This window comes from Ambystoma mexicanum, chromosome 3p, assembly GCF_040938575.1.
Source record: "Ambystoma mexicanum isolate Mex_15411 chromosome 3p, UKY_AmexF1_1, whole genome shotgun sequence".
Classification (NCBI taxonomy): domain Eukaryota; kingdom Metazoa; phylum Chordata; class Amphibia; order Caudata; family Ambystomatidae; genus Ambystoma; species Ambystoma mexicanum.
In genome coordinates, this window is record NC_090925.1 from 678,543,714 (window position 1) to 678,615,802 (window position 72,089).

A 72,089-nucleotide genomic window follows, 5' to 3' on the forward strand; every position below is an offset into this window, starting at 1 on the left:
TTGTGCATTTATATAGCGCTACAAACCCTCAGGTATCTGAGCGCTGCTTATTTCCCACGGTGTGTGGTGCTCATTTATCGACCTCAGAAGAATGAAAGGCCGAGTTTGGCCCTGCCAGGATTCGAACCTGGGTCAGCAGGCTCTGCATGGATGTCAAAGCGAGCACTCTACTCGCTGTGCTATCTACCTTGGGCCAGGGTCCGTCCCGCTGTTTCTGCAGCATCCAAGGTATTCTTTAATATATTCTGGTTGACCTGCCTCCCCTCCGAAATAACCATCAGCAGGCGTGATCTTATCCGTTCCGGGACTTCTTGCAGGCCCTCCTGTAGAAAATTCCACTTTCGCTATAACTAGCCAGCAAAGTGGTGTTATGGGCAATACTAGTTGAATATATCGCGGACAACGTGATGCGCTTTCAAAGAGCATAGTCCTTGTCTGGTGGTGTCTCAGCCATAGACAAGGGTACTCCCGCCCTCTTCCTTGTAGTTGTGACTACTAGTTAGTCGGGAGTGGCATGACCCCCGATATACAGCGGGTCTGTAGGAGAGGGACAAAAAAACTTCGACTCGTGGATTGACACCTCTTGTTAGAGATGGGGTTAACAAAGAGGGAGCAATGCGCCTTTTGATAGAATTAAATAGGGGTATCACCGGACTTGTGGGGGGGAGGGGGTTCTCCTTCGAGATATCTTCCACAAAGTCTGTGTCCTGTACTGCCTCTTGTGTAGCAATTTCAACGTGTTCAGCAGCCTTCTTTAGAATAGCATTGAAGGTCATCAATGGGTGAAGCTGGTCTTTGAGCAGATGAGGAGGGAGGGTCTAGACAAATGGTGTCTGGATCTGGAGTAGTAGCGGGGGGAAAGCCATGGTGCTTCCTCTACCGGCTGTTCATCACCCCAGTCTGGTCACTGGTGTGCTTCCTCTACCGGCTGTTCATCACCCCAGTCTGGTCATTGGTCTGGTGTCTCCTCAAAAGGATCATAGGGGTCTACATAGACTTCTTCAGGCTCAGAAAGGTCAAAAACCTCTTTCTGTGGTAATTGACTTAAGTTCTTGGAACTTTTGAGAGAGTAGGGCAGGAATCCTCCTTAGGTCTCCTTGGAGTGATACATTTTTCAGAAAAAACTACAAATTTGGAAAGTTTATCCACATATCCCTCAAACCTAACTCTGGTGCATAGAGATGAACCAGAAGGCTTTGGAGGGGTGAATGGCTTGTGTGATGTACAGGACTCCTTTTGAGGTTGTGATTTTTCAGCCATAGCTTTAGGTAGCGGATGTGAGCCTTTTGAGTACTCCTCTTGACGCTTGGACGAGTCTGTAGGTTTATTTGCCGCCAAAAAGATGGCCACGAGACTCTTGTGTACTTCCGGCGGGTCGGGAAGTGTTCAACGAGCCTGTAGCCACCGAGGATTTCGACATTGTCGAACACTTTTGAGCGACGTGCTTTTTCAAAGCGCATCAGCGCTCTTCCCGGACGCATGCCGTATGGACGGTTGCTGGGAGGGAGGCTGATCATGAGGATCGGCAGGTGTCAAAGCTTTAGACGGGCCCGTTGACATCTTTTGCTTCCTCGACGAGTCTGTCGAGGGAGATAGTGGGGTTGTTTCCCTTCTTGTGGTGTGGGTATGCCCCTGTCGCCGGGATGTTGTCTCCCCATAGCAGCGCCGGCGGCCTGCCTGACTTGGTAACCTACTGGTTCCGCAGGGGGATGAGGTGTGGCGATGTCGATGGCCTCCACATCGGAGTCATGGCTGTCACTTGTATAGTGATCACGAGGCAGACACTTGTTACACCTTCAGTGTGCGTCATTCCACAGGTATTTGCCATTGCGGGACAGGCAGAACTTAAAAGGAGTCCTCTCCATAGCGGAGGTGCGAAGCGACAGCGAGACCAGAACGAAAAAGAGGTTGGGGGGGGGGGGGGAGGGAGAAATGTATTCTACAATGAATCAGAACCCCGGGCCCCACTCTCCCTACGGTAAAGGCCAGGCAGGAGGGGCGAGGCCACGCGGTCGACAGTGTCAACCGAAGCATCTGTAGTCTTCTCTGTAGTATGCAGAAGTAATTGTCGATGAAGGGAAGTCGAAGACTAACGTCCAACAGTCATGGACAAAGGGTAATAAACTTTGCAATGTATGAGGTCTGCATAGGGCGACCAGCTAGCTGGGTGGAAAAAACATATTGAGGGAACTCGACACATGAGGGATTTTGGGTACACTACACGTCACGTTAGGGATAGCGTTACAAGCACGCCCATGTCAACATCCCCTTTCGATCCTCGGAAGACCAGATGCAATAATCCGCGATTACCACTATATGTCGGACTATATGCACAGCATGTGATTCTAAGAAGATTCACAAGCATCAGAAACATGAATTATACCAAAATGTTGACAGCCTTTTTGAACCGCTTGCAAAATGTAGCCAGAATCTGTGCGTACCACGAGTAAGATCTTACTGAGTACACAATTCAATAAGTGGTAGGTAACCAGGAATTGCTTGAGTGGTTTGTGGGTAAGCAACTCGTGTTGCCCTGCTGCTAACCCTCTGTAAGAGAAGCAGCCTTCATGCATTCCTCACTCAGGTGTTCAACTACCCCATCCATAATAACTGCAACCGACTTATGTCATACCCAAGCTAGACCAGAGTCCACTCCGAGAAGTAAGTTAATATAATTTATTTAAATGTATAAGGCAGTCCAGATGCAGTTGTGGACAAGATGCCAGCTAGTGAAAGAGGTGCTTTGTGTGCCCACGAGGGGCATGTAGTGCTTTATGTGGGCCATGCCCACAAGACAAGGCAGTCTAGTCATTGTTGCGAGGACAGAGGATGAACAAAACCAAGCTTTGCAAGAGCACACAATGTAAGAAAATGACATTGAATTATTAAAAAAACAAAACACAGAAGCGGTGTCACCTTTCTTATAACCGATTCGACACAAATTGCAAAAAGAACACCAAAGACAAAGAATAAATAAACGCCATGTATGGATATGTTCTAATATGTAGGGGTAAAACCTTATTTTCTTACGTAAAAATACAAAATAAAACTTGTGATGTAAACAACCTCCAACAAATGGCAGACTGTCCTCTTAATGAATTAAATCCTACAAACTAGGGCGCTGAAAGGCTGGTCTGACCAGGGCTGATTCAGTCACATGACAGACTATGGTTTGCGCCTTTGACTGGTAACTTCAGCTGGATCAGAGCTCGAGACGTGTCCCTACTCTATCCTAGCCTCTATCCCAGCCTTTTGGAACTTTCTGACATAGCCTGTCAAGGAAGCTCTGTGTTTTCATTTTAGCCTGTCTTTGTGCCTCTGCACTGGAAAAACCCAACACGCACGAAAAGCAATTGCATTAAATATTAAAACCATGAGGATTTTCCATGTCCAGCAAAACCTGGCCAGACAGCGATTGCACATTTCTCATTTTTTTCCCCGAGTTGCTTGAGGTGTTCTGCCATACTTTTTTTTTAATTATTTTTTTTTTAATGGCTTTGTTCATCAGCCATCACAATCCATGCCGATCACTGGCACGGACCACAAGAGGGTTGCATTTACTGGCCATGACCCTGCATTTTAGTACTTCCCTATGTACTATCCTGCAAACTAGCCCAGCGGGTGTTGCAGGGGTGTGTAACAGATTTTTACCATTGATTGAAATTTGTACTATACAGCGAGGTGGATAAACAGCCCTAGTGACTTAATTCCCTACGGTAGTGCAAGCTCTTCTCCCAGTCAGTTTATGTACCCAAATCTCCTATGAACATGCATCCCAGCTCCTCACACTGTCTATTTGGTTGCCAAAGGCTCTGCACACGGTCTACTCATATGCAGCAATATGCTTGTACCATGTGTTGATGTGCCCCGGCCTACTCGCACTAACCAAGTGCCCCAAACCTGCTCACGGTGGTGGGTGGGTAAGAGATTTGTTGGCACGCTGCATATTCCAGCTTTACTGAAGGCTCCTAAACTCCACGCACACAACAAAGAAGAGTGGAAATCCGATTCTCCACCATCTAGGAGAGAGCAGTATGAAGAATACTGCTCTGCGGAAGAGGGTAGAGTGGAAGCTATCCTTCACCGCCCATCCTGGAGTAGTTGAAGCATCTACCTTGCGTAGGAAAGACCTAAGACACTCACCTGCCCAGGAGAGGGCAGCAGCAATCGCTCTCTTTTTCCCAGTGCCCAACCGAGAAAGTACTAGAAACAAACCTGTTTCTATCATGAACATAAATGCTGACAAAGACTAAGTCTTCTTTTTTTGGCGGCTACCACCATATGTTACATGCTTTTTGGAAGGCACCTGCTGTGCAGTCACATGACTTCAAGTTCAAATGAAGGCTCAGGCTAGGCTACTATAATTCTGTTGGTTATAAGAAAGCGATGGTCTCATCCTTTCTAGCACACCCAAAATCTGCACGTTGCATAGACAACATACCACAAATCCCTCCGATGACGAGATTGTAACAAAGAGGAGTGCAAGTAGACTAAAAGAGGATTCACTTTTCATAATACATGTGCGTTGAGGGAGATCCAGAGAGGTGGGAGGTGGTTAGAGCAGAGAAACATATATATAGATACATTAGGCCACCTGCAGCTCTACAGCTGTTATGGTCTACAACTCACATAACCTCGCAGCATTGACTGCTATACAATGCCCATCAGCTCTAACCAGTACAAAACATCTGGACAGCTGCAGGCTGCCTACCTCCGAATGGATCTTAGTTGTATTGCCACAGTGGATACACAGCTACGACAAAATCCTCCTCCACCCTCACTCACTGGAAACAGTCTTTCCATTCCATGCTGCAAACTAAAATAAGGTATACGTGTCCTTTCTGGAGTGTTAAAAACCATTAATACTCAGTGCCAAACACCCAGGTTCACCACCGCTAATTTCACCATCACTGCCTCGGTCATCCTGCACCTGCAAAGAGTTTTCCTGACTGACCAGCAAACACACAGACTCATGTCCCTTCCAAATCACTCAAATCAATTACGAAAACAGTGAAAAAAGAAAATGTGGCGATTTTTTTTTCTTGACATCAGACTTTCTGCTGTTAAACCGTGTGTGGCAGCACACATAAAACCAAGAACCCAATTACAGTATTCACTGGCATGAATGGCGGAAAGTGAGCCTAGTTCAATCTCGCTGTATTGCCAGTGTCCATTTTAAAACAATTTTACTGAAAATGCTTGGGTATTTGGGAGCTCCAGCAGCAGATGCCCATGTAGCATCATGGATGTGCATCAGGCTGGCGAGGATGTGTCCAATTGAGAAAAGGGCAGCCCTGGAGGGATTTTTAAACACATGCCTTATGGGTAGAATCAAAAAAGTCTTCCCAAAAGGCAATGGTGCCTAGAGACGTAATAGTGCTGTGTTTTGCTGCAGCTTCTGGGTCTTCTAGCCAGGCGTTGAAAATGAGTGAAGGGTAAGGTTGAACGGAGAACAAAACCTTTTTGAATGCCCCAAGAACCCTGAAATACTCATCGTCTTAAATGCTATGGCTAAGGCATGTATGGCCGAGTAGCACAGATACCTCTCTACCCATCTCCTGCTCCATTATTGTACAGCCCTTAATATGAGTGTACTTTTAACTGTCTCTATCTGCAATATCCAAGTTTAGCGCCCAGTTGCCCCAGTGCTTTGTACGCTCTATAAATAAATAAACGAAACCCCACCAATGGAAGTAGAGGAGGATAGCCTCTAGGGCTCATCGTTTATTATGTATGTTCGTCGCATTGCCTCTACCAGGCGATACAAGCAGAGTTTGATCTGTTTGGGAAAGTAAGTCAGTGGAGTGGTTTCCCAAAATATTTACATCCGAAGAGCAAGCAAAAAAGCAGATTCATAGGAATGACCCAACGGAAACGACTCTTTGAATCCATGGCAATAATCTACGTGATGGCTCCTTGTACCATGATGCTGGAACCTACACATTCAAAACCCAAATGTGCTGAAGGTCCAGTAGGAGCCCATGCATACTGTTCGAACTTGGTTTGCTTTCCCCCCTGTTGCTATGTGAGCTTGGAATGTTATGAATGCCTGGACACTGAGTGCCGAGAGAATGTTCGGTGACCTGGGTTCCAGAAGTGTCAGTTGAAGAGAGCCTGCCTGAGACAGAGGGTGCCGTGGATGTCTCCTCATGTATTGATCCTGCTCGTGTCACCAAATGTACTTGTGCTTACCTACATGTAACTAGCAACTAAGTAAAGATATTGCATAACTCACCTGAGGCTGCAGAGTCCTCCGTGAAGGCCCCATCCATTTTTAACATATATAGTTTTCTGATGCCAGTGCCAGGTACAGGGTCCACGTCTTAGCTTTGTGGTCTCTGATCAGGTTGTACGGTTGTGTCACTCCAACTAGGAGTCCCTGATAAGAAGCAATGGAAGCGATTGTGCTCCTTCATGATGTGTCCATGCTGATCTAAGCTCAGCTCCGTACTCCATCACCCAGCTACTCTGCACTTTCTCAGTTTCCTTAACTGGCAGGCTATTATGCATTCCTATGCAACTAAGACGACAATACCCACCCTGAGCATTTATATTAACCCCAGCCATTTGTATTTACTACCATAGTTAAGGCTCGAGATCCTTCGTTTTGTCTTTTTTGATTTAGAGTTGGAGTCTCGATTCATTACACCCAGTGCCCCCTCAGGCTTTAGCTTCATGTATTATTCCTTCTGGGGATACCAGCTTATCGATTACCTAGGTATCCCGTTGCCATTTAAATTGCTGTTCCATGTGAAGGTGTCATTTTTGCACGCCTGCTTTACTGTATTGCTCTCTCGAGTTTCCTTGCCAATACTACAGCAGTATATGCCCCGCATCACCAAGTAATTTCATACATTTTCTATATGAAACCGTGTTTGCTTGTCGGTCACGGATGTTAAACTGCTCGCTGCTGCACTTTCATATAGTTGAGAAGGTGGCATTGCAGATGAAAGGGCAATGGAAGAATACCTCTAGGCCACTCGTGGAGTCAGCCAAAGCGCATGGGACAAACGTGATAGTATTGAGTTATATCTAATACTGGAGCTGCTTTGTGTGGGTTACTAGATACATTTTTGAATGTGTATTGCCCCCAAAGTGACCTCCCAATGCAGATCAATTCGTGCAAAACACTACTGGACAATTGAACCTTTAGTCAGTTTCCTTTTCTTTTTAAAGAACGAATGAATCGTGCGGTTTTTGTTTTGTATCATGCACTCACTGGGACACCGGCCTCTTGAACAATCTCTCGATAAACCCATTGTGCCACCTTGCCCCTGCATCACAGAGACCCGGCATACCGCGTTGTGCGATTTTTGCAAAGGACAGTAATAACAGCAATTATAAATAACATCATAAAAAAGGGCAGTGTGCCTTTAAGCCAGAAACACACAGGAAAATAAATCCACATACCAAAAATAAACCACACCCCAAAGAAGTGACAATAAAATCAGGAGATGCCCAGAGAAACAGTGCAAAGGCCGTACCCCTAGGGGTGGGGGGGGGGATGCTCCCCAGGGAGAGGGGAAACACACCTGCTCCCCGATAATGAAGAATAACCAAGACTAATCCTTCCCCGCTCCCCAAGTCCCCGATGCCCGCGGCGTGTTAGCGGACAAGAGGCGCTTGCTTCAAGGAGATGAGCACGGAGCGGAGGCGGGACACGTCCTTGGTTTGCTTGCTGCTCTTTGGGTTGAAGTCGCAGAGCCTGGCCACCCGCTCCCACTCTGTGCCAGAGGTGTCGTCTGTCAAGTCAGCTGCCACCGCCTCGTCCGACGCCCTTTGAATGAGAAGAGAAAACAGGACATGAGGCTCCACACACTCAGCTTCTAGGCTCTTTGTACACAGTCAGGTCTACGTGCCTCCCCGGTCATTGATACCATTAAATCTTTCAGAGAAATCTCCCCTCCCATCTCAAAGGCTTTGATACAATAGCACTGATTGATTTTATATACTAGTCTCCTTCAAGACATTACACTCTAAAACATGTCAAATGAAGGCTTGCCATAAACCAAGGTATGGGGCAGCAGCCTTGGACTTCTAGTCTGCACTCAACCATTTTGCTACGGGATCCTGTGAGGATGTCAATGTAGACAATTCAGATTTATATTCACCCATGCCTTCTAGAGGGCCACCTAGCCCCATGGTACATGTGCATGACTTACGCCCTTCTAGTAACTTACCAATTCAGTGACTGCATTTAAAGCCACCGTAAGGGCGGCCACACAGACTTTATAGTTACTCTATTAGTTACTCTATTTATCAGCTGCCACTAACCTTTGGTTGGTGTATCCCAGGGCACCTGCCTTGCCAACTGCTCTCAACAATGAAGAATAACCAAGACTACTCCTTCCCCATTTGCACTAGGAATTACTGAAACCTCTTACTTTCCCAACATGATACAATAACAAAGCAGAACAGGGAGATTCTGCCACGAATGGGCCACTTGCACTTTTTACAAAATCTCTCATCAATTCCGAAAACCTTTAATTTAATCCCAGCAGCTGCAGAAATGTAAATGTCCGGAACGCTCAAAGCAGGGAGATCTGGGGCTCTGGACTAAAAAAAAAATCGCCTTCAACAGAAAATAAAAGTGATGAGTTTTGGAATGAGATTCAACTACAGTCCATCTGTTTGTTTGTTTGTTTACATTTATAAAGCGCTCACACAGCCCGCAGGCATCGAGGCGCTGTTACAGGAATTGTTTTTTTTTTTTTCTGGCTATGGAGGCTGCCCATGACTTGGGGTGTGCTCCAGGAGAGGTGCACCAATGTGTGAATGTCACAGACAACGATTGGAACTTGTGCCTGGGAAATAGAGGGACATTTCAGACAGATGAGACTAGTGTTTTGTCAATAGCGATTGAGTGTGTCTTATGCTATTTAGTGAACTTTGGGCAGTGTCTTTAACGTAGGTCAGGGGTCATAATATACCTTTACCTCCAAGAACAATGAGTGGGAGAAGAGTCTCAAATTGATTTATAGATAACGCATCATACCTTAAATTCAATCCTAGAATTCGCTTGAAGCTAAAGAAGGGCTCCTGGGAGTTTGAAAATGGGATCCTGCTTGTCAGCACACCTGATCAGTGCAAACGCTGCATTTTAGGCAACCTAAGGGCAAGCAAGTAGTCTAGCATAAAGATAATTGCAAGTGCGGTCAGGAGTTTGTAAATGCCCAGTCACCATGCCATGGCCGGCTCTGCGATCACATGCACAAAGATTACAACTCCAAGTCCACAGTTGATCTGGGTGATTACGAAGAGGCCTGAATGCACCTAGACCAGTGTAGTTTTTATTTTTGCTTTAAACTTGATCAAAGAAGTGAGGAGATCATTTTGTTTGGGAGGACAACGTGTGCATCGATAGCAGGCCACCAAGAAAGAGGATTTCAGATTTCCCCAGAATTTAAATTGAAGACATGTTTCCTTCATCCTTTATTTGCCGGTCTTCCCACATTATCCAAAAACCTCCAAATGCATTAAAGTGTCATCCGCTTATGAATGGCAGACCAGGCCAAAGGAGGTAATCCGGTGGAGAAGATGGCGGATATCAACATGGAACAGGATTAGTACAAGAGGAGAGACACCAACAGCAACCCTCATTAGCTCCTTTTCCAAGGGAAAAGAAATTCACCCATTTGGATGGTGGACATGCTATGCAGCAAGGAGGAGGCCCAAACACCATAAGCTCTGAAAGATGGAAGAGAAAGATCTTGACACTTCAGAGGGGTCCAGGAGAACAAGCAGAGCAGCCCAGTCACCTGATTTGGGCACCATATTGTCCCACACACAAGGGGCCTACTCCATGTTATGGCAATTTCCAAAATGTTACTTTAGGGGGTGGAGGTGCCGATGGCTATTGAGGTGGAATTTAAGTTGTTTAAGCACTGCACTCTCCAGTACTTTTGGTAACTGGCCAAAATAAAGCCATGCAGTATATTCAAGCATTGCCTTTTTCCATCATGGGCTTGCTCTCATTGGTTTTATTTTTTAAAAGAGGCTGGTACAACCTGCCAGAAGGAATTTAATAAAAATGCATGCCACAGGGCTAAAACTCTGTGTGGAACATCTTCACACTCACAGCTTGATGGGTTTCCCAGTCATTAAATCCATGTTTATAGGTTCAGAAGGCTGCGTGATGAAAACCATGTTTAAAGTGCTGATTTTAATAAAAGAAAAAGGAGCGGGGAGCGCATTGTGAGGTGGGGGCTGTGCGATGCAGTTGAGGCAGCACCAGGCTTCACAGTCGTGCTAATAACGCGTTTTATTTGTGGGTTTCTGTCAAAACAGACAAACTTTGGCACATTCTAGTCAAGACTTGCACATTTGGCTTCAAGAGCTTGCGCGGATAAGCTTTTGAACTGCAGCTAACAGCTGGCAGTTCGATTGTGACCGAAGCAATACATGAATGCCAATAGGACTATTGGCTGTCCAAATTTCCTTGTGAAAACTCTTACACGGCCTTTCTAACAGTTACTGCCAAGTATGCTATTGTGCTTCCTCCGCTTATGCAGTGCACGCCCTCAGCTGTTTTTTGGAGGCTGCCAAGGTCGGATGAGGAGAAGGATTGTTGAGGGACTGGCGATTACCGTCATGAAAAGGAGCTACTGCATTGAGGGTAGACACCATTAGGTTGAGAGGGCCTTAACCAAGCTCCCAGATCTGCCAGTGAAACTCTGTATTGCTTCTTTCACGAATAGGGACTAGAGAGATGTTCTTCTTTCGAAGAGCAAACACAGTAGAGAAAGCAAAGGATTAAAGGAAGCCATGGGAGCAGACCAGAGCTGTAAGGCTAGATGGGTACGAACATCTAGTGGCAGCTAAAGATTGGCCATCTGTTCTACAAACTTAGCGGCTAAGCAATCCTTTAGTTGTCTCCACAATGGTTCGTCACATCAAAAAGCCAATCCACGGATGCTGCGCATGGGAGGCACTAGATTGTCAATAATACTAGCAATGATTCAGCCAGGACTAATATGTCTAAGTTCCCTTAAGCAAATGGCCAGAATATCTGTATCAAAGCATGCCTGCGACAGACGGGCTGTTTCAACCCTGGATTCCTATATATGTGAGAATATGCTGGTGACAGAAAGACAGGTTGGGTTTGAAATCTGTATGTGAATGGTTGCATACCTCGAGGAAACATAGTACTTGGAGCCCTGGGCTCCGTTTATGTGTATGGACTCATTACTGCCAGTGAAAGCCTGTCTGGGCTCTGGATTACCAGTATCGTGTGTTGGCTGGACATTGGATTCCCTATAACAGTGTAATACAGAGCTCTGCAACCTGCACCTCTCCAGATGTTTCAGACCAACTCCCATGATCCCTCACCATCGATTAGGCTTGCTAGGGCAGATGGGAGCTGTCAAATATCAAAGAACCCTGGTCTAGTAGAATGCCTTGGAGTCCGGCTCGTTCTGTGTGGATGCTTTGGATATCTGTGGCTGCAACGCTGAGAGAGCCAAAACTAGCAGAGATGGGACTCACCTGCTCATGTCAAAGTGGTATTAATCTCGATTTAGCAGAAAGGGGCCAAACGCAATGGCTGCAGCGGAAGAGAGGCGTGGCACTGCATAGGTACTTTCTGCTAGATACAAGGGTCCCTAACGTAGACACAGACAGACAAGTTAGAGAAGCAAAGATAGAACAGCCAAATGAACATACACATAGCCGATCACATCAGCGTTAGGCTGCTGGTAGAATGCTTTATCAGCAATCCTGGGGCAGCGAGAAAGAAGCAGCAGAGGAAACAGGCAGAGAAAGGGTTAAAAGGGGAGAGAGAGAGAGAGAGAGAGAGAGATACCGTGTTAGTTATATTTAAACTCAGATCTATAACAAGCAGGCTAATTAGTCACAGAAAAAACAAGAACGGGTTAAACATTGTGCTTTGACACTTATGGTTATACTGTGACGTTGTTCACGCCCTGAACCCATTGGAGAAGCAACGACGACTTCGCTCTGTTCCATTTTCTGCTGCTTTTAATCAAAACTAGCGCCTGCCAACATCTGTAAGCCTCCCTTATTCCTGCTCAACATGTCAATTCCAGTGATTAAAAGTACAATCATGCCAGAGTAGTCTCAGTAATGCCTCGAAGTAGAAAGGCTTCACCGGATTACAATTTGTTTTACTTGCGCATCTCTGAATCAAAATTAGCATGCCCCTTGGCCCATCTGCTCCCCCTCCCGCCCCCCCATCTCCTTGGAACCTCTAGCGCCAGCGTGAACAAACCCATGCCCGGCGCACACTAGCAGCGCCCTCAATCCCGCCCATTTCATTGGTTCGGATGTGTTGTATTCTTAGCTTTGCACTCCAAATCTCCCAAACCATTCCTTTTTACACTGCTACTTTTTGTTTACTCTTCTACTTCGTTTTCCCGATTTATATGCCACTTATGTATTCTACATTTAGATCAGTAATAATCCACATTTGCTTGTGGGTTTTATCTTTATTTACTTATTTATGTTACGCCCTGCAAAAGGAAACGATTTGCAACTGGTATTTTTGCTCCTTTACTCAAATGAAAACTTGACACTAGAGCTCGAATTCCTGTACTGGGAAACGTGGAGAACTGGACACGTGCATATTAAGGCACGTCTCGTTTTCAGCTTCAATACAACAGGGGTACTCTTTGCTTAAAGACCCAAGGGGCACACCTGGCACCCCCAACTTAAATCAAGTTTCAATGACCCTTGACTACAAATGACAACACTTACAAACAGGCTGCATTTACTTTTTTTTCTTGCAAATTGGGGCACTCATGGAGCTTTGCTGCCAGAGATTAAATGAAGCTGTAGGTTTTCCCCCTTCGCCCACAAACACCTGCGTTCTCTAAAACTATGTGAACCTCCAGGCACATAAAGTAAACGTGGACATCAGGCCACACATAGTTAACACGTGCTGTTAACAATGTAATTGAGGATTTTGTGATTACTGTTGGCCCATATCTCTGTAGCCACGCTGACCAGAGTGAATGAACAGCAACATATGTATTCACACACTGCATGACTGACAACACAGGCAGAACAAAATGACTACATTTCTTTTATCCGAGTTTTTACAAATAAATGCAGTAAACTCGTTGATTTACGTCTGCATTTATGTATAATGTCATGGTTCCCATTGCATCCCATCCATCACTTTGTGAAAGGAATTTCAGGTTCCCGTATAGCAAATACTCTTAAGGACTTGCTTCTCTTTTTGAAAAGTCTTAGTTATGAATAAGTTAATTCCCTGTAAAATAAAAATTTTCTGCTGGATCTCGTTTTTAGATTCGCATTGTTTGCATATGGTGCTATCAAATGGTTAGGTCCGCAATTGTCACTTGTTTTTTTCTCTCCAGTAGATCTAAAAACAAATTAAAAAAAAATAGCAAGCAATGCGAGAGTCTTTAACATTGGCAAGATAGAATTGACCAGAGATGAAGAGCCAAAAGAAAAAAAAACAGGGACACAATGAAGAGGACGCAATTGCTTGCAATCCAGGCAACTAGGAAAAATCTCTTCCATAGGCTCTACTTGTGCACGGAGTATCGGTATCTCAGGAGAAACTAATGTGGATAACGAAGGAATCTCTAATCCGCAATTATAGGGATATGTCAACATTCCTCCTGAATGACCACTTCCCGGAGGTCACTGGGAAAGTGGCCCCGTTTATTTATTTTTTATAAGCGGATGAGAAACAACACCCTGTTGTTGCGACCAAATGTACCACCTCGACCTTTAGGAGATTTGATTTATTGAACTTTTGTCAGCCTTCTGCGGGTTTCTGTAGCCCATAGGAAGCGCTACACCAACTTTACATTTAAAAAAGGTAAAGTGTCAATGAAACGGCAAAGATGATGAAGAGAGAAGGGGAATTCGGTCGGGGTCGCTCGATGATGTTGAAGCCATGATGTAAAATGTCCCATCATACTCTAGTGCCAGTCTCTCTGGGCAAATCGTGAGACCTTCATCTGTGTGACATGATCTGAGTACTATACTGTGGCGGACTTACAATGGCGTTGCTTTGGTAACCTTTTTAAATGTTGCGTTTATTCATTATCTCTGCATTGGCTTTATTGTGCAGATGATTATCACGTTTTTTCTTTATTTATGGGAATTTTGTCCGAATGCCAATTTAAAACATTGAAATGGAGACCCCCCCTAGGATACCTGCAAACCTTACACAATACCATTCAAATGGGCATCTCCTTCAGTTTGCATTTTTTAAAAGCCAGTTTAGGAAATCCATCTTTTTCTACTGGGTCTACTTTTAAAAGTAGCATTTTCACTTCTAAGAGGTGGTACTGTGTGCAGCTTGGATAGCAAGCTGCTAAACTACTTTTACGTACAAGTAACATGTTTATTTTGAAGCGTGAATTTGTCGAGAGCTTCACATGCTTTGGCCAAATTACCAAAATTGCATTGATGACCAAGTAATGTTCAACCACGAGTCTGGCTGTGGGAATGGTCGTCTCTGTAATAGACTGCTACTATGGGGACCTGAAATCCCATATGTAGTCTTGAAAATGGTAGACAATGAATGCCCGAATTCACCATTGCCAATAGTTTCCTTGCCTTCCTCACTATCAGACTGTGATGTTTGTTAAAGGGAAATTGGGCCCTGAAGACTCATTTTCTCAGCATTTCCTGATCCCAAGAATTTCATCTAGCTGTGATTTGAGAATTCTTTATATTGACTTTCAATTCCAGGATGTGGTGTTATCCAGTATTTATACAGTGCCCGTTGTGGATTAAAAGAACGGTCTTGAATATCTCTGACATCTTACTGCTGAATTCCCTTTTTTATCAGCTAGTCGTCTAAGGATAAACACGTACTGTATATTTCCTTAAGCACGCCTATACCACATAGCAATACTTTGTGTGCAGATTTTATTCCAAGCCGTGAAACCTTTACACCTGCCTGGAAGAGTAGGTATTTATTGTGCCTTTGGTACATAGGAATATGAAAAATAGGAAAATATGTAATGAATTCACTTTCCTCTAAGAGCGGAATATACGGTTGTAATTTTAAAGATTTGTATTTCAAGTTATTAAGTCTCATTTGGGCCCAAGTGATACTTTAAAAAATAAACATTATTTTATTGAGCATTTGTTGGGCGCTTATACAACATCATTGTGTTTCAAAGTGCCACATGGCTAAATGGGAAGAGAACAGAGCAGAAAAAACATTTTCAAAACAGTAAATATACTATTGTGGTCCTACTAGGCCTTGTGGTATTCAGACGTGCAGGGGATAGGGATGGGTGGGGGTAGGGGTAGGGCAAGGAAAGGATAAGTGCTGGTGTGGGATCGTGGAGGGAAGTGCCAAGGGGGCCAAGGAGGACTACGTACTAAGTGCTGGTGCGGGGCAATGGGGAGGGGGCTGCTGGTATTGACTGGGTAGAAGGCCTAGTATCCTGTGAGATTCATGAGGACCAGGCCATCGGTCTCTGCGGCAGTGGGGTGGTTAGCAGGGAAGGGAAAGAGATGGAGAAAAGCAGAGTTTTTAGTAATTTCTGGAGCTTAAGGCTCTAGTCTGAAAGGGGCAGGGAGGCTGTTCCAAAAGGGGAAAGAGACCTGCCCCCCCCCCCCGCTCTCTGCTTGGAGAAGCGTTTGACATTCAAGGAGTGAAGGGCTCTAGCAGGGGAGTATTTAGGGAGGGAAAGTTGGTATTGGAGATGGCGTGGTCCCAGGCCCCAGAAAGCCTTGTGGATGATGCAGAGTGGCTTGAATTTGATCCTTGCAGTCACCAAGAGCCAATGTAGCGATTCTAGAGCTGAAGAGATACAGTCCCTGGGTTTGAGGCCAAGGATACGTTTTGCAGCCCTATCCTGGATTAGCAGAAGGGGGCGTAGCAAGGAAAGAGGGTGATTAAGAAAGGGGCTGTTGCAGTAGTGCTGCCTAGAGAGGACCTGAGCTCCGGACATGTTGAGCTTCTGGGGTAAGGTGAGGAAAGGGAGAATGCCTCAGAGAAGGTGGAGCTGGAAGTGGGCCTTTTTGGTGAGGTCCATGATGTGAGGGGTGCAAGAGAGAGCGGAGTCGTAGATGACTGGGAGGTTTTTGGCCTCACTGGTAGGTGGGGGTAGAGAGTTCAGATTGGGTGTCCCGAGGGTAGGAGGAAAGGAGGGCAACAGAGGTCCCAATGAGAAGAATCTCTGTTTTACTGGCATTAAGACAGAGATTGTCAGCTGTGCACTATGCCTGAATGGTAGAGGGATGAGAGAGGAGGAGGCGGTAGTAGAAGGAAGTTTGAAGGAAAGCTGTGTGTCATCAGCATAGCACTGGAAATGAGGCGAGGAGGAGATCAGGTGAGCCAAAGGGGCGAGTTAGATGTTGAAGAGTCACGGCGATAGGATAGAGCCCTGGAGGACGCCACGGGTACAGAGTGGTGGAGGTGGAGAAAGGGCCCAGTTGCAACTGGGAAGGATGATTAGCGAGGAAAGAGGTCAGCCAATCCAGTACCCAGTCAGTGATGCTGAGGATATTACAGAGTCGTTTAATGAGGATGGAGTGGTTGACATTGTCAAAGACATAAGAGAGGTCAAGGAGAATGAGAATAGTAGGAGAATTAGTCGAGATTTGCAAGCATGACTTCATGGATGTTCAGGAGAGCAGTTTCCGTGCCTCTGGATGCCCTGAATCCAGATTGATGGTCATGGAGGCAACCAACAAGTTCAGTGTGGATAGTCAGTTGGGGGAGAGGGGGGTGGGTGGGGAGGACCAGCTTTTCTGAGAGTTTACCCAGGAAGGGGGTAAGGTTGATAGTTAGGCCGGTAGGAGGGGTCAGCAGAAGGCTTTTTTTTAATTTTATTTTTTAAGAGAGGGTGCACACAGGAGTTCTTGAGGGATAGAGGGAAAGAGCAAGTGGCAAAGGAATGGTTGCAGAAGTCAGTGAGAGCCAGGGCAAGAGAAGATGTTCTTAATGGTTCTAGAAGAGCAGGGGAGCACATGTTTCAAGGAGACCTTCACAGAGCGGAAAACTTTAGAGATCTCATCCGGTGCTATGGGCAGGAGGGAGGAGAGACGGGATTAAGGGTGGAGAGCCAGGGGAGCAGGCGCGGGAGTGGTGATGGGGTGGAGGAGAGTGAGGACAGGATGTCCTGAGCTTTTGATGTAAAATTAGAGGCCAAAGCGATGCAGAGAGGTTGAGACTACAGCAGGATTGCAGATTTTGAAAAGCTCAGCTGTGTTGTTAGTGGCTCCAGAGATGCAGGCTTGGATGTGGGTCCACTTCTTCGAGCGGATAGAGAAATTATATTGCCTTTGGACAAGGCTGCAGGCCAGTTTGTTAGAGGGTAGACCCAAGGTCTGCCTCTTCCGTTCAGCAACTCTGCACTTGCGTTTCAGAAATGTTAGATCAAAGTCATACCAACCGTTGTGCTTGAAGGCAGGTTTTAGGTGGAGCCTCATGACAGGGGCAAGGATGTTGGAGATGGAGAGATGCAGATTAGCAAGGACAGAGTCAGAAGCAGGGGTGAGAGAGGGGATGAAGGTAGAAGCAAAGGCAGTGACTGATTCTCGTGCCTTCGGGTGGATGACGGCGAAGGTGGATGGCAGGAGTGTGGGGGGCTCTGAAACAGGACCAAGGGGCCCTAGCCAGGAGGAAACAGTGGTCAGACCAAAGAGAGGGGTGGTGGCGACCGGGTTAGAGATCGGGATATCGCCAGAGAGGAGTGTGTCCGGCGAGAAGAATAGTGAGAGAGGGAGTCACAGAGGATACAGAACTGTGAGATGGATGATTCCAGGGAGTTGAGGTGGATATTGAAGTCACCAAGGAGGAGGAGTTTGGAAGAAGTTGAGAGGGAAGAGGCAAGGTTGGCCCATTCAGAGTGGCGAGAGAGAGCATAGGCGAGACCCCAAACCTACCGACGAGGCATTCAAAAGAGGTGTAGGATTGAGAGTCAGTGTTCTTTGTGACGGCCCACCCACTCACACAGTTTAATGTAATTGGAGTCAAATGCAAACTCATACGCACCTCCTGCCTTAACCCCTCCCCCTTTACTTATCTGTATATGCATTCAAGACCACACAGCAGCTCCTAGATCTGTCTCCCCAACCGTTACTCCGCATCCTCACAAATGGAATCCCCCGCCGATCGGACTCAATGGAAACAGAGATTTTCCCATTGAATCCAATGACCGAGAGGTTTTCTACATCCGAAGAAACAAAACAGTGCATGTCTGAAGAGGAGGCTAAATGGCTATGCTCTTATCTCCTAATAATAAACTGGCATAGCCCAGTGTCAATGGCTGGAGTTGATAATAAAAACGATAATAGAAAAGAGACTTGTAATATTGCTGTTTCCAACAAACCTCTGCCAGTTGCATTGCCACCAACCTCCCCATCATGGTGTATTGGTAACTCCCACAACCCCCTTCTTGCTGCGTCTCAGAAACAGACAAGACACCAACAATGCAACACAGATCACCTTTTTCCTCGGTTGGAGGTAGCCTGTTGCTCAGTATTTTACCAACAGATGGGCTCTGCACCCAAGCACCCTCGTCCATTGCATTACTCCGCTGCTCGAGTTTCTTGCCTACTTCATTCTATCCACTTGCCATCCACTTTTCAGACAAGCTCACCTGTTATTGACCTTTGTTTTTTCCATCTGCTCATTCTGGCGAACATACCACTCGTCCAAGTCCTTCTTGGCCTTCTCCCGCCACTCTTGCTCAGCTAATTTCGAGGAAGCATCTAGCAGCAAGGATCAAGTGAAACAAGTAAGAAACCAACGATGTGCGCCAAAGCCAAGTGCAAGCTACGTAACACAAGCATGGTCAAAGTGGGCTACCCAGTGAAATAGAGAGCATGAGCCTATGGGTCAAGGTAACTTTGGTCTGCAAACATGGGATGAAACAGTCCATTCTGGAGCAGAACATGGACTGTAGAGCAATTTCTACACCAGCCTATTGCATGGCTTGCTATTTTCCTGGCCTCTTTAGAAACTGGTGGTCACCATGTGCGTGCCTCCTTTAGCTCTCTAGAATGCTCTTTGGACAGGGAAGTTCCTGTTCCGATCTAATGTAGTTTTCGACAGAGGCATACCCAGGATTGTCTAATATGTGGGGCCTGAGGCTGATGTAGTTGGGCTCACCACATTGACATCTATAAATGCCCACACAGTGCTGCTGAGTGGGTTTTACAGATTTTTGGGGGGATGGGGATGGGGAGGGGGGGGGGGTCGGTTGCCTACTCATGCCCTACCCGGTCTATGCCTCTGGTTCTCAAGTCTACAGTTGTCTTCACTGGACAGGTCCTGCACTCCATCAGTCAACCCTCAGGAATACTAGATATATCCATTTCTGGCTGACAGTGACATGTGTTGCTCAGATACGGCAGTCCACAGATCCCAGAGTATGAATGCCGCCCGTACCTGGCTCCCAATGGCAAACGCAGACCAGATGCAGCTCATCCCAGGATCTAGGGACTTCTCCTGCCTTTACCCAGATTCTGGTGACCGTTGCTGCTCAGATGGAGCATTTCCCGCTGCTAACAATGATGACCCCGCTTTCGGACGCCATGTCCGCTAACTCTCAGTGACCCATGCTGCTCAGACGCAGCTTTCATATCGTTGCAGCAATACCTGCTGGCCAGCTGTCGTAATTTTCAAAACCTCAAAAGACCTCTTTCTGTTGTAAACAGTGACCCACCTTTCTTGCCTTGCAACCCTCTGCCAGGAAGTTATGGCAATGCCTTTTTTTCCTGTACTCATGATACCCATTGCACTCTCAGGATGACCAGCTTGTCATCCTGAGACCAGGATGCAGTCACATATGGTCGGTGGGAAATAAGTCTGTCCTTCCCAATACCAAATTGTAAAAACGCCACAAATGCCCTCACCCAACTCTTCCAATCGCTTCTTCTGCTCCTCTCTCCATACCCGGATACTTTCTGGCTCCTGGGTCAGCCTGTCGGCCCGAGAAATGGCTGCATATCCATCGCTGGGTCCATTTGTGTCCTGCAGGGTATATAATTGGAGATATGAACCACCATCCCTTCACCTCCTCACCCACATATTCCACCTTAGTTTACATCAGTGCCAGTTTCAAGCACTGTTCAAAACCCCAAACCCGCATTCACATGGCGGAGTGATTCCAAAAGTTCTTTGCAGCGCTATGTGGGATTAAAGCTCCACCTATAGGCTTAAACTGTTGCATTACAGTACAGCTAGAGAGAAATGGCATATGAGGAAGCGCAAAAAGCATGAGGGTCTCGTTCGGTTAATAATCCAACCAACAGCTGATCCCAATGGCCATTCTCTGCCCCTGCCCAGCCAGAACACACCCTCCTGGAATCAACTTGAGATAACTAGATCAGCTTTACAAGTGCCTACCTGTGTTTGTCAAAGCAGTCTTCTGAGAGTTACTGACTTGGTTGGAGCTGTAAACCAGCTACTGGTGAAATAGAAATGTCCTAACCAGGTCTGCCTTCAGCCACTCTATTTATAAGCACTACGAGTGTCCTTAACTGAAGTCCTGATAAAAACAAGCATTGGCAAAGTCAACAGTTTTAGCTTCTGTATAGGTATTAGGCATCCCCAGGTACTCGCACCATTTTGCGGCTGCTACCATCGATGGGCAGTTAATACGACTACAGCAGTGCCTGCCAAATGCCTTTCCTATTCCTACAGAAAATGGTTGGCATTGCCAATGCTTGTTTATCTTTAGCTCTGTTACCTGATGGTGCACCAACCTTTTCTTGACAAGTTCTAATACAAGAGCATGAGGATCTGAACACCAATTCGAATGCTTAGGCACCCTACTTTTTTCAAGGTCCCAATTACCATTTATCTCATTTCCCACTATGTGAAAAATTCGACACTTAGCTCGATATGAGGAGTGCCCAGATTGGTGGCAGTCATTATTAATTTCTTGGAGAACAGCATAGTTGTACTTTAAGAGTCAATCTATTACTATCCTTGTGCAAAACCAAATACAAAGTCCTACTACAGCCAGAAAAAATTACTTAGAATACTTTGGAACCTGCGGGAGAAACAATAATTTTTTGAGTTTACCCAGAGATCTCAGCGAATCCTGGAGAATTACTATCAGGACACAGATTAAGTTATTTTTGACAGATTATTTCACTCTATGGGAGTGGATTAGCCTTTTCCCCTGTAAAATATCCCTAACAGAAACCTGAAGACAATTAATTTGTTTCTGGCCCAAGTTTGATTGAACTTGACTTTGTGACATTAATTACTGTAAAGAAAAGATTATTCTAATTCTTCCTATAATACCTTAAAATGAATTCAAAGTGATAGCCATGGCACCCTTTATCTCGTTCACTTCACTGCCGTCCCAAAAGCTTGGCTTTGATTGCCTCACCATTGCCAACAAGAGGTGAACAGAAGGAAGCAAGAATCTGCGTGCCGGTCACTGGGGTGTTGGATGGCGTGCTCACAGGGGAGTGATGCTGGCCCAGATTTGTATACGGGTGATCCACTGGACTTTCCTACCATGCTCTGTGGAATACGACTGTCACAATGGTCATGCTAATGCTATGTTAGTTCGTTAATGGGCCCTACACGGAAGTAATATCTGTTCCTTCATTGAAATCTGCGGTGCTGGCACGGTTTACCATCGATACAGGGGGGACAGCAAAACAAACAGGGTACTGATTACAAGACCCTCTACCTGCTTTAGCAGAAAACTCCAGGGAAAAGAAGGTGCAGCAATATGTTGGCACACTACACAAGTGCCGTCTGTTTGGCTGCACGCAAACTGCATGCCTTTTCCAAAATGGTTCCGCCTGCTGTATTATTTGATGCGCTAAATTTAGAAAGTCGAATGGACCCAACACCACTATTCGCCACACAGGCATTCACTCATGATTGGAGCGTCCCATAGGGATGAGTTACTGCTCTATCAAAACCACAGTCCTCGTGGGCTCAGGGTGAGGACTCCCGAGTTGATGAGCGAGACACAGAGAATATAGAGAGGAGACTGAAGAACATAGAAGAGGGGAAGAGAATACCACATTGAGGTTTGGTGTGGGACAGAGTTGATGGAAGGAATTACCAGGTTGAAGGTGAAGAGAACACTGGAAAGGAGGTGAACAAGTGTTGTGAATAGGAGGCTGGAAGAAGTTGCTTAAAAAGATTGATAGAAAGTTAAAAAGAGAAGGAGGAGCCTGAAGAGCATTTATCATAAAAGGTGGTGGGAAACCCTAAGGCTGGAGGAAAAGTAACTCAGGTGATGGTGAAGAGTACAGCTGCAGAAAAGGAAAGGCAGGTGAAAGAGAGCCTTCTTAGAAGCAAGACTGTTGCAAATCATCAAGAAGGAAGGGAAAGTCAGGATTTCGGGGAAAAGATATGGAACCTGGGAGGTTTAGGAAAGAAGGTACACGGTGGAGAAAGACAGATTGTTTATTCTGTGACGAATCGGATGATGTCATCACTCTTTTCCCGGGGGTAGCTTCTCCCCATGTGGCAGGGGACGGCAGCAGCTTATTGATCCGGACCCTGGAGGGGCGGCTATATGAGGGAGGACCACAAGGGGGTGTGGGGCAACCCTTAAGGGGATGACAACATCATTGGAGGAAGCCCCCACCCCCCCATTTCTTTTATGGGATGGTCCTTCAATTCCTCATGCATTGATGGCATATTGTAACACTCTCCCTCAACCACTTGCCAAGTCTACCTCAAGTATTCCCCAATGTCACCCAAACAACGATATGTTAACAAATGAAACAAGGAAGAGGCAGGAAGCAGTGATGATTACTCCCAATAGGGTCCAAAACCGGCTTCCTCCAATGTCATACAACAAATTATGTGACAACAACGGAGATGAGAAAGAGGAACGAAGCAATGAAGAGGACTAAGTCCGGGAAACCAACTCAGCAGTCTAGTCTTTGGGCGTTAATCAATCATGTCGGGAAGTTTAAATCTACAACAGCTGACACCAAGGAGAGTGAGCTGCAGAGGCTGTGTTGTACCGCGCCTGTGCTTGACACCACTCAGAACACTGAAGAAAAGCATGCAGTGACTGCAGACGGTGTGAAGGCAAATGCAGGCAGCGTGAAGAGGAACCAGAATGCAGGAAGCCCACCACCTGGAAGTACGAGAAAGTGGGAGTTGTGCGCAGCATAGAAGGGCACGGCGAAGACAAAGAGGCTAATGGAACGCACACCGAGCCAGCAGATTGAAGGAAACAGAAGTGGAGAAATGTGAGAGACACTGGAAGCAACCAGTAATCCCACGGAAGACTACAGGTTACCGGGTTGCCTGAAAGTGTGTGCCGTTTCATGATAGGAACGCGAGAAAGGAAAAGGGAAGCCCATGAAGAGATTAAAATATTTATGATTCATGCCAGAACAGGGCCGCTGAACACATATTCCAAAATAAACTACAAAGTAAATGTGAATAGTCTTGAGTATGGGACAGCGTTTGAAAGAAGGAGCCAATATTGAAACAGACCTTGTTAAACAAGGGTTGATAATTCAACACTGGGGAAATATTTTGTGGATAAAAGAGGCAGTAACTGCTTGTGAGTCCTGGCAGGAGAGTATACCAGGCAAATCCAAGGGTATGTAAAAAAGTGAAAGAGACTGCATCCAAGACCTGGTAGGAGAGTATACCAGGTGAAGCCAAGTGTGTAAAAAAACAAAAACTGCAGCCAAGTATTTGAAAGATTGAATAGAAGTCCTGGCAAGAGAGTATACCAGGCAAAGTCGAGTGTGTGTAATAAACTACACCAAGAAAAGAATCTCAAGGAAGATCCATCCCCTTGAGATTGTGAATGGTTGTAGAGGTGGAAAATATCCTAGCATAACAGGTGATCTACATGTCTATGACCCGCATCCAAATTGTAACAGTGAAAAAGAGAATCCCTAGGAAGACACATGGCCTACGGACGTCGAGCCCTTTTAAATATAAAGAGAAACCTGTGGAAGGAAGCCATTTCCCAGAGAAATGTGAATCCGCCCAGAGGAGAGAGAGTTGGCCTCTTGGGGTTACAGGGAAATTGGATTATTCTTTGTTGTAACCTTTTGTTTTGTTAAAAGAAATCTGGGGAGGGGGAGCCATTCCCTGGAACTGAGAACATTGTCCACTTGGAACCTTTTGGTTGGATTGATTCTTTTGTGTTGGATATGAACATTTGCACACTTTGAGAACCAGAGACAAAATCATTCACAAGATATTGTTAGTTTTAGAGTGTGCGGGCCAAAATAAGATTTCAGACACAGGATATATATTTTGATTCAGGATTCTTAACAAAAGACCAACAAATTCCTTTTGGTTGAGGCAGGGGAAAACGACTCCGATTAGAGATAGTGAGGCATTTTCCAACCCCATATAACAAAGTTTTGTTTGTTTGTGGGTTTGTATGTGGTGTTCTTGGGGACGTAACTCTTCATGAACAATGAGGTCTGGTGTCATGCATTTTGTATGGCATATTTTTTATTTCATTGCCGAATTAATGCAACTGTTTCTGGCTCGGTGGGTCATCCCGTTCCAGAGATAATTATTCTTCTGGTTTTTCAAATCTGTTTTTCGGCATTACGTTTTGTGGTGTTACACCGCCATCTACAGATCATTTGTAGAAGTGCTTATCATCGTGCATCAAATCTAAAACATGAGCAACACCCGATTAATTTCTAGCACAAAATTCTGTAAATGACAGGTACTTCACCCTTACGACATCAAAATGGAATTTTGTTACAATTTGAAGATTACATAGTTAAATCCGTTTGAATCAGGTTCAATGTTTAACAAAAATACTTCTTTCTTCTGTATTCTCTCCTTTCATTAATGCTTTAATCCCACAAATATAGTTTTACCGAAATGCTACGAAAGAGCAGTATTTAATCCCACCAGAATCAAAACAAAACATTGAAAGCTGAGAACATGATCAACATTCTGAAGGAGGTATATGTCAAGACCATGAAGCTGATAGAATTCAATAGTCTTTCAGGCAGAGCAATGAAAGTACTCAAGAACCTGAAGCAAGACATGCTGATCAGAGAATTCATGCTGCTAAAAAACCAAGCAGAGAAACTGAAACACGAATTGCTGTTTAGAGAATTAGTGCTGCTGAACGACGAAGGAATGAAACGGCTGAAGAAACAAGCGAGACTTACCGATCAGAGATTTAAAAATCTGAGAATTGAAATCCTGGGTGAAGCTGGCTACTTTATGACCACAATTATAAGCTCTCTGTGTCTCATTCATGGCTTCTCGCAAGTCCCTTGTGGAAGCTCTGGGGCTTTGCCAATCCTCATCAATTCCCTGCATTGACCCTTTGCTGGGCCTAACAATTTGGTCACATGGAATGGGCGATCCCAAGATGGGGTCTTCTGCAACATTGAGGAGGGAAGCAGATGGCCAGAGATTGAGTAACAAGAAGCTACCAATAATGTGTTGGCACACTTGAAAAGGCCTGTGACTAAGTAATTCAAATAAGTATCTTCTCTAGGAGCAAAGACTAGTTTGTGATTTGCTAAACCACCAACTGTCAGAATCCAAGAAGAAGCCATCCTGTTGCTAATGTTGAACCTTGTTTTATGTTGCCTTTCATTATTATTTTGGCCCAACCTTGCAAATGTCTCTAATAAACTATACTTAAAATGTAAATTCTCTGTATCTGCCCGTTTGTTGATCCAGCTGGGCCTCATGACAGATCCCTACATAGTTCACATAGAAAAAAAACATATCACAGTAAGGTAGTCATTTCCACATAGACAATCCCCTCATGCTCTTTGCCCCCCTCTTTCCCTCCACTCACCTTTGTCAAAATAGAAAACCAGCTGCTAGGCACCCACACACTTGCCTTTCTCATAGCTCCTTCCAAGCCCTTGGATCACTCTGTACAATGGTGGTTGGTAATCTACAAAATTCATTTTGGGTCTTTGTGTTGTCATCTCAGAAACATGACATCAGCTCCTTAGTCATGATCTTTACTGTGACATCGGTTAAGGCTCTTATGCACATCTCCAGCTAACTCACACTTCTTCCCCATCTCCCAGCCTTCTACCATTGGTTTGCCCAATTGCTCCATACATCTTTCTAGATCGCCTCTTTCTCCATTCGGTTCATTATATATATATATGCCAAATTTATCTTGGGTATCCATCGAAGGAAAGTGTTAATAACCAGCGTTCTCCACACTGCTTTGAGTGCTATCCCCATCAGGAGAAATGGAATCATTTTCTCCTTTTTCAAATGTGTATATATAGATATATATATATATATATATATATATATATACACACACAAACACACACTTCCCTCTTACCTATCCCCTATTTTTCCCAGGTCTCAAAACCACATCTATACATTTTCTTTACAAGATAGGTCCTCTCCTTCATATTCACCTCATTCTCTTGGTTACCTATTGTGCTGACACTTATTTTGTTGGATTGATCTTACAGCCTCTTCACAACTGTTTCTACTTCCTATGCTCTCATGCAGCTGTTGTCTCTGTCCTACACCTATCGCCTTCTTGCGCTCTATGGCACCTCCACTCGAAGGATGGAAATGGCCACCGAGGATGGTCAAAGACTCACCTGAAACAACTCTCCGTTCACTGGGGTGGTTACCAAGTCTCCGAAACCCACTGAAATATAAAGAAAAGGACATACCATTAGTAACTGTGGGGAGGGGGGGACGCCGGAGTGACCAAAGCCAACAACACAATGATTAAGGGAATATGCAACTTGGAATAGCTCCTACAAAGTCATCACATCTAACAAGGTTGTAGCTTCACCTGCACCAATAACATGGACATATTCACCCATACATATACTCCCATGTGTATATTGGAGTAAGCAGTAGTCCTCCCACAGACACAATTATATCAATGAAGATAACCAACAAAGCAGCACTCCTAGCAAGCATGCAAAACCATCAATCTACATCACATGCTGATACAGATACTGGTATGAGTAGCGCCTGCCCAGTGGTTCACGTGGTGGGGGGAGGAGGGAGGTGACCGCTTATTTACTGCAGGAGCTTTTTGGACGACCTCCAGTATTCCTTTTGTCAGTGAAGAGTCGCCCATGGACACTGCTTCCTTTCCAAATTAAAACCTCTGCTGATCCATTTTATACACGCCGGCAATGAGCTTTTGTGGCTTGTATTAAAGTTGAAGGGATTGTGATAGCCTGGAGTTAGCCAGGAGGGATTATACAAAAAGAGCAAGGGAGGGCATTTGTGTGAATGTGTACCCACTGAATAACTGGCTTCAGCCAAATTTAAATTAGCCATACAACATTGTACGTTCCTTAGTAGATGCACTTTTGTCCAAGAAGCCTCTCAAAACATCAGCCATATTTAAGCAATAATGGACTTGTAATGTGGGCCCAGGCACCGTTAGCTGCTCGTGAATCCACCAGCAGAGTGTATTATTCCTAGGATACCCGTGGTGCAAATACTCAATATGCTAAAAGTGGTAACATTAAAAATAAAAGGAGGGTGACATCTGGGAGATGGAAGACGTGGCTCAGACCGGAACTCCGGTTTCATTTCCATGTTGCAGTTGGCAAAGCAGTCAAATGAGGATGTGGTACCGGGCAGCGGAGAACTGTAGCATTTAGAACAAGTAAGGAGCTTTGTGGGGCCAAGGGGAATAGGCGGTACACTGGGGTGGGGGGCGGCTGGAGGGGCAATGGGAGATAGGAGGCTCGAGGGAAGGGAGGCATTCGACTCAGAAGGGAATGCAGGCTGACACCATGAGATTCAGCCCTGGTTTCAGCTGTCCCGATTGGCTTGCACCAACTTCCAGGGCTCTAAAATGCCTTAATGTACATAAAAAGCAACAAATGCAGCCTCGTCAGTGACTACCAGCCAATTTGAACTCCTAAGTAATAATTTCCACCGAAGAGGGTTTCATAAAAAAAGCACTCAAGGAAGCTAAAATCAGAGCAGACACCATTAATCACCCATGACACCCAAATCCCAGGACAAATACTGCGATGAGAAAAATATGAGATTTATAACAACCGATTCTAGTCCGCATTGGTAGAAATCTCAAGTTCTAAGCTGTCAGCCAGAAAACAAAAGAGACTCGTCCCTGGCATGTACACATGTAGGCAGTACATCATTTCTTACTCACCAGGAGCACATTATTACTTGCCAATAACCAGCGGCAAGTGCACATTTTGAAGCCTACTAGTCAAACAGGAAAATCTTCTCAAAAAGAACTGGCACAATCTCAAACAATTTATAGGAAAATAACCCCACCTACCTACAAATGCAATACCAAGCTCGGGAACAAATGACACTCCTGTGAACTGAAAAAAGACACTACCAGGAGCAGGTGGCTTCTGGAACCTCTGAAAGGCTTAATTAATACCAAATGCAGAAACGGCATCAACAAAACAATGGGATTTCAGTACAACAATCCATGCCCTTTCCCCTTTGCAGAGTAAACAACATATCAACTGTCTCTCTAACTTTGAGATATACATGCGGTTGTGCCATTGCCGCAAGATCTACGCAGGCAGCACCAAAAGACCATGAACTCTCAGAATAGCAGAGCATGTCGCAGCCACTCAGAACCAGGACTTACTCTCCACAGTGGCAGTCCAGACAGTGATTCTAACGAACTTACGTTTATGGACACTGAGAAATTGAACCTCAGCATGTGGCTGAATCGAGAACTCATGCTTCGTCAAGCAGAAACAAGATGAATTCTAGCCTTATGCTGCATGGAACATGGACTGAATACTGACAGAGAAATTAATGTTTTTCTGATGTAAATCAGTCCCCCCACTCAGTAACTAATTGACACTTTCTGTGGAGTATCCTTTTACAAGAGGTCACACTGTGTGCTCCCTGTTGCCACCCGATACCCCCGTTTGTTTCTGTGCTGTCTTTTCCCAACCTACCAATGTTGCCCTTGCCACTATTGCATGGTTCAGCTTGCATCACACCTTTCCCCCGTTTGTGATAGGCTATGAGCCCGAGACCTTAGTGAGGCCTTTCCCCAGTGATGTTTAGCCGTTGCAGTGATGTAATTGTACTGCTGTGATTTTAGAACATTTACCAATTCAAATATATAACCTTTCGGTGTCATTTGTTGAACATTGGACCATACACCAGGGGTTGGCTCTTTAATTGCACTTCTCTGCTATTTATGTATTATACACCATTGAGAGGCCTCTGTTTTTTTCTGTTTGGGTAATTTTGCAACTCCTGGAGTAGGGCAAAGCGTAAAATCTATCAGTAAGTGTTTGCGCTGGTGTTAACACTTTATTTTAATGCTCTGGGTCATTTTAGCATGACGGAGTGGGAGCGAATATATACGATTACAATTGCCTTTCCCACATGCCTGCGAAACCAGCTCGTTTTACGCCAGCTTTAGATTTACATGCTGGTGTAAAACAAATTATTTGTATGGAATCAGTCTGCTTTTAGCAGCAGTAAAAGCAGGCAGATGCATAGAAATCCGCTGCAAATGCCCTCTGCCAGGCATAAATAGCAGACAGCATTTACACTTTTTGCAAGACTGTACATGAAAACAAGGCAAAAAAGCAATCTCACCTATTTTTTACACTTTGGTTATGCACTCCATTTTGCAAAGGATCAACACTGGAGGGGATACAACAGAACAAAGGTGCTAACGTAGGTGGTCCCCTCCTTACAATTATGAGTGCTATGAGCTGGCACTGCCAATTTATTTTCAAGCTTTATTCAATAGTTTCAATATATTTTCCAATGGATAGGTACTTCTTGTGAGTGGGGTGCAGACCCACTAGCACGTGCCACCGTGCTGGGTCTGTTCAAAATGCAGACCTAGGCTCACTAGCCTTCGGTGTGGGTTGCACACCCTAATAGCCACGGTGTGGTTTTTGGTTTATTTTTTCGAAGGTTTGCAAAAAGTTTTTCCTTATTATGTCTTAGCCTGCAAAACATTTCCAAATGCGATTTAATAGATTGGTTGTTGTTGGTGACCATTACCGACTATGCACTGATCAGATGAGAATTATAGGCCCTGATGAAGTACTAATATAAATCTGAAATGCATTGGCAAAATCCTAATGTGCAGTCAAATTAATCTATTAAATCATATTTGGAAAAGGAAAAGTAATGAAGAACAATTGTGTTCACACCAAGAAATAATAAGGAAAAACTTGATTTGAAAACCTTTGAAACCCCCCCTCCATACAACCACCACTTCTAGAAAATGTACTTTCTAGGTTTGCTACATTTCCACCTCCAGTCTTCGTTCCATCTCAATGCGACAGCCTTGGACTGTTGGATTGGTACTCCCCATTTTACTTTCCCCCTTTCACGTTTATACTCTCACTCTGAAAAAAGCACCTTTGGTCTATCTTCCTCCCTCTCTTTTCCCACCTTTCCTCTCCCATTCTCTCTCCTCTTCTGTTCCTCCGGTCTTGTCATACTCCTCTCCTTTCTATCTCTACCACTTCCCTCCACAACTACACCCTCCTGCCTCCAAACTTCCCCTTTACAACTCCTCTCTCTCTACACTATCTGCTTCACCCTCTACACTCTCACCCTACCCCCTACGTCCCCTTGCACCCTTCTGCACTACCACTCACTCTCACAATCACAGCTTCTTTATTCCCACTTGGTACCAATTTCACACAAACAATACCTTGCCTGCTCTCTTTAACCAACCCCTCCACAGACTCTTCAACACTCCGATCCACCTTTCTGTCCTCAGCCTAGTCTCTAGTCCACCTTAACACCACCTGACCTCACCCAAACACCTTTCCCTCTGCTCCTGTGAATCCTTTACACCCGTGACTTCCTGATTCTGTCATTCCCTCCCTTCATTGGGTGTGCGTCCCACCAGACTCTGGGGCCCAATCTTAACCAGTTCTTTAAGCTGGGGTTAGGTCATCAAAGTGCACAGCTGTATAGACCCCTCCTAGCTCCCACACCCTTTCTGGGCATGGCATTTCAAACAGTCTCTGTTTGCTCCACTTGATGTTCTGCTCACTCTGCATTGAGTTATGCTTCTTTTGTCTGGGGTTGACAGCCGCTGGAGTGTCAGAATCTGAATCGGGCCCGTTGGCTTCCTTCAGCAGTCTGCTGAGCTCTTGGGGTACCGCACTGTGATGTGGTTTTTGTAGTTTATAAATAAAACAGAACTCTGGCTTGGAATGAGGGGCACAGCATTGGACGAGTGACAGTGTTACCAGTTTCTATAGTCAATGCACAAGTAGAAGGTTGATAACTGGGGCCATCCGGACACCCTCACCTCACCACTGTGATAGGATCACATCTGGCATACGCCCTGTTAGGCCACCTACCCCAGGCTGGGAAGGGCCCCTGTTTCCCACTTGACAAGGTCAAGCCCCTAGCCAGGTAACGTTAATTAAAACCTCTGTGGTGTGCGGCTCCTTTGTCCTACAGAAAAATAAAGACTTTGCCCTTAAATATTCAAAGACATTAATATTATTTCTGGGCATGGAACCCAAGTAGTTCATAGCTGCAGCAAAATAAATGTGTGCAGGAACTCAGTACATCTTGTCATATTCTCTGAACTAATGCAGAATAGTTACATATTAGCACCAACCCTATTTTGACTTTATGACTCTTGGAGAGTTTCTAACCAAATGTACCATTTGAAATTGGCATCAACCACCTTTCATGATTTCTTTTTTTTTCGTTCTTGAGATCAGCATTACATCTCTGTGCATGGTTGTACCTGGTGTGAGAAACCCGAGGGTGTCTCACCCGCTAGTCCTCAGGGATATATCTATATCTCTCTATATCCCTCTTTCCCCCCTCCTCCCCCCATTTGCCCCCCCTCCCCTCCCCAGGGCACAGCCATCACCTTTGGATCCAGACTCTGGGGGTGGACCAGTGCACGAGGATCACCGGGGTGAGGGGTCTTCAATGGAGTAGGGGTGAGACAGCCTACAGCAAGTCGAGAAAAGAGACTTAAAACGTGGAAGGCCATACAGGCCTTGATCCCGGTTCCGGAACTGAATTTGTGTTGGAAGCCGAGCCAGAGTGGGCCATCCTGCCTACAGGGACAGCCTTACTCCGTGAGGTCTAGCGTGGGGAGCTGGTTCAACCACATGTATTCATTTGAACACTGATCTTTCCTTGTGCATACATTTCTCCTTTATTCACTTTTTGTGTACAAGAGATAGGGCAGGCATTAGGTCTTGTTAGCATAGGCCATTTTGATTTCACAGACTCCACTAGGAATGCGTTATTTGATGGTCAAGACTACTCCCATCTTAGTTATAGGGCAGACTAGGAGTTTCTCCAACCACTTCAATACAAGTTTTACAAATTGTGTCAGTATCATACTTGTGATAACATGCCTCCCCTACACTGGGCAGCATGAATGCTCACCAGCTCTCTAACCAATCTCAAAAGAAATAAATATCTCCCTCTCTTTTTTTTGGGGGGGTTTGTCCGTCTTGCCTGCGCACGCACTGAGGCCCATGCATGCGCTATGGCCCCGCCATGTCATCTGACAACACAACCTCCCATCAAGAAGGCTCAAATAAGACGATGATGTAAGCAGGCTACGCATGTCTTTTACATGATAAAAAAGGATAGGCCTTTACAACCACATGCTCCTCATGAGGCACAACCTCCATCAGATTCCACACAAGGTCTTCATTTTAGAGAGATGGTCATGTCTAGCCCTTCTTGTACATGCAACAGAAAAAAACAGAGGAACGTGGATCATCATTTCCAAGTTACAGGCAGCCGTTATTCTATCAGAGCAGTCTCTTATTTGTGAGGTTTTTAAATGGTCGGCTCATTAGCAGGCCCCTGTTCTTTCGGGACAAAGTAGACATCATACCACCACACTCTATGTAAATATATTGTACCTTCTGTGATGACTCCAAGGATGTCATCACTCCTTTTCCAGAGGTAGCCTCTTCTAATGTCACCAAGGGACGGCAGCCACTACTGGAGCCTGACCCTGGGGGCGGCTATTTGAGGGAGTATCAGATGGGGGCAGCAACCTTCAAGGGGGGGTGGGTAGGGTGAGGCATTGTTGGTGGAGACATGGTTTCCCGCCTCGCCATTAAGGGATTTCCTCTCCATTCCACATGCTTTGAGGGCATATTGTAATAATCCCCCTCATCAACCCACACAGCTTCAAACACTGACACGAGGAAGAGGGCAACCAGATAAAGATTTGCGCGACTGAAGCCAAACTAGCAGTCTAGTAGTTGGAGGAATCCGATTGGCTCGGAGCAGCTCCCTTTCTCAGCATGGGAGTTCAAAGATGGAACAGCTGAGCAACACAGTGAGATCCGACCGTCTAGCCTATGCCGGGTAAGCCACGCTGTTAGGTGGACAGGGGAACATGGAGACATGAGAAAACCGTGGAGAAAAAGGAGGAAGCAAGCAAAGCTAAACAGCACAACGGAGAGCAGGAAAGACAGCGTCTGTGTTGGTGGCGCCCTCCCACAGGCACCAGAGCCGCCGACGAGGGATGCAAAGCAGAGAGAAATCTTTCTGCCGGCAAGGGAAGCCAGGGCGACATGCAGAACGCCATCTGCCACAGAGCTGAGCGGTCCGAACAAAAGAGAGAGCAGGCAAGAAGTAGGACCCGAACGGGGTCAGAGAAGCAACAGAAGCCATTTGAGCATCAGTGAGCCCATAGTGGAAGGCTGGGGCACCAGGTGGGAGAAGGCACTCCTAAGCACAAGTGGGAGGTGAATTCCTACGGCTTGCAACATGGCTAATCTTCATAGTCCCAAGTACTTGGGGGGAAGAAGGAAAAAGGTACCCCAAATGAAAAGGGGAACTAGGGGAAGCCAAATCCCCACTTTGGTCCCGAAGTTGTTGACTCGTGTTGAAAATCCTGGCAGGAGAGTACACCAGGCAAGCTAGAGAATTGAAGCAAAACAGAAAGGAAGAGCAATACCCCTTCTTGAAAGGAACTGTGCAAAAGATCTGGCAGGGTAGTATACCAGCTGGTATGGGAGTCTAGGATCCGCAGTCAAGTTATGGCATTTTAAAAATGGATTCCATAGGAAGATTTATACCCTTAGAATTTTAAACTGCATTGCATGAGGAGAAAACCTTGGCAAGGGAGTAATTTCACCAGGAGTGAATTGCAACATCAAGTGGATGGACTTATCCTCTTGGGCTAAAGTAACCTGGTTATTCTTTTTGAACTTTTTGCTTTGGCGAAGAGAAATCTGTGGAAGGGAGCCATCCCCTGGAACTGTGAACACTATCCATTGGATATTTCTGTTGGATTTACACCTTTTGTTGATCTTGAACATTTGTGCACTTTTAAAACCAAAGACTCAGCACCTTATGGTTATTTTTAGTGTGAGAGGGCTAGGATAGGATGTCCGACATGGGAACTATTTGCTTTGGACATCTTGACAAGGGACAGACCCTTTGGTTGAGGTAGGGAAATTCCTGCTAGTTTAGGGACAGTGAGGCCTTTCCCAAACCACATTATTATTTCAATAAAAGTTCTGGTTCCGCACACTACCTTTGGTGCACCCTTTCTGAGAACTGACAGCAAACGGTATTGCTTTGCTAGCCCACTGCTTATATGTTCAAAGAGTGCTGTCTGATACCAAACCTTTTGCAAAGTGGACGTACTTTCTTTTCAGTGTTCAAGCAAGTGATTACAGAAGTCAAGAAAGTCATCCCTAAAATAACTAGACCAATTCAAACTGAAAGGGTTTGGAGAGCCAGAGGGTGTGAAAACATGTTAGCGTTTGGAAAGGCTACACCTTGTAAATGGGTGATGACTGAGAGTCACCCTTGTGTGTGCGCAGAGGGCCTGAAAGAGCAAGATCTTCAGATCCTGTGTTAAGGCAGGAATCCTTCCTGTGACAGAAAGATGTCCGCCCTGATGGTGGGTCTTTCTAGACCACTTAGAAAACTGACAACTTTAGCAGGAACAAAGATAAGAGAACATATTCCACTGGATGAGGAAAAGCAAGTTTTAGTAGAAAACAAGTTAAAGGCAAGAGGACACAATACAGCCCAGTGACTCACATATAGAAGACAAAGAAAGTAATGGAGAGGAATTATACCTTGAGAGATGGAGAATAGGAGGGAATACTATACATGGTTCCCCCTAATGTCCCTGTACTGCAGCAAACATGAAACTCTGTATCATGGAGGCCCTGCATACTAGGTTGGGGAGAAGGAAATTCCCAAATGAGAAAGTGGACTAGATGAACCCAGGCATCAACCCTATCCACGCCCAATGTTAAGGTGGTACTTAAAAAAACAAAGCCTGAAACTGAAAACTGATGGATAGTGGTGGGAAGTGTGGCAAACACAATGTAAGCAATAGGCATAATTGTAATGGCATGTAATGGTGACTGGATTGAATGTAATGTAAGTGGTCTTGTATAGCGCCCTTGCCATATTGGTGGCCTTGCTGTGCTTGGCTCTGTAAGGGTTTGGCCCTAAAGCTATTGCAACCTGTGACTTGCAGCCTGTACTCTGATCTCAGCAGCGGATTTCCATGGTTCCAGAACCCTGGTGTTACCATTCAATCTTCAGTTCACTGGAAAAGAAATGGCTGCCCTAAGGTTTCGGGCCATTGCTCTTTCTCACGCTCAGGGACAACTTCCCAGCTCAGTATTCTGGCGTTGGAGGCTTGCCTCGCAGCATAGAACCACTAGTACTTGAAGAGGAGAGGCTGGTAGAAAGGAAGCGTGGGTGAGAAGGAGCTGGTTCAGGACGGGATCTCATTGGACTGTCACTCCCTGTTTTTGGGCTCTGGCCTGCACCTTTGACCCACAGGGCCAATGTTCTATTCCTCGATTGCACTCTGCCACAAGCCCGTTTCTCCACCCACCTGGGGTCCACCCTCTTCAGAATGGGGCCTTTTTCCAATCCCTGCCTTGGGCAAGATGTGCTCCCCCGAACCTGCCTGTTCTTTGCTCCTTATGTGGTTCCTCTCTTATCACCTCCTCAGGTGTCCTCAGTCTCCTTCCGTCTCACAACTTTTCCATCTTCTTTCTCCAGGTTACTTACTCCAAGCACCTCCTCTAGATGTCTTAACAACCTTCTCCTGATCTTTTAACAAAACCCTTCTGCCGAACCACCTCCATCTGATCTCTCAAACACTTCATTCTAATGCTCACCCTCCTCCTGATATTTCAAAACCTCCTCCTCATGTTTCAACCCCCTCCTAATTCCCATTGCCGTCTCCCCCTCTGGTCCCAGACCCTCCACATCCTCCTCTCTGCACACCTCTTCCTCATCCTCATCCTCATCCTCCTCTCCAAAGTCCTCTCCTTCTCCCCACTCCTTCACTTCACTTCTGCAAGTGCTTCAAAACATCTTCCAACTCTTCCTTCTCCAAACACCAACACAATCCTACTGAAGGCATATGCCCATATAGCCCGAGGGGCCTTCCCATCAGTCTCCATACAATGGTTTTCACCTATACGAGTCAATTAGTGACGGTTTAGGATTGGTGGGTCTTCATTTTTACATAAGTGTTGATTGAGGGCATGCTGGACCAGACCAAGCCTTCAAATGTCCGGTCTGTCATTTTGGATGGCACTTGTGTCTTTGTTATGGCCTGCCGTGTGGAGATTTTTAGGAGGCGGCACCCAGGAGAACAGTTGGAAGCCACGGCTGATCAGTTGTTTATTCTCCCTGGGTCCAGCAGCCACTTAATTCGTCGAGTAAGTGCAGCTGGCAGTATCTGAATCAGTTGTGGATGACCGCAACTTCACTGTGCGAAGTACACACCATTTTTCGCACGATAGAAACTAGTCTCCATTCCTCTCTAAGTCTTACGGGGAAATCAAAGCAAAGTCATGTTGGAACCAGGAAAGGTTTCTCTTGGTGTGAGTTAGCACTTGTGTGGGCGAGGGGGTTCCTGCAAACTGTAGATCGCCTTTCTTTCCGATTGCCATAAATCAGATTTTTCTCAAGGTTAATTTCAGCATCAGTTACACACTTTCTATTGGGGTTAAATCCCAGTGTTTAAAGAGGCAATGTCTCTATGGTTACGCACTTCCTCATCACTTCTGAGTGCAACGTCTTAATGGGACTGATTCCAATACTCTACTAGAAGGGTTCCAGGGACTGTGGCTTGCATTGCAATGGAGACCATATGCAGGCAGTTAGGGGATTCCCCCAGTACCTCAGCTGGGCCCATCATCCACTAACCGCCTCCTTGAGTCACCCTACTACATGTCCCCAAGGCCAGACTGGGGACTTTGTCAGAGTGGACAAAGGAGAAGTAAATATCACAAGTTGCTACCTACTAGCCAGCCATAAAACATCACTTGCTACCTCAATGCTACACATACACACAGCACACTATTTCTTACTCACTAAGAGTCAATTATCGCTAGCCAATGTGTAGTAGCGGATGCAAATTTTGAGCACTTGCCAAAGGGTTGCCATAGTGATAGTCGTCACAAAAATGACATTACCCATTTAAATTTTGCTGTCATGTAGCAGAAAAGGCACTGCATGGATTTACACCCAACATGCGCATCTGGACCCATTCGGGTGAAATATATTATTATATCTCAGAGGGCAGATTAAGTGAACAGGGAGTAAGCCAAACAGAGATTAAAAAAAAAAGACTTCATCGCAGCATCATGCAAACATGAACGCTCACAATGGAAGGACGTGGGTACTTATCAACATTGATATGCATAGCAATGGATATTTAGTGGCAAACGGGCAAATACTGGAATGCGCAACATGCTTTTACAGTGAGATTGCATATAATGTTTCTTATGCTGATGTGTTTATCACAAATGAAAATGTTACTTTATTGCTTAATGCTAAAGCGTTTTCATTCAGATTGTTTCTGTTGCTTTTTCCCCCAGCATGTAACATTAATCAAGCATTTCATGCTCATTTTGAGATCATGCATCCGATTAAAAATACGTTTGAACTAATTTGGAATAAAAAGGTAGGACTATCAAGTTCACCGCGTTTTTCTCACAATAGAAACCAGTTGTGGTGTCATGCTATATGTGATAAGGAGTGCCGGGCCACGAAAAGAGTCATTCACTCCATTTCATTCGTAAGCTAGCACAAGAATATTTGAAACCTTTGAAAATCCCATCTGTGAATTTTGAGTTATCGACTTTTTAAAATATATCCAGGTTTAGGGTGTAGGCAATAGAGGTATGCAACACACGCAGGGCCCTGGGTGGTAGAAGATGTGTGGGCCCCTAATTTGCATACGTAGTGACATTAGTGATATCACAGAATTATTCTTTAGTACGCAAAGGTATGGTGGGAAGTTAAATTGTGTTGCCATGTATAAGGTAGTAGACAAATACAGTGTGACATCCAGTATATGAATTGTCAATATTAACATTTACCTATGTGGCAATATCAGGAATGAGTAATTTTTTTGAACTAGCAGACAGCTGAATACCTTGTACAGACTTCTAATTTTGGCAGATAAGGCATAGTGTGATAAAAGGATTTGCCTGGGAGCACTCACTTTGGTTAAGTGACAAAGCCCGGATTTCAGAGCAGTCTGCAATTCAAGAACTTGAACACATCGCTTCCCAAATGTAATTGATAGAAATAATGTTTGCAAAAAGTCTTTTGAAACTTTGGGTTAAAACAAATATCTGTGGAAGGTGTTGCAACAAAAAAAAAAATAATAATAATAGTGATTGTGCTTTGCTAACTGAAACCAGCTGTTTTTTGCAGCTGTTTTATTGTGTGCACATTTGGGCAGATTGTTCAAATTAACAATATCTACGTTTATTACGTACTGTTCACTTACACATCTTACACGTCTGTGCAGAGAATTTGATTTGAGGGATTGCAGCTTTGCAGATTCATTGCAGCAAAGCTTGCTCAGCCATTAACAATGCAGAGTGTGGCCTGGTCACTTGTGGATGAGCTGTCCATCCGGCCGCCACTATGTACAGTATTCTTGTGTCTAATCGCAAAAGGGATTCTGAGCTTGACAATGTCTGTGCTGGTGAACTGGGTGAGACAAGTGACCCCGGCTATTGGCAGAGATGATGTAACGATGTCCGGTTTGGCCAATATGGACTGGGGTCTGAGGGCCTTGCTAACTAAAATTCTCTTTAGGACATATTGGACCCCAGAACAAATGTCTAAGAGACACCTTTCAGAGAGTGACCAATGCTGGAAATGTAAGCAGGCAAGGGGTACACTGAGTCACTTTGTTTTTGCATCAAGACCAGAGACTTTTGGGAAGGGGTCTTTGAGAGGTTGGGCATGGTGTTGAACTGTACCATTCCAAGGAAAGCTTCCTGTTGATCCTTGAAGATGTGTTCTTTATTAGTGGATCTGCCGTTTTGGAGATGCATGCTTGCAAAGAGGATGGTCCAGGGACGTCATTTGGGGGTCGTTACTGCTACTCGGGAGGTCTCCTTTGCTAACCCTAAAACATTATTTTTTTTTGTTTCGTTTAAATGTAAGCTCCTGGGCTGGGCTGTGGCCAGTGCCATGTGGCTCTTTGTTTCTGTTTCTGGGGTGGCTGGCTTTCTTGTTCATGCCTCTTAAAAAAAAAAAGAAAATTACAAAAAAAGAAATACTGCACTAGGGTAAGACTTTGAGAAGTGACCCTAAATAAGAAAGAATATGAATAGCAAATAATTTGTCTTTCTGGAATTTCCATTGCTAGACTCATTAAAGGTTTATTTCAGGCACACTTCAGGGGGCGAGTCCCTGATTTAGTCTGTTCATAAACGCCTCAATTCAGCCTTTCATCCTTCTGAGGTCAATAAATGAGTACCAACACATGTTGGATGATATTGTATGCATATCTGTTCTATATAAAGCGCTTAAGCGCAAGTGCTTTATAATAACACATTATCATTTGGCCTTGGATGTCTGCTTGCATTCACAGGAATTTGGTAATATGGGCCCATACACACGGTTATTAATTATACATATGGTGATTCATTCTTGTATGAAATGTATATCACATTATAGTGATAGCGTAACCATATTTTTCAGGAACAATGCTATGTGATGCCCCTTCCTGTTTTGTCAAGGGGCGAAAGGTCATGTTCATTCGCTTCCTGTGATGTAATTTCGGGGGTTGGTCAAATGACATAACTTCCTGTGCTGTCATCAGAGGTTAAGGGCCATGTGATGTCACTTCCGCTACCCCTGGCATTTTGGTGAAATTCCTTCTGTATCAATGATTGGAAGGAGTTGTTCACCGAATCCACGTACGAGAGGGCCATTTTCAAGCAGACTGGGAGACACTGATATATGGGGACTATTCCTGGATGTATATGGCTGATATGCTTTTGAGAGGTGTTTCCTGATAGGTTCGCATCCATGTAATTTGTATTGCACTGTGGTTCTTGTATTGAGATCCTACTATATAGACCATGTGCATGGTTTTATGACTAATGTGTTTTTTTTCTCTCTTTCTCTTACACTGTGGCATTATATTTGTCCTGCTTGCTATAACCAGTTTGTTCTATTGCTCGCCAACACTGCTTCTACGGTTTATGTTTTTACTTTATTACTTTTGTCAAATCTTGTTGTTTGCTTTTGATAAACGAAATTATAAAAATGTTAACTCCCCCGCCAAAAAAATACTAAAATGTTAAAACAAAAAAATAATCAAGAACTGCTCACTACAAAATCAGAAGGTAGCCTCATTAATGTACCCCCCCTCTCCCAAGCCATGATTGGAGGGGCTGAGCAGGCCAAAACTGTTCACCGGGTGTAGAATAGCAGGGGATTCTATAGCAGAAGGTTGCAAAGACAAATGAGCAGGTTGGGAGACTGCTGCTGAGACGTTATACGTTTAGACCTTCCTGTAAACCATAGGTCTTCTTTCCTATTCCTGCGGCAACAGCGCCTAGGTTCCCAAGGGCTTTGTGCACTTTCTACAAATCTAAAAATGAATAAATGTGCAGTAAAATGTGGTGTGTTCACATGCAGATGAGTGTGGCTCCCACGCTTCACTCAGTGTGGGAACTTTTGCCCCATAGCAAAAATCAAAAGCTATCACCCAAGAATATACGCACAGTAAGTGAACATATCTTAAAGTGAAAGAGAAAAATGTAGTTCACTTCTTTCCCCTTAGAGGAAGGTACACCAGACAATAACCCGAAAGGGCACATTGTTAATTAAATACGCTTGCCAAGTAAAAAAGGTGTTCACCTTTTTAACCCAGCAATATGTAGTGAAACATTCCCAATACAAGAATGTGCTTTGATGATCATTTTATGTGTCTCGTGGGTAAGTGTCTGCACTGAAAACATGACAACCTGGGCGAAATCCTGGTAGCCAAATGCTTGAACAAGCTTGCCTCACTATCACCCAAGGGGGTGGCTTCCAACCCTCTGAAAAAAAAAGTGTAGAGGGGGTCCCAAATAAAGCCTGCACTCCAGCCACCCATTTCGAAGTACCAGGAACGTTCACACCGAGATATGTGACGTATGATGAGCAAATAAACCAGCAGAGAGCCACAGTAGGGCTCTGCCCAGTGCCTATCAGAAGAACAATACATATTAAGTACCAATAACAGACAACCATGGACAGTAAGGTATCCATTGAGAAAACCCTACCAGCAAATGAAACAAAATGAAGATTGCTTAAACACTGTCCCAGAAGAAACTCAAAAGGCCTTAATTGAAGACAAATGGGGACTTCACGAGGGCCCGGACAGACTTGCAGATAGAAGATAAGACGACCCAGAGATGACACACAGAGACGAAACGCCATGAATAAGGATATCGTGAACCTAGGAGGAGAGACGATGTTGAAATATAAAGAAACGTAAACTGTAAGCAGGATGAAGATATTCAACCCGCAAACGCCTGTACATATGCTTGGAACCGCAAGAAGCTAAGAAAACAGTGTGGCTTGCTATGCTTAGTAGAAGATGGACCGCGGCAAGCGTCACCTATACATATCTACCTCAGCGAAGCACACTATACTAGTGCGAGTCCACTTTACACAAAAGCAGAATTAACTCAGGTTACTAGATTTCAAACAGGACAGGAGACGTATTCCAGCTAAAACGAGAAGAGATGGCTGAATCGAAACTCAGCAAGAGCAACTCGTGTCTGGGGAGCCAAGGTCAGACCAAGAGAAGGAGCGAACAGTAGCTTTGCGGAATCAAAACCTAAGAACAGAAGAGCCTATCTCAGGAAGGCCGAGATAAGGAGGGCCAGGCAGGTGGCAAGCCGAACAAGAATTAAATGGACAAATAGAAGGTAAACTAGGCAGGTTCACGGTGGGAGCAGCACATGACCATCCGAGCAGAAAGAAGCACTGGCTCACACCTATGCCTGGCTGTCGCCCCGACAGAGATATCATAACTTTTTCCGACAAGTCGAGGCCGACCACAGCCAACTAACTGACACATAGCCACTAAAGTAATGATTAATGGAAGGGAGGCCGGGTGAATCTTGGAGCATCCTGCACCTGGCTGACCATTCTGCGTGCTGCTAAGTAAAGTGGAGATTTATGCATGGGGTTGAAGCCAACCCAATCACAATGGGCCAAATAATCTAGGGTCCTATAGATAGTAGAACCAATGCGACGTCGTACTCTTATTGACGTCTACAAGAGTAATGCAGAGGCCCACTTGATGGTGTTCATCCAATCCCCTCACTCCGTTGCCATATACAGATATAGTACCTATGGTAAAGTTACCTTTTCCCAACCAATAGAATTTCATGTTAACTTTTGAGTGTTACACATCACTGATGACGGGTTTTGGGTATAAATGTTACGGTTTGTATGAAGTTCTTGGGAGTTGAAGCGAGAAGGGCTATCGCAACACTGTTGATTTCCATGTTTTCCTATTTTTTGTACTTGTCATTAAACAGACTCCCCTTTGCCAAACCATTGAGTTGTCCTTATTGATTGGTGTTGGAGTAAGAAAACCTGCACCCCAATCCATCTCAAGGTGCAGCTATCTTGTCTTAAAGTACTGCAGAGCAAACCCCGACTCTATGGGCCGGCCGGGGGTCTCTCCAGTACAAAAGTTACGCTGTCCACCCACATGTATCCTTTACTAGTGCCCTGAAAAGCAGCACATGGCCACAATCAGGGAAAATAACTGCACCAGTCTCCGGGATTGAAATATCTCAATGAGATGTTGACGTCCTTGACTTGGTGTCCAAGTATAATCAAGATGAAGCTTGGTATTACGAACCTACAAGTGCTTTGTCACTAATGTTTTCCAGCACAGTTTTAATTTTACACTTATATTGGAGAGTTGTCAGACCCTCTTTGCTCTCTTGCGAAGGGGGAAACTCATTTTTACGCTCCAATTTAAATAACTGGGAGTAAAATACATTCATGCCAAAATCCTATCTGGAGCACTGGTTGCAGCCACATTGGACGCACACAAGGATAGCTCAGGAGTAACACGTTTGTCTTGGAAGCAAGGCAATGTGGCGCAACACAGGGTCGAATCACAATCCTGTGCTTAGAAACCACTTGCTGGTATTAAGCGCATTATAAATGAACAATAAAATAAATAAAGAAGGCCTTTGACATGGTCTCATGGGAATACATTTTCAGCACATTGACGAAATGTAGAATAGGGAATCAGATAGTTAAATACATTAGATTATTATATACACAACCGACAGCCAGAGTTTTGGTAAATTCCACCGTGTGAATCATTCGAATTAGGAAGAGAGACACGCGATGACTGCCCTCCATCACCTATTTTGTTTGCATTGGCAATCAAACCTAATTAGATCGTCACCAACGCTGTGGAATACGCATTTCCGGATGCCCAGAGATTATCTGTCTCTACGCCGATGACGTTTTGTTATACATTAGAGATTCACAGGTAAATCTGGACCCCATTATGGAAGACATTACACATTTTGGGGAGTTTCTCGGGTTATACAATAAACTACACAGAAATCGGAAATGTGTTGCCCTAACGGACACTACAAGGAGGCAGCAGTGCATGTACCCTCTACAATGGACACCGGGTCATTTTAAATACTTGGGGTGGCGGGGGGTGGAATCACTGCCAGATGCAAATTTGCCCTACTCACCAACAACACCCCCCCCCCCTAACGAATCGCACAGACGAGCCTTACAGACATAGCAGTGCTGCTGCTAAGTGCTCACATGTAGCCTGGGGACAGACCATCCGAGATACATCCTGTAAGAGTGTCGTTCACAAATACTAAGGACACATAACTGACCAAAATGAAAAGTATAAACACAACAGCACACAAAATAACTTCGAGCGGAGCCCGGATACAAAATTGCCTGCAAACAGCAGCATGGAAATAGCACTGCCCACAAGCGTAATCTCAGGACTACATTAGGAAACGGGCATGTTTACTTTGGCACCACAAGCCAGTCTTCACAACACAGCACTTAATATTCCTACAGGTTCCGGCTCCCTCGTGAATCACCACTCCCTGCCAAACCCACACCCCACCACGCCCTCTTAAATTCCAGGCTCTGCTGCTGCCCACCATTTCTTTGCACTTCTCCCTCTGCACTCCTTACCATATTTCTTGTCTCCCAACCCCCAGATCCACACTTGCCGCCACCTATTTAATTCCTAGGACTTACCCGTATCTATGTATTCCCTTCCAGATAGGCTGAAGATCCACTCCCCCACCCCTGCCGATTCCAGTTTTATAATGTTTACCAGCTTTCACCTCCATCTTTTAACACGCGTTCATTTTGAGATGTTGACGTCCTTGACTTCATTTTCACCTTGCCAACAGAATACATCTCAGCCTGTTGAGTCCCTAAGAAGGGAATCACGGGTTTTGGAGGGTGTTCCCCTCGAAGCCAACAGGAGGGATTTGCCTTGCTGGGTGGGTGGAAAAAAAATTAAAAGAAATAGTGTGCTTCCCACCCTGAGAGTGCACCACGCAGTATTTAACAAGCCACATTATCCTACAGACCTTAATGACACCACCAAGAAACAAATAACCTTAACTTCACTACATTACCCATCCATAGCAATATGCTGTTACCCTCAGTGAAGATCAATATGTTTCCAACCATACCGCTCAATCTCCGGGTCCTTGTCACAAACACCAGGATGCACCCTCCTGTTCCTTTTCCTAGCAAGCCAGACACACTGGGCAGACACACCTAAAGTGCCATGGCACCATCCCAGCAGTCTGCCACCAATGCAGAGAAGCTCCAAGCCACCTGCTGGGCTAACCTCCCTAACATATTATGCTCAAATGCAATGCACTATAAACGCAAACCAACCACACACCACCCCTAAAAACCCCTTTGGTCGTACTTCAACCAACAGAACACTATACTTCTTCAACCAGCTAATATATCACACCCCCTTGCCAATGCATCCTAGCACCATGGGCACATAAGGCTACCCTCTGGACACACACGCCCCTATATCACAGACAAATAAGACATAGAAACACACCTGAACACAGGGTTCATGGTACTTCGCTCTGCACGCATCAACACAACTGCAAAGCTATTTTGCATCTTCCCGCTAACCTATTCCCCCTCCTCTTTTTCTGACGTGTCAGAGTGCCTCGAGACCATGCAAATGGCAGTGGAAAGCGATATAAATCCCAGCATAGCACAACATAACATAACATCCACCCATATTCTTATCATACAACAGCTGTCACGGCATCTGTCAATCTCCAGACAACTCTTTGCCATATACCTGGACCCACTCTTTATCCCATGACCCTTAAAGGCATCACAAGCTAACCCCCCTCTGCCAATCTTGTGCCCCCATGCATGCCAGGAGCCAACCTTTCCTTTCAGTTTCCTGCCTCTGCCGCATACATGACAACCTCCCCCCACGTTTAACACCTGGCTCTTCCATGCATGCGGTATCACACCACTATCAATTTGAGCACCTCACACTTTCAATCCCCTGTTTACTGCCAAGTTTCCCACTCTTGCATCGATTTAAATCTTGTTAAGTTATAGAAAAGGCTATATTGGAATAACGGTACAGCTTGAATTTTCCATTAAAGGTACAATGCCGGTTATTTTGAAATGTGGAAAATTGACATTTTTTTTACACCAAAAGATGTGTAAAATGCAGATCGAACCCCTCCAAGTAAGAGTAACTTGGAAGCATTACGCATATATTTTAGGCGTTTAGCATACAGAGGTACATGTAGGTTTGCTGCCACTTCCAAGCACTTGTCAGCCTTATCGAACAGTGTAGAGAGGCAGATGTACACGTCATCTCTAGTGCCCACCCCATCACCTCCGTCATATTGGAAGAACAAAAGAAAGGCCCTGTGCATAGCACCAGGTATCATCCCAATACCACATCAAAAATATGAGAGACGTTATGTGCGCCAACAACCATATCGAATGTACCCTTGAACTAATGTGATAGAAGAGCGAGAGCCTGCAGACACCATTGAACATAGAAGAGCTCGAAGTGAAACGTGATGAGTGTAAAGTGACGTTATAAGGAGAAGACATAAGGACGCACCGAAACAACATGCAATACTTAAAGAATGATGATGTGACTGAAGTAACGAAGTTAACAATTATGCAAATACGAAGAAAAAATATACACAGAGGATAAGTGAGAAGAGATGCAATAGATGTACATACGCAAAAACGCAAGGTAGATGAGACATATGGAAGCATGCAGCAGTAGAAAATACACAGGTAAAGCGGCGATGATGGACATCGACTCTGTATAAATAGTAAGCAACAAGCCTGAAGGAGAGAGGCCAAGGCTGAAAGAGCTGACAGGTGCTGGAAAACAATTTCATGCAAGGAACAAAGCGTATTTATTGGTTTGCCTTAGGATCACGGATGCCAAAACAAGATGCAACTGAAGGCACACAAGGAATCTAGGGGGATATGGTAAATATGCATAAAGTTTCTCTTAGACTAAGTAAAGGAGTGAACATTTGCAAGTGTCAAGTATTGAACAATCAAAGATTCAGAAAGCATATGCAAGACAGAGCAACCAAGTCTCCAGAGGCCAAGAGGAGTAATAGCACCCAGTATAATTGAATAAAATAGCACTAAATAAAAGGTTAGAATGGACAAAATCGTGATCTCCTCACACATGGTGCAAGACTGGAAAACAAGGCCTATTCATTAAGCTCCAGACGAAGGTATCAATCTACATTCACTCCTTTAAAAGTCCTGAAGAAGAGGAGAACAATCAGAAAGGTCAACAACAAAGAAAAAGCCTTGGCTTACGGCCTGACTGATGAAAGATGGTAGGCTAATTGGCCAAGTGGTCTGACCGTGCTCATCGGACCTAGAGTTTTGTTAGGCTTACATGCTGTTAACGAGCAAATGTCCAAAGTCGGGAGAGAATGACATGAGGACCTATGTAGCAATGAACCATACATTGCTGCAGAAGCCAATCCGCTGCTGGTATTCTGCATTATACATAGTTGGAGGTAGTCCAAGGCGTCCCTACCCAATATGGTGCAGGCAATTGATTTACTAACAACAATCCTTCCTTTCGGTAGGTTTTTACTATTTGCCACGTAGGATGTCATAGCTGATGTACATCATGTTATAAAGCTTTTGTGTCATTGAAATTCGATAGTGTGAGAGCTGCAATCTATTTGTTTACCATGTTTCCCTACTTTATTTGAGCTGAAAAAGTAGTATTTTGCTATATTCTTTGAGTCTGTCCGGTTATTTGGGTCTGAGATCGTTTACTGGTAATTCCATCTGGCACTTGGAACATTAGCCACCCTCTGTGTTTGATTGGGTCACATGGAATGTGAAAGAAAATGAACTGTGGTATGTTCTCAGATCAGTGGGGCACTTGCCCCTAACCTAAGGGGATGGTCTGTTTCTGTTCGGCTATGGGCATAAGGGGGATAGGACAGCTGCTGGTCCAACTACAAAGGGGCAATGTGGGACTGCTGCTAGGCCCGGCATGCATTGGCATGACCCTTGCTCCAGCTCATAAGAGAAACGGGACTGTGCTGGGCTCTGGCAATACCCAGGGTAAGGTAAAGTATATACTATCCTACCCACTCACTAGGGATAGAACAGGCGGATTCTATAGGCAAGAGAGCTAGGCGGGACAGAGAGCACCCTTCAACTTGTTTAGGCTTTATCTGAGGCTCCTCAGAGCAATGACCTGAAACCAACTGAGGCCTGCTATAAGCCTTCAGGGGATGGACATTTTGAGGAATTCGACCATCTGCACAGTGGGTGGCCGCTCGCCGTGGCTTTTTTCAAATTTTTAATAATGATAGATCAACCTCTGGAAAACGTGTGCGTCTAATCCGCATATATTTTTTCTATGCTCACCGCACACACCATACACATAGACCTGTGTACTCTGGGTGGACAGCCTACAGGCGCTGTCCCCTGTGACATATTTAGTTGGAATATGACAGCAAAGGGTACATCAAGGCATCTCAGAAGGGGAGGGCAAAACCTTCCTCCTGCCATGGCCAGCCTAATTAACTAACAAAGGCTCCATTGATCCGCCCGGTCCTTTGTTAGCTGCTGGTGGCATACTAATCAGAGTTATTTCATGCAGGCCGGCAGGAGGCCTGGTCTCAAGACTAACAAAAGACAGGAAAACCCCAACAACCTTTGATATGCATTGTGTCAACCTGAAGCCAGCTCCCTTGTATGTGGTTTAGCGGGGACCAAATGTCTGGTCCCGCTGCAGCTTCAAGGGAGACCGGCCGCTTTAATCAGGAACCACAGAGTGCTCAATTAACCAGAGAGACCCTCTGATACACAACAAACAGGAAGATGGTGGGGCTTAGTATTATAGGTTTTCACCCCTTTACCTTTTCTGTTGAAATCACTCTGCTTATGACCTCACGCATACAGAAAATTGTTGGTGGTAGTCCAGGATTAACAAACAGGAAGATGGTGGGGCTTAGTATTATAGGTTTTCACCCCTTTACCTTTTCTGTTGAAAACACTCTGCTTATAACCTCACGCATACAGAAAATTGTTGGTGGTAATCCAGGATTGGTTCATTAAGGTACGTCTAGCCCACACTAATCACTGGGGCCCATTTGGCTTTAAAAGAGGGTCGAGGCCCTCTTTTGGCAGGTCAGTTGAAGACTTTGCAAGGAGTAGCAAGAACAACTAATTTCGACCCTGGCTGAAGGTATAGTTTGCCTTACAGCTTCAGCCAGTCAAGGAAGGCCAGGACTTCCAAAGCGGGAAGCAAGATCTCTCCCAGGGAACAGAAGGAGATACTGAATCCAGAGGACCCTCCAGGGGCTCCAGAACCGGTACCCAGCCAGAGCACAGCTTGCGATGATGGGCTCTGCAAGCAAACTTCCTAGGTGGGAAGTGCCAGAGAGTCTCTGAACCAAACCAATGACAAGGCAGTAGCCTGCAACTCTCCTCAGCTTTGGGCCGTACACCTTAAAAGACGACACAAGCCCAGTGAAGAAGTTAGTGCATCAACAAGCATCAACCAGCATCCGCCTTAAAGGATATGTTCGAGCCAGAGGAGCCCCTCAAGCGGCAACAGACTGCACTGCTGACTTGTCACGCTGCAGTCGCTAACGTCGTCCAAGGCCTCAACCAGTGCTTCAGACCTACCAACCAGCACCGAGACAATGATTCCTGACCCCGATCCGCCGTTTAGGCCAGCCTTCAGCTGCCCATCCAGCCTTGCTTGTCGACCTGCCTGCTGCCTGATACCCGCAGCTGTCTCCCGTCTTGAACTCTGTTGCAGGAGCTGCAAAGCGACCTGAAACCGACTCGATCTGTTGAGCACCAAGAACTTCTACAAGCACAAGGTACATTGTTGTTCTATCCCCCGGTCCTTCTTCGAAGGCCCCTAGTGACATTTTATGACCCATTGCTCCCTTTGTGCTGAAACCAAGTATCCTTGAACTATTGCAATTAATTACTTTACCAACTACCCTCCTGTCAGTATCCAGAGTGCATCAATTTTCCTTCTTGAAACTGTCTGTCCTCTGCATTCCTTTACAGGTTGGGTTGTAATTTTTAGTGTGCTAAAACTGTCTGTTGTGATGATACAGCCTTGACAGTCACTTTTATCATTAGGTAAGAACTGCATTTTCGTTGTGTTGCAACTAACCAACAATCCGCGACCTTGTGGCGAGAAGCATCACTCCGTCTCAACTGATGCTGGACTTCCTTTGCATCTTGTACACATGGTGGCCCTGAATCATGCTGTTCCCATCTTCATCTTGTATCCTGCCGTGCAACATTATGTGTTACTACTGACTTCTGCAATTATATTCGCTCTCCCCTCTCGCTTCTGCACTCTTATTGACGGCTTACTCTGTTCTCTCCTCCTTTCCCTTGTCCTATCTCCTCCACTTACTTTCTTCTATGCACTTAGTCTATCAGAATTGTCCCTGGACCTAATATGATAGCAACCTCGTCTGTTTCCTCCACCCTCCCATTACTGTTTTTTTCCTCCCCACGCCCCCTCCAGCACTATCTAAAATGTCGTCCGGCCTAGTATCATAGTCGCTTGTTTTGTTCTTCCCCTCCCTTTCTGCACCCCTCTCCCTTTGTTTTTCTCCGGCTCTACCAGAAATGTCAGGCCTAGTACGGTAGTCGCCTTGTCTGTTTCCATTTCCTTCCCACTCTCTCCCTCCCTTCCTTATCTATGTCTTAGTTCTTGCACTATCTGAAATGTCGTCAGGCAGAGTACGATGGTTAATTTCACATCCTTACTGTTCATGACTTGTAAGAATGTCATTGTATTTTCCCTCGTTCCCTCCCTTGCTTTGAAGCGCTTTGAAACACATTGTGCATAGGCGCTATATATATATATATATATATTTAAAAATAAACTATCATATCAAGCCTGGCGTCTACGTAATTCGAGTTTTTGGGATTCCGTTTTATAACGTAGATCCAAAGCTTCACCACATTTAAGAGCGCCCGTGGTTCCAACCAGGTTTCCGACCGAGAACCTGGCCATTTGTGAAAGCTCAGGGTCGCATCTACTCTCGTGTCTCCTGCGCATTGTTTCAGCTCATCCAGTAATCAGCCCATGATTTTAAGAGGGCCTGGTGTTTTCCACTTTTTGAGGGCACCGCACAGATACTGGAGGCCAGGAAGTACTTCAGTAGGCCACCACACCAAATGTATTAAAACTAAACACAATAGGGCAGTACTTGCCTTGAAAGGGCGAGGCACAGATGTACGATAGAGCAGATCACACTGAACACCAACACTGGCACCCAGGTGTCGTGAGCCAAACATACTCACTTAGTACCCTGGTTTATATGAAATGTAACACAGCTGCCCACACCCTCAGGAAATCGAAACATCCTCTCACGTCCTTGGCAGCAGTTCTTGCCAGGGAGCTATGAAAATGGTCAATGGTGCACTTTACATAACGAACACAGCATTAAAAACTATGGTCTTTTCGCTTAGTACCCAAGACACAAGGATCCACTATGCTCAGAAATAGAATACACACAGCCAATCATTCGGCCCTCCCTAAAGCACGCAAAGCAATAACCCACCTCTTTCAATCCACCTCCATGCCTTACAAACCTGGACAACTCCCCTTCGGTTCTCCTTCATAATTTAGGAACCTCTTTCCTGTCCTATCAGACTCCCCTGCATACAACTCTATTTAGGAAAGGGAACTGTGACATTTTAAAGCCAAATATGCAGATATGTTCCTCCATTTGCAATTTCTCCTTCATAGCATTTCGCGCATCTCAATACAACACACAAAAACTGATATCGACATTCCTGCCGCACACGGAGTGTTCTCGTGTATACACAGTAGTGCCGCCCCGTCCCCTCCTCCACCCTCATATACCAGGAACCATCTCTCTGTCAATGTTGCCACTCCCCCACGGGAAACAATCCTTGCCTCCTACACTAGGAACACATCCATGCCAATTCCATGCCCCTCCCTCGAACACTCCAGGATCCTCCGGGGTCAGGATCCGCCCATTCCCCGTCAACGCCCCCTCTCCAGAATACGCCCTTGCATCTCTGGCAAGACTGTCTGTCTTAGGGATGTTACTTAAATGCATGCCGCAGTGATCAAGTCCTGACCCAATCAAGCATTCTGGGAGTTGCAGTCTTAATGCGCTTCCGCAGATAATGGTTTGGAATAGTTAAGTGCAATACTAGAATCGAGAGCCCGCTCTGTGACACGAAGGTACTTGCACACCCTCCTGTAACGCTATGCCTTGCCCCAGGCCAAAGCCCTGGGTACCCTGCTGCAAACCCCCATTCTCCCCCCCCACCCCCTCAATGCCTCCAGTTCATGGTGACCTGCTGCCCTTGGTGCGCCACTTCCCTCAGCGCCCTCACCCAGCTCCGGTGGCTCCTCGGCGGGCACCGCGCCCCCGTCGATCACCCCGAAGCCCTCGTCATTCTCGATGCCTGCAATGTCGCTCTCCTGCTGGGCCAGGAAGGCGGCAGCGGGGTCTTCCTCGGGCTCCCCGGGCACCCCGTTCTCCGACGAGGACGAGAAGAAGCCGAAGTCATCGGCCATGTTCTTGGTCTAGCGTGCCCCTGGGCTCCCCGCCGCTCTGGCTGGGCCCGCTGGAGACTGAGGGGTTGAGAGAGGCGACGGGTGCGGTACAATTGGACACAGGGAGGGTAGCCACGGCCCGGCACTTCCTAGTCTTTGGGTGGCAGGTGGAGCTCTGGCAGAGGACGGCTGAGTCACCGCAGACACTACCTACCGTACACTAGGGGCAGCGGAGAGAACGCTCGCTGGTGGCGATGGGAGTCACCATTATTTAAACACGCACACTGTGCGCCACTGGGGGAAGCAGAGAGCACCCACGCTGCTGGTACTCTGCGTCCCAGTTTGACATCAGGGTGTAGCACCAAGGAGAGGGGGAGGGGTGACTTACTATAATACCATGGAGTAGCCTCCAGCGGTTATCAACCATTAAAACAAGCGCAGCACCCACGCCTCGGTCGTGGGGCGTGTGAGCATCGTGCACACGCAAAACCATTTCGACTGATTTGGCATGGATGCACATTGTAAAGCAATAGTGCGTGCGTGTCTCCAAAATGACATAACACGCTTGTGATTCTCTATACTCAATCTCTGTTTGCATGACTGTTTTAACACAAGTGTGAACTTCAGCAGGAGAAGCGACCTGCTAAACTCTGTCACCTGTACAATTCCTATTTTATGTTTTGAGAAAGAGTTGCAGGATTGTGATTTGTGTACAAATAATCTTGAAATTTTACCACAGAGCCGCCTTTTGGTCCTACATTTTGAGGGTCACCTCCAGCAAGTTGTGATTGAAGAAGCAACAGCGCTATGCATTGTGGGCGAAAGTGCCCATATTCATAATGAGGATAGTGAAACTAAATGTCCCAGAATGTTACAAATCGAAAACTTCCTGCTGTTGCCCCTCATGACATCGACCTAATCATGTAGTTAACCAATATGTTTTTACGTTATTTTAGTTTTTTGTGTAATTCCAAAATACTGAGAGGGAACAGAAGATGGGATGCGAAGACATAAGAGAGCAGAAGGCAACATGGACGACGGAAGTGCATTCTTCAAAACCTACAAGTTAAAATTCGAATAATATTTAAAAAAGAAAGCTTTGAAAATAAGTGTATGTAAAATGCCAAAGAAAAAAGCAGATAAGTTAAATGTCTAGGTAGTAAATATCCCATATATTTATATAGAACATTCTGTTGGATATCTGTGCATTGCACAGCCATCATTACCCTTTGACCAGCTAAACCTCTTATCGGGGCAGCCTGAGTACTCCAATTGATGCCACAGCAATTATGTCCACGTGTGAAGTGCACTTAGTTTTTGACACATTTAAGAAAGCATCATATGGTGAAATGAGCAGCAAAAGATACTGTCCATTACACGTAGTATTTAGGCGTATGCCACTATAAAGATTTTCTAGTAAACGTTATTGTGGTAGGTTACGTCTTTGTTACAGTAGATAGAATTAGATTGTGTCACTATTGTAGCAGGACAAGCTTTTTGTTAGTGTTGAGTAGGGACTGAAGGGCCAGATGGTGCAAGCATTCAGTAGGGTAGATATTAATTGTCATTACTATAAGGGCCACCCTAGCCAGAGCCCTGCCATTTTGAACTAGACCCAGTTAAGAGTTGGTAGATCTTTGGAGGAAGGGCAAAGAGCCACACAGAGATCGGTTATTGTTGCAAGACCTAGCCGTTCCCAGATCTTTCAGGCAGGAGATAGGTAACGCTATGTTCCCAACATTAGATAACTGTAATGATAGTGAAGGACACATTTTCGTGTAAACAAAGCCTGTAGGCAAGGCCTAGCCAGGGTGTTGAACAAGGCTGTGGTTATACTGCCCCCATTTAGAAGTTTTCAGTTTTTCAGTTCTACGAAGCTGATTGACCCTCCTGTGGATCTTTAGATGTAATAAATCTTGTTTTCCTTGCAAATCGTGCACTCCTTATTGATTCCTTGGATTGTTTTTATCGATAAGGATTTGGGCCTACAGTACACCCTCTCCACAGAAACACAAGCAACCCCAGACATGTTTAGGCCTTGTTGAGCCTCATCAGTGAGGTGTAGCTTGGTTCCCTTTGGTGCAGCGAACAAGGGACCCACGTCTGGGAATACCCTCTCTCACACAGGGAAACAAATTATAACCAAAAAAGGCATGGCGTGGCAGGTAAAGAACAATGGTCTGGAGGGTTTCCCAGAGCAATTGCCAGAGATTTAAGATTAATTCAAAACCTTCCAGTCTCACCTCTTTGTTTTACATTCTTATTGACTACAATATATAAACTGGAATTGATCATTAGAAATACAAATTGTGATTCCATTCCAAGATGGCTGCCGTACTGAAAATACCGTAAAGAGGTGCTCTCCGTATCCGCATGCACTGAAGATGGTATTAAATAGCTGAAAAAACCCTTCCCGGGTATCAGCAGCCACACAGTTGGTGCCGATTCAAGGACCCGTCGAGGCTGGGCCCGCGGAAGACCCAGAACGAAACTTTAGAGTGCATGAACACTCCCCGGCGGGATAATACAGAGGGGAAAAAGATGCTGGCACAAGCAACCAACAAACAACTGGCGCGGTCCCGGGCCGCCTACACACATACACCCAATGTGTTTACCCCAAAGGGGTCGGTCCTCAAGCACCGAACGCAAGAGCCAGTAGAGGGGACACCAACAATGGCATGGGCATCCCTGAGGCGGAACGTAAGACTCCCAAGGTCTGTATAGCCCAGCAAGAGACGAGATACACCAGGAGGAGCCAGGCTGGGAGGCGAGAGCCAGTGGAAATTCATGACAGTTCCCTCCTGAGAAGCGGGTAAGACTCCACCTCACTCCCCCCCCCCGGCCAAAGCTCCTCTGACAAAGTCCCCGGGGGCAGCGCAAAAGATCTGACTAGGCACTAGGCCCTCCAGAGGAGGGATGCTGAGATCTGCACCTCAAATCACCACCCCAAAGCATCTCCCAACACTGCCCTGTGCACAAGAAGGGAGGCGGGCAAACCCCTGACCACTCAGGGGCTACAAGCGCCATATCCCAGAAGAAGAAAGTGAAGTAACCCTGAAGGGGAGGCTCCCAGAGGAACAAACCGGGGAGAATCTTTTTGTACCGCAAGACTCACAGGAAAACCACCGGGTCCTACACCGGGGGAAAGGGGCAAGCGTAAGCAGGACAGGGATGGGGGGCGTGGCTTGGGCAGCCATGGAATAGGCTGCGATCCTTGTGTGCTCCGTGATCCCACAACCAGATCCGACTGCGAACACACACTACTTTACTCGATTATAGCTACAAAATACATGAAAAGGCGTGGGAAGGCATCGGGCAGAGCACGAGCGAGCTGGCAGCACGGCCGAGGCCGAGGAACAGCCAGACGGATACATTGTATTTTCGAGATCAGCCGCGAGAGAAACATCAAAATGGCGGCGGTAGCTGAGACCAAAGGGATCCCGAGGGGTGCGTACCTATAATGGAATAACCGTCTCTGTCGGATGGCTACAGTAACACATTGTGGAAGCAAATACACAAAATGACATTTATTTGCTGCTGGTGGCTGATAAGAGCGTGTGTCCTCTGCTGGCATAGCCGTGGACACTGATGCACCGGAGGAGCGCATCGAGTGCGTGTGCCCGATATTGCCCAGTCATACGGAGTGAAAAACAGAACAGAGGCATTGCGCCTACTGTGTGCGGAGTCGGAGGCAGAGAGCAGCGGCTGACCATGCAGAACAGTGCGCTGCTGCTGCAACACATATCGGATGCAAGCCCGTGGCCGTGAGCTCCCGGGACGGGTGCTGCGTGCTGTGAGCACCGAAGCGGGATCCCCGGCAGATTGTCTAACGCAGCAGAGCTAAGACCAGCATACTGCATCTACAGGAGACAGTCAGTAGCTGGCTGGTGGATGCACACAGACATAACAGAGAGCTGGTGAGGTGCAGTGCGCGGGCGGACCCTCTGTCATACCACATCCTGGGAATACAACCTGGGGGAGTCCTGCACTGAAATATTGGCATATTACAGCTACACATGAATGACCCTGCGGATTGAAGGTGGACTGGGGGTAATCTAGGAGATGGAGCGCCACCGTATCCCCTGACAAGGCAAGGAGGGGGTAATGGAAATAAATTGGTGGCTGATACGTGTGAGCGCGTGACATATCATAGCAAGAACATACCCAAACTCTGTGAAAATCTACATATGACCAGGCAAGCCAACGTAAGGAGGAGGAGAAGAAACAAAACTGTGTGCTGGTAAACGAGCGCTCCCGGGCTAATTGACCCAGGCGCACAACGGAGCTGGTAATCAGTTGAGAGACCAGAGGCTCGTGAAACGGATGCAAGATGGCGCCGTGGCGGGACTGGTGGGGTTCCTTGTTGATGTGAAACAACGCAGCAGGAGAAGCGGCTTCACCAGGAGTCAGACACTAGCAGCTGAACCGGGATTAGGGGTGGAAACCGGAAGAGCCTGAACGATTGCTGGAGGACCGTGACACAGGAAGCAGGGGTGGTCTGGTCCAGACACAGGCACCCAGGAGAAACCCCCCCTTTTGAGGTGGGTGTGTGGCACTGGACTTCCTGAGGGCCTGAAACACTGTGGCAGGGACGGCTGGGCGGACTGAGCGACCCTTAGAAACAAGCTGATGGCGCACGGATAATTGTACGCAGAAGAGAAACGTGGGAGGATATAATCCATCGGAAACGCAATTTCACACGCCGCAACATAACGCAGCCTGCTGAGGCTGACGCCCCAGCGCCCGGAGGACCTGGGAGTGATACAACGACACTGAATAGCTGGAACCAGACACGCAGGAGGATTGCGCGATGTCAGTGAAAGGACTGAGAGCCAAGTCCAAACAACCCACAATGGAGGTCTTTGCGAAAGCGCAGCAGACCCCTACAACAGCGGCACAAAGCACGGGTGCGGCCCCCGCAGATGGCGCCTCAGAAGGAGATAACCGTCAGGTCCTAGCGGCCATAACGGAATTGAGCACCAAATAGGGCGCAGCAATGGCGGACCTGCGGACAGCCCTGGAGAACAAAATTGATGCTGTGGGAATTGAAGTCACCCTGGTACGACAAGATGTTAGAGCGCGTGGCCTGGAAAGCACAGTGAAGGTTAACACAGATGTCAGCACGAACAACACAAAAGAGGTCCACGTGTTAAAACAGCAGGTCGCCAACCTCGAGAATCGAGTGGAAGAAGCGGAGGGAAGGGCGAGAAGGAACAACATACGGGTGGTTGGCCTGCCCAAGGGAGAAGAGGGCCATTGTCATGATCTCTGCTTCCAAAAGGTCAGGGTTTTCCCAACTCCCTTGGAAGCAGATCCATAACCCAGGTTCCGAGTGCCAACCAGTCCCAATTGGGACCTTTGGACCCAGTCCTGGCGCCAGTGGCACCAGGCTCATAAATATGCCCAGTCCCAGCGCTGGAAGCGCCGGGCTCATAATGCTTGGGTGGACTTACCTGCAGCAGACCATGCTGCTTACTTGCCTGCCAGTTGAGCCTCTGATCCTCTTCTGTTTGGAACTACTTTTCCTGTTGGGTGGGGCAGGAGCCACTCCCTAGATTCAGAACACTGGATCTCTTCTGGAAAGCAGGAACTCTTTTCTTACCTAGGCGTGGCTGTGGAAGGAGACACCTAAGCACTACAGGAGGCTATTTAAACCACACCCGATGGATGAATCTTGTTTTGCGTTATTCTGCATCCTCTGCAGCAGAACGCTCATCGTGTCTTCTGCATCTGATCCTGGGCCTAAGGAAAAAGGCTTACCATCCTGAATCCAGTCTTCAGCAACACCTATAAAGACAAGAAAGAACAGGTTAGCATTACGGTCTTCAGTGACAGCTCTTCACTTACCTGGTCCATCGGCTGTCACCAACGCCTTGCGCTGCATTCCGGCATCTGAAAGACAAAGGCTTACCTACTCTTCGTGCGCTCCGGAGGTCTTCACACTGCATTCCGGCATCTGAAAGACAAAAGCTTACCAACTCTTCGCATGCTCCGGAGGCCTTCGGCGCTGCATCCCGCATCTGAAAGACAAAACAAGGTGCGTTTAAAGACATTTGGGAACTTTAATACTCACGTGCCATTACTCCTTTCCACATCTAACCCAGTGGGTATTCCGGCACCCTGCAGCCGCTCCGAACTTGTACCTGCAAAATAAAAAGACAGTTAGAGCGCATCGTGAAGCAGGCAACAAGCGCTTACTTACGTGCTTCCAGGCGCTTCTATTCATCACACAGGCTCCATCTTCAACTCACTTCAGCCCGTCATCCGCCATCGCCGGAACCCTGCAAAACAAGAAACATCATTACTAAAGACTTTAAAGACATTAGAATTACTCGAAACTTACCGTTCGTGCAGTAAACGACGGACAGCAGTCCTCTGAAGTCAAGAGGCCTGCTCCCCTTATCCAGTGAAGAAACTGGTTACAGCACCCTGCCCCGAGGCAGATGGAGAGCACGGCGTTCACTTACTTAAGGTGAGAGCGTTAACCTTTGGGGTTCTACAGGAGAAGAGAAAGGGAAGAAGAGAGAGACATTCAATAACCCAGTTCCTTAATCCCATATTTTCTATCTGCAGACATCTTACCCTTCGAGTCAGACATACAGTGCACAGAGGTCCAGCCCAAAGAGCCAGCCGTGTGTTACACATCACCTTTGAAGATACGGTATACGCCCAGTCAAGACCGGCGCCTCTACGGGAATCAGGTGAGCGTTACAGAACGCAAAGCCTACCACAAAACTCCCGTCCAGGCGCTATGGAAACCTCGGATACCGACCAGCTAGCCCAGTTACTTGGGGAACTAAGGGCAGAAGTGCATGCAGCCCGTCAGGAAACGAACGCTCTAAGAAGGGAACTGATTATTTCCAAGGAGCGAACAGATGATCTCGCTAGACAATTGCTACAGTCACAAGCCGGACAGACCCCGTTACCCGCATCTGGGGGAAATCTTCCTTCTACATCCTCTATGAATCCAGTGCAGATCAACCTACCTGGGAATGTACCTCTGGCTCCGCCCGAACGATTTTCTGGTGACCCAAAGAGGTTTGCAGTATTTATCAATCAGTGCCGGTTGCATTTCTTATGCCGGCCAGCAGCCTTTCCAACTGATCAAGCTAAAGTAGCTTTCGTGCTTTCGTACCTTAGTGGCAATGCGGCAGACTGGTCGATCCCTCTAGTAAATCAAGATGATCCGGTCCTCCATGATTTTCAAGCTTTTCAGCTCAGTATGGAAAAACTGTTCGCAAGACATTCACAGGGGCAGGCCTTGGACAATGAGCTTCTTTCGTTGCGACAAGGTAATCAAGACCTTTTGGCTTATATTGCGTCTTTCAACAGACTGATAGTGGAAACTCAATGGCCTGAGGACAAAAGGATTACGCTGTTTTATAGAGGTCTACGTGGAGAGGTCAAAGATGTGTTAGCCCAAGTAGTGAATCCCCCACAAGATTGTTCGGACTATATAGACTTAGTCGTTCAAATAGATCACAGACTGCAGAACAGGAAGGCCGATCGTTCCAAGTGTGATGCTCGAGTATTTTCCAAACCGCCAACTCCTTCCAAAGGAGTAGACTCCGGGGAACCCATGCAAATAGGGGGTCTGAAAGGTCCTCTAACACAAAAGGAGCGGGAAAGGAGAAAACAGTTGCAATTATGCCTCTATTGCGGAAACTCGGGGCACTTTCTTCGAGACTGTCCGGTGAAACCTGCCAAGAAGGCAGTAGGAGCTGCAGTTACCAAAGTTACAAACTCTGAGCAGGGAAACGACCTCGCCCGACAAGAATAGAGGTCCTCTTGCCGAGCGTGAAAACCAGTTCCGTGACCTCGCATTTCGTGATACCTATGGTCCTCATTAGCCCTGATAATCCGGATCGATTACATGCAATTGAAGCTTACGTCGACAGCGGTGCCATCGGCAATTATGTGGATCATGAAATGGTTTTGAGGATGAATCTAACTCTTTGTCCCAAGGCTGTAAAGGACGTCATTACTACGGTGGATGGTACGGAGATAGCCTCCGGGCCAGTAACGCATACCACTCAAGAGGTGACGCTAGTAAGTCAAGATGGACACCATGAGAAGATCGTGTTCGATGTGATCAAGGCCCCTCAGTTTCAGATTATTCTAGGAATACCTTGGTTAGAGAAACACAATCCTCTGATCGATTGGCGAGCAAGAACGGTCCAGTTTCCAGAATGTGTCTCTACTTGTCACCCTCCACCTGGTGTTGCACTGGCAGCAATTTCTTCAGAGACTCCCCAGTTACCTCCCGAATACCTAGAATACCAAGATGTTTTCCGGAAGGATCAGGCTAACTCTCTACCTCCTCATAGGTCTTATGACTGCCAGATAGACCTGATACCTGGATCTACTCCTCCTTGTAGTAGAATTTATGCCCTCACCGAGCCTGAGAACCTTCACCTTCGACAATACCTGGATCAATACCTGGCAAATGGGTTTATTCGTCCTTCCAAGTCCCCTGCTTCTTCAGCTTTGTTCTTCGTTCCAAAAAAGGAAGGAGACCTTAGAACTTGTATAGATTATCGCTCCCTGAACCAGATCACCGTTAAGAATAGATATCCGTTACCTTTGATCCCTGAACTCCTGGACCAAGTCAGAAAAGCATGCATATATACAAAGCTGGATCTTAGAGGAGCTTACCACTTGGTACGAGTAAAAGAGGGCGATGAATGGAAGACGGCCTTCCGCACCAAGTATGGGCTATTTGAATATCAGGTCATGCCCTTCGGACTTTGCAATGCCCCGGCCGCCTTTCAATATTTTATGAACGATGTCCTCAGAGAGCTCATAGATGTGTGTGTTGTTGTTTACATTGACGACATCCTCGTTTATTCTTCATCGGAATCTGAACATCGGAAACACGTGAAAATGGTCCTCGAAAGATTGCGTCAACACAAACTTTTCGCTAAATTGGAAAAATGTGTTTTCAACGTGACTGAAGTTGAATTCTTGGGATTCATATTATCACCTGGCGGAGTGCGTATGGATTCAAAGAAGGTCGATGCAGTTCTCAAATGGCCATCACCATCCTCCGTAAAAGGTGTGCAAAGCATGTTAGGCTTCGCTAACTTTTACCGCAGGTTTATCCCCGAATTCTCTCGAATAGTCCAGCCCATCACTGCCTTGTTAAAGAAAAACAAACGTTTTGAATGGTCTACCGAGGCGGAACAAGGTATCTCTGCACCAATCTTAAAACACCCTCGCCCCGAACTCCCCTACATCGTGGAAACTGATGCTTCAAGCCTTGCCATGGGGGCAGTTCTATCACAAAAGGACCCGGTAACCAATCAGTTGCATCCCGTGGCATTTTGGTCCCGCAAATTCTCGCCTCCTGAAATCAATTACACGATTACTGACAAGGAACTTCTGGCTATCAAGTCTGCCTTTAAGGCTTGGCGGCATTATCTGCTGGGGGCCCGACACACCGTTACTGTGATTACGGATCACCGAAACCTGCAATATTTGAAAACCGTAAAAGCCCAATCCTCTAGACAACTCCGTTGGGCATTATTCTTTGCCGAGTTTGACTTCATAATTACCTATCGACCTGGTACAAAGAACGGTAAAGCTGATGCCCTTTCTCGGATGGGAGTGGAAGAACACTTGATCAACCCTAAACCTGTACCAATCATTCCCGAACAAAGAATTCTGGGTGTAATCGCCACAGAATCCATAGAGGAAGTTAAGGATAAAGCCAGGCAACTTGTAACTCCAGCAGACATACAGAATTGGCATCTGCAGGGAAAAGACTTTGCAGTAAAGGACAACTTATTGTATTTCCAAGAACGATTATACCTACCCAGCACAGATTTACAGAAAAAAGTAATCTCTTGTTATCACGATTCTTTAATGGAAGGACATCCCGGTATGGCCAAGACCTCAGAAAAGATCAAGCGCTACTTCTGGTGGCCGTCTTGGAAAAAAGATATCAGAGACTTTATAATGTCCTGTGGAGTATGCGCCCAAAACAAGAGTCAAAAGGAAAGACCAGCAGGCCTCTTACGCCCTATTGACATCCCACCTCGCCCTTGGCATACGCTTTCTATGGACTTCATCACCGATCTACCTCCATGCTCCGGATACAATACGATTCTAGTAATCGTGGACTTATTCTCCAAGATGGCGCATTTCATTCCGCTCAAAGGCTGCCAACAGCAGCAACTCTGGCCCGAGAATTTCTCGAAAACATTGTCCGACTGCACGGTTTTCCTTCGGTTCTAATTTCGGATCGAGGTAGTCAATTTATTTCTCATTTTTGGCGAAGTTGCTGTCGGTCGGCTCAAATTGATGTGAGACTATCGACCAGTCACCACCCTCAGACCGACGGACAAACCGAGAGGACCAATCAAACTCTGGAACAGTATTTACGCTGCATGCTGCAACAAACTGAAAAAACTTGGAAAGACATCCTTTGGATAGCCGAATATGCCTACAATAACTCTGTCCATTCGGGAACTGGGAAAACCCTGTTTTTTCTTTTGTACGGCAGTCACCCTCGAACCTCGGAGTTGGATCCCCTCCAAGATCTTGAAGCACCAGCAGTAGACTACCTGCATTCTACAATCACCCAAGCCTTTAAGGAAGCTGTTTCTCACCTTCAAAGGGCTAAAGAACAATACAAGAAAGGAGCAGATCAACATCGGAAGGAAGCCCCTCAATATCAAGTAGGGGATCAAGTCTGGTTATCCACCAAATATCTACCTCTAAAAGGGCCACGCACATTCAACCCAAGATACCTTGGTCCCTATTCCATCACTACCATAGTAAACCCAGTAGCGGTCAAGTTGGACTTGCCCCCGCACATGAAGATACATCCGGTCTTCCACGTCTCTCTATTAAAACCCGTGCAACCTCAAACCCGACTAACTAAATCTCCAAAACCTATCCTAGTTGATGGAGAACTCGAGTTTGAAGTCAAAAGCATTCTGGACTCCACGATCTCCAAATCTAAACTATTTTACCTAATTGACTGGAAAGGCTACGGCCCCCAAGAGAGATCCTGGGAACCTGCTGAATATGTCCACGCTCCTCGCCTAATCAAAAGATTTCACCGAACATTTCCTGACAAGCCAAAACCCCCGGAGAAGCCCGGTTTGGGAGGGGCCTTGAGGGGGGGTACTGTCATGATCTCTGCTTCCAAAAGGTCAGGGTTTTCCCAACTCCCTTGGAAGCAGATCCATAACCCAGGTTCCGAGTGCCAACCAGTCCCAATTGGGACCTTTTGGACCCAGTCCTGGCGCCAGTGGCACCAGGCTCATAAATATGCCCAGTCCCAGCGCTTGAAGCGCCGGGCTCATAATGCTTGGGTGGACTTACCTGCAGCAGACCATGCTACTTACTTGCCTGCCAGTTGAGCCTCTGATCCTCTTCTGTTTGGAACTACTTTTCCTGTTGGGTGGGGCAGGAGCCACTCCCTAGATTCAGAACACTGGAACTCTTCTGGAAAGCAGGAACTCTTTTCTTACCTAGGCGTGGCTGTGGAAGGAGACACCTAAGCATTACAGGAGGCTATTTAAACCACACCCGATGGATGAATCTTGCTTTGCGTTATTCTGCATCCTCTGCAGCAGAACGCTCATCGTGTCTTCTGCATCTGATCCTGGGCCTAAGGAAAAAGGCTTACCATCCTGAATCCAGTCTTCAGCAACACCTATAAAGACAAGAAAGAACAGGTTAGCATTACGGTCTTCAGTGACAGCTCTTCACTTACCTCGCCCATCGGCTGTCACCAACGCCTCGCGCTGCATTCCGGCATCTGAAAGACAAAGGCTTACCTACTCTTCGTGCGCTCCGGAGGTCTTCACACTGCATTCCGGCATCTGAAAGACAAAAGCTTACCAACTCTTCGCATGCTCCGGAGGCCTTCGGCGCTGCATCCCGCATCTGAAAGACAAAACAAGGTGCGTTTAAAGACATTTGGGAACTTTAATACTCACGTGCCATTACTCCTTTCCACATCTAACCCAGTGGGTATTCCGGCACCCTGCAGCCACTCCGAACTTGTACCTGCAAAATAAAAAGACAGTTAGAGCGCATCGTGAAGCAGGCAACAAGCGCTTACTTACGTGCTTCCAGGCGCTTCTATTCATCACACGGACTCCATCTTCAACTCACTTCAGCCCGTCATCCGCCATCGCCGGAACCCTGCAAAACAAGAAACATCATTACTAAAGACTTTAAAGACATTAGAATTACTCGAAACTTACCGTTCGTGCAGTAAACGACGGACAGCAGTCCTCTGAAGTCAAGAGGCCTGCTCCCCTTATCCAGTGAAGAAACTGGTTACAGCACCCTGCCCCGAGGCAGATGGAGAGCACGGCGTTCACTTACCTAAGGTTAGAGCGTTAACCTTTGGGGTTCTACAGGAGAAGAGAAAGGGAAGAAGAGAGAGACATTCAATAACCCAGTTCCTTAATCCCATATTTTCTATCTGCAGACATCTTACCCTTCGAGTCAGACATACAGTGCACAGAGGTCCAGCCCAAAGAGCCAGCCGTGTGTTACACATCACCTTTGAAGATACGGTATACGCCCAGTCAAGACCGGCGCCTCTACGGGAATCAGGTGAGCGTTACAGCCATGACCCCACGGACTATGTGGAGAACATGATCCTCCGGGAGATAGGAGCAGACAAACTCTCACAGGGGTTCACTGTTGAGCGTGCGCATCGAGCCCTGGTGAGGAAACCACGACCTGGGGCCCCGCCGAGGCCGATAATCGCGAGGATCCTGAACTATAAAGACAGGGAGAAGATCCTGGAGTATTTTCGTAAGGGCAGAACAATAGAGAGAGCATCCACCAACATCACGGCATACCCGGATTACACGATGCTGGTGCAGAGGCAAAGGTATAGCTATGTGGCCGTCAAGAGGAGGCTGCCCACGGCAGGCATCAAATATATGCTTCTATACCCAGCGAAACTAAAGGTGTTGCACAAGAGCAGAGCGCTTTTCTTTGACACCCCGGAGGAGGCGGCGTCATGGCTGGATCTGCAGGGCTGCCCGGAACAGGAGGCTGAACGAGATCGTCAGGAGTCTGTGTCATGGACATTGAGGGGATAAGTGGGAGGGGGGGCCCTGTCATGGGAACATGGGAGCTTTGATTGACATTTTGTAGCCTTTGGACCTTATGCTCCGGCCGGACTGGAATATAGTGAATTAATTGCATGTTGGATCTGAATAGCATTAACATTACGCGTAGTAAAATGGGAAATAGGAGCAAAGGGATGGAAGCAACCTACCCCTGAGTATTAGTAGTTAAGTGGCCATTAGGGCAACTTCACCCTACTGAGCCCTGAGTATAGACCTGCTAGACAGGGCTAGATGTGGGGTTGCCTGAGATCCAGGGATGGAGCTGGGCAACAGTTGGGGAGGGTGTTGTTGGGTAAGGGCAGGGAGGTGGGTGGGAGGTCGGCGGGAGAGTTTGTTGTGTATATAGTTTTGGGGAGTTTAAGTTTGAATACGGGCCTACATAGAAGAGTCGAACAGTTGAATCTGAACTGCACTGGTGGGAGGAGGAGAGGGATTCAGTCATGCCATGGGAGATCTTAGAATAATTACTTGGAATGTTAGGGGACTTAATAGTTATTTAAAGAGAAATAAGGTGATGCTATACCTTCGGAGACAGAAAATTGACATTGCTTTACTGCAAGAAACTCATCTGACGCGAGCCAAGTTAGAAATGATCAAGAGGAAATGGAAGGGAACGGTGGTGGGTTCTCCATATTCGGCCTATGCCAGGGGAGTGATCACCTGGGTGGCGCCACATGTCCCGTTTCAGCTGTTGCAGACGTGGGTAGAGGCAGATGGGAGACTGGTTGTGGTAAAAGGACTAGTGGAAAATAGGGAAATAAGTGTGGTTACGCCCCAAACCAAAACACTGCAGCTTATTTTAGGACGCTGTGTGGCAATCTGTGTTACGCTCACCTGGTTCCCACGGGGGCGTCGACCGGAACTGGGCCACTGTTATTTCCACCAGCGTGACGTGTAGCGCTGAGATCACTGACTGGACTGGCCCGCTCAGCCTAGTTTGTCTGGCTCGCAAGAATATTCTTCTACAAAGGAGAAGAGGAATTAACCACCCGTGGAATTGAGTGTCAACCCACCTTCCCCACTCCCGTTGTCTTCCCACTGATCACTCTTGATGTCCCCTCTTTAGTCTCACCTGATGGTTTGGAAGGATGAGATCTCCATCCTGCGTCGACCGCAGGGGCGCGTTGATGACCAGTTACTTCACTGGCGTAGAGGAATTGGTGAGTTCCAGTATTGACTTTAAAGTCCAATTGTTCATAAGAGTTCAAATGTCTGCTCTTCACTCTGTCCGATTCCTTGCAGGTTGCCGATTAATCCACTCGAAGATTTCCAAATGGCACTCGGTAATATTCAGGTAACTCTATTGTGGTTTTCCCCTTAGGGGCCGGGGTACGGCGATGAAGCAGAGTGGACTGTGCCGACCCGAGATGAGGTGAGACCCCCGTGGTAAATCAGGTAAGTTTTGTGGGGGGGTAACTGGTATTGTCCTTGCTTTCTCGCCTTAGGGGCCGGGGTACGGCGATGAAGCAGAGTTGACTGCGCCGACCCGAAATGAGGTGAGTACCTCCCGTGGTAAATCAGGTAAGTCCTTCGGGGTAGCTTGTATGGTCTTAGAGAGTCCCCTTGCTCACCTTGCTGTCTTTGTCTCCTTAGGTGTCGGAGGGCGGCCGCGAGATGGAGAGAGCGTGATGGAATGCTGAAGTACCGCCAAGCAGGTGAGTTCAGCGCGGCGCCGTAGGAATGCGAAGCGATGCTTCAAAGACTTCTGTCTTTCAGTTCCGTGGCGAAATGGATCAGGATTCAGGTGAGGATTAAAGTTAAAACTCCTGTTCTAACCTTTATCCTTTTTGTCTTCTTGTTTCAGGAGTCCCAGGACTGAAGCGGGCGTGGCTGAAGACTGGAGCTGCTGAAAACACGGTGAGCGTTACGCTGCAGCAAGCAGAATAACGCGAAGCACGTGTGGCTGTCCGGGCGTGGTTTAAATAGCCTTGGAAGAAGATCCAGGTAAGTATTCTTCCACAGCCCCACCCAAGTAACAAAATAGTCCCTTCAGTAAAATAGTCCCTCCTAAGCCTCATTTGGCTTGAATCTTCATGCAGCATGGTCTGCCTCAGGTGAGTATGCAGCATGGTCTGCCTCAGGTGAGTATGCAGCATGGTCTGCTTCAGGTAAGTTATCAATAATGAGCCTGGCGCCCATGGCGCCCTGACTTTATCTTTATGAGCCTGGCGCCATAGGTGCCAGGACTGTACCCAAACAGCCCCTAACTGGGGCTTTTGGGCATGCTCCAAGTGGCATGATGCCTGCTTCCGGGGCTGCTGGGCCTGGTCTGGTCTTCCGGGGGCAGGCATCATGACAGCACTCCCCCTCAAGGCCCCTCCTAAAGTCGCTCTCCCCCTTGGCCGTGGTTTGTCTGGAAATTCCCGATGGAACCTCTTCACTAAACGAGGTGCATGCACGTGGTCACTAGGTTCCCAAGACCTTTCCTGTGGACCATAACCTTTCCAGTCAATTAGGTAAAAGAGTTTTGATCTCACTCTTTTTGAGTCCAAAATATTCTTGACTTCGAACTTGGGCTCCCCGTCTATGAGGATAGGTTCAGGTGGAGTGGTTAGCCTTGTTCCTGGTTGCACTGGCTTCAAAAGAGACACGTGGAAAACGGGATGGATTCGCATATGAGCAGGTAGGTCCAACTTGACGGCCACTGGGTTAATAATTGCCTTGACAGAAAAAGGACCCAAATACCTGGGGTTAAAGGTCTGAGTCCCCTTGAGTGGTAAGTGCTTAGTGGCTAACCATACTTGGTCCCCTATTTGGTATTGGGGAGCTTCACTTCTGTGCTGATTCGCATCCTTTTTGTATTTTTCCTTAGCCTTTTGCAAATGGATGGTTGCTTCTTTAAAGGCTTGTGTAATAACAGCGTGGAGATGGTCCACTGCGGGCATCTCTAAATGCTGGGGTGAGTTCAAATCCGAGGTTCGAGGATGGTGCCCATAATTGGTAAAAAAAAGGACTTTGTCCAGTTCCTGAGTGTACGGAATTATTGTACGCATACTCTGCCATCCACAGAATGTCTTTCCAATTCCCCTCAGACTGATGTAGCATACAACGGAGGTAGTGTTCAAGAGTCTGGTTGGTCCTCTCCGTTTGGCCGTCGGTCTGAGGGTGGTGACTGGTCGAAAGCCTAACATCAATTTGTGCCAGTTGGCAGCATTTCCTCCAAAAATGTGAAATGAATTGACTGCCCCGATCTGAAATTAACACTGAAGGAAAGCCATGCTGGCGGACACCATTTTCAAGGAATTCCTTGGCCAGGATTGAAGCTGAAGGTATCCCTTTTAAAGGAATGAAGTGGGCCATTTTAGAAAAAAGATCTACAATAACTAGAATGGTATTGTAACCTTGGTACGGGGGTAAATCCGTGATGAAGTCTAATGACAAGGTATGCCAAGGGGTAGGTGGTATGTCTAATGGTTGCAATAATCCAGCAGGTTTTTTCTTTTGCCCTTTATTTTGTGCGCAAATGCCACAAGACATGACAAATGACTTGACATCCTTTCGCCAGGTAGGACACCAAAATTGCTTCCTAATTTTAGCTTCGGTTTTTGCAATACCCGGATGCCCTTCTATTAAGGTGTCATGGTAATGGGAAATGACAAGTTCCTGTAGTTCCTTTTGCGGTAAAAATAGCCGGCCTTGATAATAAGGTAAATCATCGATGACAGAGTACTCTGGACCTTTCTTTGCCCAGTCCTGTAGGGCAACGGAATCAAAGAGTTGGTGGATCTTGTTTTGAATGTTCTCCAGTGTCTGTATGGAAGTCAGGCCAAGGATTCTCTGTTCCGGAATTATGGGTATGGGTTCTAAAGTTATTTCTGCTTCTCCCATTCCAATCCGGGACAAGGCGTCTGCTTTACCATTCTTACAACCTGGTCGATAGGTTATTACAAAATCAAACTCGGCGAAGAACAATGCCCACGGAGTTGGCGCGAAGATTGGGCTTTGGCTGTCTTTAGGTATTGTAAGTTGCGGTGACCGGTGATGACCGTGATGGTATGTCTGGCACCCAGTAGATAGTGCCGCCAAGCCTTGAAGGCGGACTTGATGGCCAGCAGCTCCTTGTCGGTTATGGCATAGTTTAATTCGGGGGCTGAAAATTTTCTTGACCAGAACGCCACTGGGTGAAGCTGGTTAGTTTCGGGATCCTTTTGGGAAAGGACTGCTCCCATGGCTGAACCGGATGCATCTGTTTCCACTATGTAGGGAAGCTCGGGGCGCGGGTGTCTTAATATGGGAGCAGATGTGAATTTAGCTTTTAACTCTTGGAAGGCATTCTCGGCTTCCTCTGTCCACACAAAGCGTTTGTTTTTTCGCAATAGTGTTGTGAGGGGATGTACAATGTGCGAGAAGTCCGGGATAAACCTGCGGTAGAAATTGGCAAAGCCAAGCATGCTTTGAACTCCTTTGATTGAACTTGGCAAAGGCCAATTAAGAATGGCATCCACTTTTCGTGTATCCATCCGGATTCCTCTCGGGGTCAGAATAAATCCAAGGAATTCCACTTCTGTAGTGTAGAAGATGCATTTTTCCAGTTTAGCATATAATTTATGCTGGCGTAACTTCTCTAGGACTGCTCGGACGTGTTTTACATGCTCAGATTCTGATAAAGAGTATACTAAGATGTGGTCGATGTAAACGACCACACAAACGTCGATAAGCTCTCGGAGGACATCGTTCATGAAGAACTGGAAGGCTGCTGGTGCATTGCATAGTCCGAAGGGCATCACCTGGTACTCAAATAGTCCGTACTTGGTGCGAAAAGCAGTCTTCCATTCGTCACCCTCTTTGACACGTACCAGATGATATGCCCCCCGAAGGTCTAGTTTCGTGTATATACAAGCGTCCTTCACCTGGTCTAGTAGTTCTGGGATCAAAGGCAGTGGGTATCGATTCTTGATGGTTATCTGATTCAGTGCGCGGTAGTCTATACATGTTCTAAGGTCGCCTTCCTTTTTCGGTACGAAGAACAAAGCTGAAGATGCAGGGGATTTGGACGGGCGAATGAAGCCATTAGCAAGGTACTGGTCTAGGTACTGGCGCAAATGAAGATTTTCGGGTTCCGTAAGGGCATAGATTCTGCTGCAAGGTGGTTGTGCTCCAGGTACAAGATCTATTTGACAATCATACGATCTGTGAGGTGGTAAGGTGTTTGCCTGTTCCTTTTGGAAGACATCCTGAAAGTCTTGGTATTCAACAGGTAATTGCATGGCTACTGGAACTACTGGGGCCAGGACTGAGTTTTGAGTTTTCCTTGGGTAGCAGGTGTGAGCACATTCTGGGAAGGTTAGTCTCTTCTCTCGCCAATCAATACAGGGATTATGTTTTTCCAACCAAGGTATCCCCAGTATCAGCTGAAACTGTGGGGCCTTGATTAAGTCAAACATCATAGCCTCTCGATGCCCATCTTGACTCAGCAATGTCATCTCTGCAGTGGAATGAGTTACGGGTCCAGAGGAAATTTCCGTTCCATCTACAGTGGTGACAACATCGGCCGTGGTCTTGCGGGTGAGAGATAGATTCATCCTGGTAGCCAATTCCCAGTCCAAGTAATTTCCTCTGGCTCCACTGTCTACGTACGCCTTTACCGCGTGCATGCGTGATGGCTGCTCTGGATCTACAAGGACCATGGGTATGGTGAAATGCGAGGTCAGAGTGTCCTTCTTTAAGCTCGGCAAGCGGACCTCTACGCTTGCCGGGCGCGGTCATTTCCTGAGTCAGATTTCACATAGTTTTCGTCTGCTGCTCCTATAACTTTCTTGGGTGGTTTTACAGGGCAGTTCCGAAGGAAATGACCAGCAGTTCCGCAATATAAACATAATTGCAGTTGCCGTCTTCTATCTCTCTCCTTTTGGGTTAGGGGTCCTTTAACCCCCCGATTTGCATTTGTTCTGAGACATCTACTCCCTTGGAGCTTACGTGGGTTTTAACCAACACCCTGTTCTCAAACTTGGTTCGGTCAGCCTTCATGGTTTGAAGTCTGTGATCGAGCTGGACCACTAGATCTATATATTCAGCACAGTGTTGAGGCGGGTTCACGATTTGGGCCAAAACATCTTTGAGTTCTCCTCGAAGTCCTCGATGGAATAATGTGATTCGCTTGGCTTCAGGCCATTCGGTTTCCACTACTAATCTATTGAAAGTTGCAATGTAAGATAAAAGATCCTGGTTACCTTGACGTAGGGATAAAAGTTCGTTGTCCAAAGCCTGTCCTCGGGAGTGTCGGGCGAATAGTCTTTCCATGCTTGTTCGAAAACCCTGGAAATCTCGAAGAATCGGGTCATCCTGGTTAACTAGTGGAATGGACCAATCCGCCGCACTGCCGCTGAGATATGACAGTACAAAGGCTACCTTGGCCTGATCGTTTGGGAAAGCTCCAGGTCTACATAAAAAGTGCAAGCGACATTGATTCATGAATGTTGCAAACCCTTTTGGGTCTCCGGCAAAGCGTTCAGGCGGAGCCAAAGGAACGGCTCCAGGTAAATTTATCTGCACCGGGTTACTCGATGGTACAGGAGCTGGACTTGCCCCAAGTCCTGGTAGAGGTGTTTGTCCAGCCTGGCTCTGTAATAGTTGTCTGGCCAACTCATCAGTTTGTTCTTTTGACACTATCAGTTCCCTCCTGAGGGCATTGGTTTCTTGGCGGGCGGAATGCACTTCGGCCCTTAATTCCCCTAATAATTGGGCCAACTGATCAGTTTCCGAGGTCTCCATGACGCCCAGGTGGGTATTTGTGGGTAGGCTTCGCGTT

At 46.3% G+C, this 72,089-nt stretch overlaps 1 protein-coding gene across 2 annotated transcripts; it reads right to left on the bottom strand.

The window, feature by feature from the left end:
• Positions 1-5,694: 5,694 nt before the first annotated feature.
• CLTB (clathrin light chain B) lies at positions 5,695-52,579 on the bottom strand. Of its 2 annotated transcripts, XM_069651459.1 has the most exons (6): positions 52,073-52,579; positions 26,485-26,534; positions 19,819-19,936; positions 18,561-18,672; positions 11,662-11,715; positions 5,695-7,777 (listed from the first exon to the last, which is right to left on the bottom strand). In XM_069651459.1, the coding sequence occupies exons 1-6, from the start codon at positions 52,254-52,256 to the stop codon at positions 7,606-7,608; spliced, it is 690 nt and encodes a 229-aa protein (XP_069507560.1). In that variant the 5' UTR covers positions 52,257-52,579; the 3' UTR covers positions 5,695-7,605. The 2 variants fall into 2 exon arrangements, with proteins under 2 accessions (XP_069507560.1, XP_069507561.1); XM_069651460.1 differs by lacking the exon at positions 11,662-11,715 and having other exon boundaries at positions 52,073-52,511.
• Positions 52,580-72,089: the final 19,510 nt, after the last annotated feature.

What these genes read in the sequence shown, in the direction of transcription:
- CLTB (XM_069651459.1), bottom strand. Translation starts at nt 52,256, where the DNA reads ATGGCCGATGACTTCGGCTTCTTCTCGTCCTCGTCGGAGAACGGGGTG. An exon ending in CGAGGAGCCACCGGAGCTGG is followed by an intron (nt 26,535 to 52,072) that starts GTGAGGGCGCTG and finishes TTTATATTTCAG; the next exon opens with TGGGTTTCGGAGACTTGGTA. An exon ending in TGAACGGAGAGTTGTTTCAG is followed by an intron (nt 19,937 to 26,484) that starts GTGAGTCTTTGA and finishes TATACCCTGCAG; the next exon opens with GACACAAATGGACCCAGCGA.